The sequence below is a fragment of the Musa acuminata genome, chromosome BXJ2-8 (assembly GCF_036884655.1).
Source record: "Musa acuminata AAA Group cultivar baxijiao chromosome BXJ2-8, Cavendish_Baxijiao_AAA, whole genome shotgun sequence".
Lineage (NCBI taxonomy): Eukaryota > Viridiplantae > Streptophyta > Magnoliopsida > Zingiberales > Musaceae > Musa > Musa acuminata.
This window is the reverse complement of record NC_088345.1, coordinates 31181606-31253694: the sequence shown is the minus strand read 5'-3', so window position 1 is coordinate 31253694 and position 72089 is coordinate 31181606. Positions and strand designations below refer to the sequence as shown.

The window sequence follows — 72089 nt, the reverse complement described above, 5'->3', positions numbered from 1 at the left end:
ATTGAGCTCAGTCTTCGAGCTCTGGCAGAGAAGAAGCAATCGGCAGAGCTCAGTCTTCGAGCTCTGCCAGGCGGTGCCACCTCTCCAGTCGAGAGGTGCAACCGCCTGATCCCAGAATTCTGGGATTTGATCGATTTGATCGTTTTGAGCTCGAATTTTGAATTGGGTTGGGGCCTATAAATACCCCACCCATTCAGCACTGAAAAGATACAGACCTATACCGAAATTGTGATCTTTTCTGTGATTCTAAAGAGCTCAAAAGTGTTGTAAAGCCCTTGAGTCTCCTCCTTCTGTTCTTCAAGTTTTCAACTGTAAAGTGAGGAGAGAAAGGTCTGTAAAGGTTGTCTCCTAAGCCTGTCAAAAGGAGAGAAACTGTAAGAGGGAAGTTTGGCCTTCGCCCATTGAAGGAAGGCACCTAGTTGACGTCGGCAACCTCATCGGTGGAGGAAGCCAAAAGTGGAGTAGGTCAAGGCTGACCGAACCACTCTAAATCTCTGGTTTGCGTTTATTTTCGAGCACTTTATCATTACTGCAAACCTCCCTCATCACCACTGCTCTCTGCGCTTTCACGAACAAGTTCTAAGTGCTGTTCTTCCAAATCTGCATTTAGACGTAAACTCGTATTTTCATACATTACAGTTGACGTTTACGTTTGATTCTGCAAATTTGTTTTCCGTGCTTTTACGAACGAGCTTCCTTGCAGTTTACGCTTACATTTTAATCCTATTAATAACTGCAATCTGTCCTCTACGATCTTACAAACGAGTTTCAACATTTAGACGTAAAACTGCATTCAGACGTAAATCGGCTTTCTTCGCTCAATCATCAGATTTCAGTTCACGTTTACGTCTTAGTTTCATCTGCATACTGCCTTCTGCGAGTATACAAACAAGTTTCAAAGTTTAGACGTAAATCTGCGTCTAACTGCGTTTAGACGTAAATCTACGTTTAGACGTAAAACTGCGTTTAGACGTAAAACTGCGTTTAGACGTAAAACTGCGTTTAGACGTAATACTGCGTTTAGACGTAAATCTGCGTTTAGACGTAAAACTACGTTTAGACGTAAAACTGCGTTTAGACGTAAAATCTGCGTTTAGACGTAAATCTGCATTTAGACGCAAAACTGCGCTTAGACGCAATTTGCGCTTAGACGTAAAACTACGTTTAGACGTAAAACTGCGTTTAGACGTAAAATCTGCGTTTAGACGTAAATCTGCATTTAGACGCAAAACTGCGCTTAGACGCAATCTGCGCTTAGACGCAAAACTGCGCTTAGACGCAATCTGCGCTTAGACGCAAACTGCACTTAGATACAAACTGAGAATTTGCTTTTGCATCATAATAGTTTTTGAACAAACGCAGCTTTTGGTTTTAAATTTATTATACGATTTCCGCTGCACTAATTCACCCCCCCCCTCTTAGTGCTCTCGATCCTAACAAATGCAACTTTTGTTGCAAGTTTGGACACAAGACGCACTATTGTCCATTTAAGAAAATTAGTCCAAACAAATTGATTTGGGTTCCTAAAGGAACCATGACAAATTCTATGCAACATAATAGAAAATGTAGATCTATTTGTGAGGCACCCAAAAGCAAATGGGTACCTAAACATCATCCTTTCTTGTAGAAAACTAAACCATCTCAAGCTAGGAGCAAGAGATGGTACCTTGATAGTGGATGCTCAAGGCATATGACCGGAGATCCATCTCAATTCTCTAAGCTCACTAGCATAGACGAAGGATATGTCACCTTCGGAGACAACAACAAGGGTAAAATCATTGGCAAAGGAACCATAGGTAACAAATCCAACTTCTCTATTGAAGATGTTTTGCTAGTGAATAGTTTAAAATATAACCTCTTGAGCATTAGTCAATTATGTGATAAAGGATATATTATCAGATTTGAATCTAATGCTTGCATCATTGAAAAACCACACAAAAACATATCTATGATTGTATTAAAACAAAATAACGTATATACTATTGACATCAATAATTTATGTAATGAAATGTGTTTTTCTACTTTGAATGAGGATGCTTGGATATGGCATAGAAGATTAGGTCATGCTAGCATGAAACTAATCACTCAAATATCATCCAAAGAACTTGTAAGAGGAATTCCTCATATCAAGTTCATCAAAGACAATGTATGTGATGCTTGCCAATTAGGTAAACAAATTAAGAGTAGCTTCAAATCTAAAAACCAAATAAGCACCTCTAGGCCCTTACAATTGATCCATATGGATTTGTTCGGACCTATCTCCACATCAAGCCTAGGAGGTAGCAAATACGCCTTTGTCATCGTGGATGACTATAGCAGATACACATGGACTTACTTCTTAAAACAGAAGAGTGAATGCCTTAGATATTTTACCAAGTTTTGCAAACTTGTTCAAAATGAGAAAGTTTCTATGATTTCGTCAATTAGAAGTGATCATGGTGGTGAATTTCAAAACCATGATTTCCAGGAATTTTGTGAACTCAATGGATACAATCATAATTTCTCTACTCCTAGAAATCCTCAACAAAATGGAGTTGTAGAAAGAAAAAATCGAAATTTACAAGAAATGGCAAGAACCATGTTGAATGAATACAACCTACCCAAATATTTTTGGGCTGAAGCCGTAAATACTGCATGCTACATTTTGAATAGAGTTCTAGTAAGACCTCTACTAACCAAAACTCCCTATGAGTTATGGAACAATAAAAAACCCAATGTTTCATATTTTAAAGTCTTTGGGAGTAAGTGTTTTATCCTAAATGAAAAGGACAACTTAGGAAAATTTGATGCTAAATCTGATGAAGGAATCTTTCTTGGTTATTCTACTATTTCTAAAGCCTTTCGTATCTTCAATAAAAGAACTTTAATTATTGAAGAATCTATTCATGTTGTTTTCAATGAGATTTCCGAAATCACGAAAAATGATCTTGACGAAGATGTTAATTTTAATTCTTTGAATTTAAACGAGACCCCTTCTCCAACGAGCAACTTGGATGCATCCACTCCCGAAATATCCTTACCCAAGGATTGGAAGTATGTAGATGCTCATCCCAAGGAGCTAATCTTAGGAGACACGTCAAAGGGGGTTCAAACACAATCTTCTCTTAAAACCTTTTGTGCAAATGCCGCCTTTCTCTCCCAAATTGAACCCAAATGCGTTGACGAAGCCATGAAAGATGATTCATGGATTATCGCAATGCAAGATGAATTGAATCAATTTGAGAGAAATGAGGTGTGGAAGCTTGTTCCTAGGCCAAATGACCATTTAGTTATTGGTACTAAATGGGTCTTCAGAAACAAGCAAGATGAAAATGGTATCGTGGTTAGAAACAATGCTAGATTAGTGGCCAAAGGTTTCAACCAAGAAGAAGGTATCGATTACGAAGAAACCTTCGCTCTTGTGGCTCGATTAGAATCCATAAGGATGCTCCTTGCCTACGCTAGTAGTAATAATTTTAAATTGTTTCAAATGGATGTTAAAAGCGCTTTTCTAAATGGCTTTATTTCCGAAGAAGTTTATGTTGAACAACCTCCTGGATTTGAAAATAATAGCCTCCCTAATCATGTGTTTAGATTAACTAAAGCTCTCTATGGTTTAAAACAAGCCCCAAGGGCTTGGTATGAGAGACTTAGTTCATTTCTTATCGAAAATAATTTCACAAAAGGCAAGGTTGATACTACATTATTTATCAAGAATTTTGAAAATAATTTTCTCATTGTTCAGATTTATGTTGATGATATTATCTTTGGCTCTACAAATGAATCTCTTTGTGAATCTTTTGCTAGAACCATGAGTCTTGAATTCGAAATGAGCTTAATGGGAGAATTAACATTCTTCTTAGGTTTACAAATCAAACAATTAAGCAACAACATCTTTATTAGTCAAACTAAATATGCTATGAATTTATTGAAAAAGTTTAAAATGAACAACTCAAAAGCTATTAGCACCCCTATGAGCACCTCCACTAAGTTAGAAATTGATGAAAGTGGAGAAAGCTTCAATCAAAAGACTTATAGGGGTATGATAGGAAGTTTACTTTACCTCACTGCCACCAGACCAGACATCATGTTCAGTGTAGGACTTTGTGCTAGATTTCAATCAAACCCTAAGATATCTCATCTCAAAGCAGTCAAAAGAATACTTAGATATCTCAATGGAACCACAAATCTAGGATTATGGTATCCAAAATCAGAAAATTTTGAGTTAACAGCTTATGCTGATGCGGACTTCGCTGGCTGTAGACTAGATAGAAAAAGCACATCAGGATCATGTCAATTTTTAGGACATGCCCTTGTTTCCTGGTCATCTAAGAAGCAAAGCTCGGTTGCTCTATCAACAACCGAAGCTGAATATATTGCAGCAAGTGCATGTTGTGCACAAGTTGTACTGATGAAAAACACTTTAGAAGATTACAAAGTTAATCTAAAAGATATTCCCATTAAATGTGATAATACGAGTGCAATATGCTTAACTAAGAATCCTATACAACACTCAAGAACAAAACATATTGATATTAGACACCACTTTATACGAGATCATGTCACTAATCATGACGTAACCATAGAGTTCATCGATACTAAACATCAACTGGCTGACATTTTTGTTAGGATCGAGAGCACTAAGAGGGGGGGGGGTGAATTAGTGCAGCGGAAATCGTATAATAAATTTAAAACCAAAAGCTGCGTTTGTTCAAAAACTATTATGATGCAAAAGCAAATCCTCAGTTTGTATCTAAGTGCAGTTTGCGTCTAAGCGCAGATTGCGTCTAAGCGCAGTTTTGCGTCTAAGCGCAGATTGCGTCTAAGCGCAGTTTTGCGTCTAAGCGCAGTTTTGCGTCTAAACTTAGATTTACGTCTAAATGCAGATTTACGTCTAAACGCAGATTTATGTCTAAACGCAGTTTTACGTCTAAACGTAGTTTTACGTCTAAACGCAGATTTACGTCTAAACGCAGTATTACGTCTAAACGCAGTTTTACGTCTAAACGCAGTTTTACGTCTAAACGCAGATTTACGTCTAAACGCAGTTAGACGCAGATTTACGTCTAAACTTTGAAACTTGTTTGTATACTCGCAGAAGGCAGTATGCAGTTGAAACCAAGACGTAAACGTGAACTGAAATCTGATGATTGAGCGAAGAAAGCCGATTTACGTCTGAATGCAGTTTTACGTCTAAATGTTGAAACTCGTTTGTAAAATCGTAGAGGACAGATTGCAGTTATTAATAGGATTAAAATGTAAGCGTAAACTGCAAGGAAGCCCGTTCGTAAAAGCACGGAAAACAGATTTGCAGAATCAAACGTAAACGTAAACTGTAATGTATGAAAATACGAGTTTACGTCTGAATGCAGATTTGGAAGAACAGCACTTAGAACTTGTTCGTGAAAGCGCAGAGAGCAGTAGTGATGAGGGAGGTTTGCAGTAATGATAAAGTGCTCGAAAATAAACGCAAACCAGAGATTTAGAGTGGTTCGGTCAGCCTTGACCTACTCCACTTTTGGCTTCCTCCACCGATGAGGTTGCCGACGTCAACTAGGTGCCTTCCTTCAATGGGCGAAGGCCAAACTTCCCTCTTACAATTTCTCTCCTTTTGACAGGCTTAGGAGACAACCTTTACAGATGTTTTCTCTCCTCTCTTTTCAACTCAAACTTGAAGAACAGAAGGAGGAGGAAAACTAGCAGTTTTGAGCTCTAAGAACCACTGAAAAGATCAAGATTTCGGGTCAGTTCTTGCTCAATTCAGTGCTGAATGGGTGGGGTATTTATAGGCCCCAACCCAATTCAAAATTCGAGCTCAAAACAATCAAATCGATCAAATCCCAGAATTCTGGGATCAGGCGGTTGCACCTCTCGACTGGAGAGGTGGCACCGCCTGGCAGAGCTCGAAGACTGAGCTCTGCCGATTGCTTCTTCTCTGCCAGAGCTCGAAGACTGAGCTCAATGGTTGCATCACCTGGCAGAGCTCGAAGACTGAGCTTGGTGGTTGCATCACCTGGCAGAGCTCGAAATCTGAGCTTGGTGGTTGCATCACTTGGCAGAGCTCCAAACTGAGCTCAAGCTGATGCACCATTCTGCCAGAGCTCGAAGACTGAGCTTGGTGAATGCATCACCTGGCAAAGCTCGAGACTGAGCTCAGGCTGATGCACCACTCTGCCAAAGCTCGAAGACTGAGCTTGGTGGTTGCATCGCCTGGCAGAGCTCGGAACTTGAGCTCTGGCGGTGCAACCTCTTGGCTGGAGCGGTTGCACCTCCCAGCCTTGCAACCCTGGCGGTTGCACCTCCTGGCTGGGGCGGTTGCACCTCCCAGCCCCACAGCCCAGGCGGTTGCACCTCCTGGCTGGGGCGGTTGCACCTCTCAACCCCACAGCCCAGGCGGTTGCACCTCCTGGCTGGGGCGGTTGCACCTCCTGGTGCAATCAGGGTCCGAATGGTTCACTCCATTCGACCCACTTTGAATCTTTTCAGGGGCCCAATTGCCCCAAGATTAAGCTAATGGGATCACCTCCCATTTTCCTGCTTAATCATCGTGCTAACTACGATTATCTCTAAGACAACTTCTGCAGCTTGCTCCGATGCGTCAATCGCTTCTTCCGGCGAGTTTTCGGCCAACTTCCGTCGATCAACCGATAACCCTCGGTGATCCTTCTGCGGACATCCGGCATACTCCTGGACTTTGCGACGATCCACTTGGCGAGTTCCGACGAGCTTCGCTTGGCAAGCTTCTGGACTTCTCGGATCTGTTCTCTCTGAACCTCCGACGACCGTCCGAACTTCCGTCGAACTCTCGAACTCCCAACGTGATCATGATCTTGACTCCGGCGCAACTCCTGCTGCTTGTCTTACTCTCATCGTAGTTAATCCTGCACAACAAATCAAAACTTCGATCGAGACAATTAATCCTAAGCAATTAACCAAGTTGTCCGACATGTCATTGGTCCCTCGACGCTTCGTCCGATTCTTCGGCGCATCGTCCTCTCGTGCAGCCTATTGCCCAATCGGCCAGTTGACTCCGCAACTCCGATATCCTTGGCACAATACCCGCTCTTCTTGGCCCGATGCCCGAGTCCACGGCCCGAAGCCTTCTGTCGATACGTCGACCGATCCACCGGCCCGACGTCCAATCTTCTGACATGATCCTTCGGCACAACATGATTTTCCTGCTTTAATTGTCTCATCCTGATCGAAGCATCCTGCGTCACTCAAAACGCAGATTAAATCATAAACATATATCAAGTAGTTTCATCATCAAAATACGAGATTCAACAATTTTTACAAAACCTCTAAGTGAAGAACAATTTGATTTCATTAGAAGAGAATTAGGAATGTTGATGTGTCCGAATAAATAAACTTATTTTTCGGACTATATTGAATTATCAGATCACTTGATTGCCATGTTTATATATGAAAATCTGCAACAAAATCTTGTCCAAATGCATCTTATTTGTTCGAATGCTATAAAACAGATTTATTCGTACACTTTCATGAAAAATAAGTTCCTGAAATAAATCTGATAAAGTGATTCCTGTGTATATATTTCATCCTGTAATATCTTTGCGGGATAAAGTGATTCCACTTTCATAAAAAAGGGGAAGAAGTGTTCAAAGCAATCTATGCAAAATTCCTCTATAAGCTTGCTAATATTATTTTCCTCGTATCACAATTACCATGCTTTTTGTTGATGACAAAGGGGGAGAAACATATGAATTGATAAACACTGCCATGATCATGTCTATGAGTGATGCTATAAACTATGTTATGGTTATGCCATCCTTGCATCACCAAGAGATATATGAACGTGTGCTATAGTTTGCATTATGTCTTGAGTTGATATCCTATCTTGTGAAGTAAATGCAAACTTGCTAGAATGATAATATGTGTGCATCATGTAATAGTCCCTCGCAGCTTTAAATGATAATGTTCAATTACATGGTGAATAGTTACAAACACAATCATACAAACTTGATGATGTATGTCAAGCTTTGACATCATTCTTGAAGAGATACATCAAGATGAGTATCATGATGGGAGTATTGATAAGTTTAACTGATCTAACTTATCAATACGTCACTTGAATTCTTAGGTCTTGAATTCAAGGTTGACTTATCTCAATAATAGCATATAGATAGGGGGAGTTAAGGATAACTCCATTATCAATTGATTGTCATCATCAAAAAGGGGGAGATTGTTGAATCTCGGATTTTGATGATGAAGTCAATTGTCATTTGTTGTCTAATCTATGTGTTGAGATAAGTGTGCAGGATTAACTACGATGAAAGTTAGACAAGCAGCAGGAGTTGCGCCGGAGTCAAGATCATGATCACGTTGGGAGTTCGAGAGTTCGACGGAAGTTCGGACGGTCGTCGGAGGTTCTGCAAGAACAGATCCGAGAAGTCCGGAAGCTTGCCAAGCGAAGCTCGTTGGAACTCGCCAAGTGGATCGTCGCAAAATCCAGGAGTTTGCCGGAAGTCCGCAGAAGCATCACCGAGGGTTCATCGGATGATCGACGGAAGTTCGCCGGAAACTCGCCGGAAGAAGCGATTGACGTACCGAAGCAAAGCTGCAGAAATTGTCTTAGATTTAATCGTAGTTAGCATGTTGATTAAGTTAGAAATGGGAGGTGATCCCATTAGCTTAATCCTGGGGCAATTGGGCCCCTGAAGAACTCAAATTGGGTCGAATGGTTCAACTCATTCGAACCCAAGGTGCTGTGGGAGGTGCAACCGCCCCAGCCAAGAGGTGCAACCGCCCAGGCTATGTCTCCCAGCGAGACTGGGCGGTGCAACCGCCCCAGCCAAGAGGTGCAACCGCCCAGGCTATGTCTCCTAGCGAGATTGGGCGGTGCAACCGCCCAGGGCTCAGTCTCCAAGCGAGACTGGGCGGTGCAACCTCCTCTGTCAAGAGGTAGCACCGCCAGAGCTCAAGTTTCGAGCTCTGCCAAGAGGTGCAACCACCGAGCTCGGTCTTCGAGCTCTGGCAGAGAGGAGCAACCTCTCTGGACAGGAGATGCACCGCCTGAGCTCGGTCTTCGAGCTCTGGCAGAGAGGTGCAACCTCTCTGGTCAGGAGATGCACCGCCTGAGCTCGGTCTTCGAGCTCTGGCAGAAAGGTGCAACCACCCCTGACAGAGAGGTGCATCCGCCTGAGCTCAGTCTTCGAGCTCTGCCAGGCGGTGCAACCTCTCCAGTCAAGAGGTCCAACCGCCTGATCCCGGAATTCCGGGATTTGATCGTTTTGAGCTCCAAATTTGAACTGGGTTAGGGCCTATAAATACCCCACCCGTTCAGCACAGAAAAAATATAGATCCACTCCGAATTCCTAATCTTTTCTGTGATTCTAAGAGCTCAAAACTGTGTAAAGTCCAAAAGTTCTCCTCTTTCTGTTCTTCAAAGTCTTGAGTTGTAAAGAGAGGAGAGAAAGGATCTGTAAAGGTTGTCTCCTGAGCCTGTCAAAAGGAGAGAAACTGTAAAAGGGCAGTTGGCCTTCGCCTATTGAAGGAAGGCCTCTAGTTGACGTCGGCAACCTCATCGGTGGAGGAAGCCAAAAGTGGAGTAGGTTAAGACTGACCGAACCACTCTAAATCTCTGGTTTGCGTTTATTTTTTAGCACTTTATCATTACTGCAAACCTCCTACATAGCTACTGCCCTCTGCGCTTTTACGAACGATTCTCTAAGTTCAGATCTTTCCGAATCTGCATTGAGACGTAAATCGGTGTTTTCGTACGATCTTTACATCGCAGTTTACGCTTACGCTTTGATTCCATTCATAACTGCGAACTGCTTTCTGCACATTCACAAAAAGATTTTCAAAGTTCAGTTTCTGCGTTTAGACGTAAAACTGCGTTTAGACGCAAAACTACGTTTAGACGCAAAATTGCGTTCAGACGCAAAACTGCGTTCAGACGCAAAACTGCGTTCAGACGTAAAACTGCGTTCAGACGTAAAACTGCGTTCAGACGCAAAACTGCATTTAAACGAAAAATTGCGTTTAGACGTAAAACTGCGTTTAGACGTAAAACTGAGTTTAGACGTAAAACTGCGTTTAGACGCAAACTGCGTTTAGACGTAAACTACTCTTAGACGCAATCTGCGCTTAGACGCAAACTGCGCTTAAATACAAACTGTGAATCGACTTTTGCATCATAATAGATTTTATTGAACGAACGCACCTTTCGGTTTTAAATTGTTGTAAGATTTCCGCTGCACTAATTCACCCCCCCCCCCTCTTAGTGCTCTCGATCCTAACAAATGGAAGGCTGACTTGTGGAATGATGGGCATGAGGACCATCATCAACTCAATGCAAATCGACGAGTGGAGCAACTTGGGTGTAACTTGGCTAAGTACCCAAGCCGCATGAAAGGAGTCGATATAGAAGATGAAACATGGAGAATACGGAGGCACAAAGCTTTCCTTGACTAGAGGTCAAGGACATGAACTCTTGCAGAGGTAAGAGCGGGATCATGTCATTCCATGGGTCCTTTAATCTGATAGAGTGGACTCATCCTGCATGGTGTGAAAGACGAAGGGAGTTTCTAGGCACATGCACCTTATCTCGAAGAAGCATATGATGGAAGAACCAATGTGACTCAATTTGCGGAGGCGAAGTTGGGTTCAGAAGATCTTGGCACAAGGCAAGAGGATACGAAGGTGGGTACTTTTAAAGAATACGCCACAGTGCTGTCATTTAAGTTGCTATGAAGGAAGTGGTATGCAACGGACCATTTAAGTTGTCATGAAGGAAGCGGTGCACAATAAAGATTATGTTGGTAGGGGTAGAAGCCCAGGATCTAAACAATAGTGCACTAATTTTAACGAAATTGGTGAACTTCAGGAGCTACTATGCGACAGACTTTTCTAGAGCTGTGCTCATTTGGGTGTGACCCGAGAGCGGGTGGATGAAGGTTGATTGCCAAACGAGCGAACACAATCGAAGGTGGAAGAGGCCCTGTGATGTGTTAGTAAAGGTCACACATAGAGCGATCACAATCCGAGTTCATCCTATAAGTATCAGAATGCAATGGAGATGTCACCAAGAGGTGACATGATACAATGGATCATGGTGGAATAGTTCGTGATAATACGATACACACGAATCTCCCACAAGGGACTAGATCATATAGAGGTATAATCGGGAGTTACTAGGAGCTCCACTTCAATGAACAACATGACGATAAGAAGGGCCATGGATACAAGGAGTGAAGGTTATGGTACCATAGAGGTGGGTCTTTCATATGTGTATCGAATTTTACATCGGATGAAAGTTTTGGTCATCAGCATATGGGGGCTATGTACCACCGAGGGAAAAGTCCAAATGCAAGTACTAGTAAGTCCCATGAGAGGGGGGGGGGACTTGATCATGTAGAGGTATGATCAGAGCGGTTGAAGAGTTAGGCTGCTCTAGAGCTCATATTCGCTTAAGGGAGCCTGACAAGTTAGAGGACAAGGCTGAGTAAGCAAACATTGCTACCAAGGAAGCTAAGGAGGACAGAATCGATGCGAACCCTGCAACATAATGGCCGAGGTCATGCATGAGAGTTACAATCTATTTTTCCATCGACTAAGGGGAATTTCTTGGAGAACATAGAGGTATTGAAGTAAAAGGTCGAAAGGGACGAGGAAGTGACGACGAGTCCAAAGGGACTTAGCTACCCAAGACTAAACATCGATTAGAATGGAGATAGACTCGGATGAGTGCCACAGTGCCATAGAGGTAGATCTACCGATCATAAAGAAAGGGATGCAGATACGAGACAACGAATAGTAGGGTCATCGGCATGGCAATGCCATTATACCATATAGGCGAGATTTTCGTGAAGTTATCGATCCCTTGCTCTTATAAAGGGAGAGTGCTTGGTCGTAAAAGGGGCCGAGGAAGTGGAGAATGAGGAGGTAAACTTCAAATACCGAGACAAAGCTGGAGGGTAGAGGCCAGAAAACTTCGTAAGACTGATGTCAACGAGCTTCTCATCAAGATATCCAAAAGTGGAGGACTTCGGGTTGATGCAAGAGTGCTCGACCAAGGAATGAAGTAGGTAGTACACGGTACTATACCTTTGCGACTTAGAAGAATATGTGGCAAAAATGATAAAGAAGACGGTACAATTCCAAAGGCGACCAGAACTACTAGAGACTTGCTCCAAGTTGGGGTGAAAACTTCTTGCATTTTAGAAGTTTGATGGCCTTGAGAAGGTGAATTACAGTAGCTAACTCAACGCAAGAAGTGCAAATACTTTAAGTGCTTCAAAAGTGTGAGTAAAGAGCAAACGAAAGCTAGTAACTAGCTCGATGCATGAAGTATAACCCTCGAGAAGGTGGGCAAAGTCAAGGAACCTTTATCTTCTCAACTCTTAAGAGAATAGGCGAAACCAAGTACCACAATTCTCTTATTTATCTAGTAGAGGAACTATGCACAGATTCAAAGACCCTTTGAAGAAATCTAATGGAAGACAATAGTTATCAAATCATCACAAATAGTGATCGGTGCTATTAAAAGTAGATTGTATATTTTATTTTCCAATAGAATGTCAATCGAAAGTGAAAGTGATGTAAACCTACTTGGAAGTGATAATTAAGTGAAAGAAGAGTCGATGGGTAAATTTTGTGGAGGAATGACCCAAAAACTTCAAAAGTTTATGAGGCGATACTCATTAAAGTTCTAACAAGCATCCACCCAATTCAAGCGGCATAAGACATTTGAGAGACTAGCACACACTAAGGATGATTTTTTTCTTCATTTGAAGGATCCGCAGCAACCAACAGGGATCAACATAACTCAGCCAACCCCACACTAGAGTCAAAATCATTGGCGAGTTGAAGCAATATGATGGATCAAAAGTTCGACTACTCAACAACAATAGCTGAGAGTAGTTGGGAGCCAAAAGGCACATTATAGTTGGACTAGAAGATTGAAGACTCAGTAAAGACGAGGAGTTGCAACGCAAGCAAAGGCTTCGACAAGGACATCGAAGAAATAAGTGGGGGGGAATGTCATAGATAAAATTATAAACGAAGTGTTCGATGTAATGCTTATGTATGTCTGTATCTTTTGGTTTGTTCATGCTTTGCACAGCATATAGAGGAATAATCAAAGACTTAATAGTCTCATTTTAGTTGAATTTGATAGCTATTTTAGGCTTATAAATAAAAATTATATCACGTATATACTTGTGGAAGATTTTGATCTATAGTGGATCATTTTGGACCCTTTATTATGTGATTATTCAGAGCTTGTAAAGTATGTTTGTAATTTGCATTGGTTATGAAGTGTTTATTAAAATGATTACTTGTGGATCCCGAGTGAGACGCTTTAGTTAACCTAGTTTCTCTTTTGTAGGTCCTAAGGAATCATAGGAGGTTTACTAATCTTTGCGAATGGATATATAAGGGTGCCGCACGATTTAGACAAAACCATCAAAATATGTGATAGGTAATAGTACTTCTATTCGTAGAAGATTTTGGCTCCTTTCCTCATGTATTCTTGCCCTTTTTCCTCTCCACTCGCTTGTGCGATGTTCCTTGTTCCATTTATAAGAGCCAGGGAAGGTGGAGGGTTCGCTGCCCACAAGCAGAGAGAAGTGTGACCGGATGTGGGTGGTTGCGGCGAGTGGCTGCGCGTGGACAACTGCGGCGATGAAGACCGCAACAGCGAGTATCGTGAGTGGCAAGCGACTGCTGCGAGCAGCACGCGGCCGGCTGCGGTATGTGGGTCGTGGTGAGGACGGCGGCATCATAGGCGAGGATTGCAGAGGGGTGGCACTGGCTTTGTCATGAGTAGGCGGTTGACAAGGGCACGCGATAGGCGACGACAACGTGAAATGCACCCGCCTGCAATGGTGTGAGTTAGAAGCACAGGCACGCGATGGGGGCTACACGGCGAGGAATGTAGATAGTGTGTGTGAAACCTTCACGTGAGGGGAATGTGCTGTGTGAACGGAGGCTCGGGGTGCAGCTGCAGAGAGGAGCTGCAGAGAGGAGTTCAGTTAAAATCCTTAGTTGATTTGATTGAGCCCAAATCTCACTCAAATTTAAGTTATTTTCTACAAATTCTCCTCCTTGATGAAAAATTGGTATAGTTCAGCTAGAAAATTTGATCTTTTCTTCTCCCAAAAATGCCCCATAAGACATTAAGATGAAGGTCGATGTAGGTTCACCAAATTCAAGTAGTGCTCGAATGTAGCCAAAGTAAGCGACTTCATCAACATCTCCGTCGGCTCGTGAGCTGTATCAATTTTACGAAGAAAAATCTTTTTTTTTAATGATTACTTCACAAATAAATTGATACTTCACATATTGCTTAGAAAAAAAAAAACCATGCTTTTACTATCACTTTGCTCAATGACATCTTCTTTAAATTCTTTTATTAAAATTTTCAATCAAATTGCTTCGTTCATTGCTTCAGTTATTACCATATATTTCACGGTTGAAAATGTAATAGTAGATTGGAGCCCAGTTTTCTGACTCTTGGGCACCACCTACAGTGAAGATGTATATAGGCGATGTTGGACTGATAGCCCAAAGTGGGTTCATCCCATGGTAGGCTTTATCAGCCCACACCCCTTTGACCTAATCCTAATTAACATTATGGGAGATATGTGATGGCTGCGAAAAACTGCATAAATAGGACAGCAACGAGGGCAACAATGTGATGATCCTTGCAGTAGCAAAAGGGAGAAGAAAAAGATAGAAAAGGAAGAGAAAGATAAAGAAAAAAATAAAGACAACGTAGAGAGACTATTCTTAATCATCCAGTAGTTTTCTCATCTCAGGTTAGATCAAATCTATAGTAAATTCTTACTGTGATTACTTGGGGAGAATTAGGGAGAATTTAGATATTGAGTATAGTGACGTGATCCTTGTATCCCAGTTATTCTCTTGTGATTATTGCTAGGGTTTTGGGCAAGAGATTGAGATTTGTATATTCATTATTATTATTATAGTGGATTATCTCTAGTTTGCCCTATGATTTTTACCCTTCACATTAAAGGGACTTTTCACGTATATCTTGATGTTCTATTTGATTGTGATTCCATTTAATTTCATTGCATATTATGGTCTTCTAGTACTTGTTTGTTTACAAAGGTTATTTCGCATTATATCTCATCAACTGGTATCAGAGCAGGATTTTGATGATTTAATTTTGTATTTGAACATGGAGGCCAATAAGTTTCTCGCATGATTAGTTTGAATGGAAACAATTTGATGATATAAAAACCAAGAATGGAAGATCTCTTGTATTGCAAAGATTTGTATGGACCTTTGCAGGGGGATAGTGCAAAACTCATAACTATGACAGATGATGAGTGGAAGAGGTTAGATCAAAAAACAATTGAGTTTATTTGATAGTGGCTTGATGATAGTGCCTTTCACCATGTTTCTACTAAAATTTCTATATATTCTCTTTAGAAAAAGTTAGAAAGTCTCTATGAAAGAAAAACAATCGGCAACAAAGTTTTTTTTATCAGAAAACTTGTGAACCTAAAATATAAAGAGGGTGCTTCTATTTCTGAGCATTTGAATGAAATACAGAGTATTACTAACTAGTTATCTTCTATGAAAATGTCTCTTAATGATAAGTTGCAGGCATTGTTACTTCTCATTTCATTACTAGAAAGTTGGGAGTTAATAGTGGTTTCCCTTAGTAATTCTGCATCAGATGGTATTGTCATCATGAGTCAAGCAACAAGCAGTTTGTTGAATGAGGAGTTGAGAAGAAAGAGTTTAGCAACATCTTAGAATGATTCACAGGCACTTATCTCAGAGAACAGAGGAAGGTCAAAGTCTAAAAGTAGTTCACGCATGAGTAGGAGCAAGTCAAGATCAAGAAAAGATATTGTTTACTATAACTGTGATGAGAAAGGACATTACAAGAACCAATGTAAGCAACCTAAGAAGAGCAAGAAAAAGGAAAAAGAAGTGGAGTCTATAGAATCAAAAGATAATATCACAGCTACAGTGCAGGGTTTTGATTATTTGATTTTGTCTCATTCTGATGATATTTTTTCTTATGTGTGTCAAGATCTTGAGTGGGTGATTGACACAAATGCTTCTTATCATGCTACACCACGGAGGGAATATTTTGCTACCTATAGGTCTAGAAATTTTGGTATTATCAAGATGGGCAACTATGGCACAACAGACATCATTGGCATGGGTGATATCCATTTAAAGACGAACCTTGGTTGCAAGTTTGTGCTTAAGGATACAAGGCATATGGTTGACTTGAGGCTGAATTTAATTTCAGTTGGAAGGCTAGATGATAAAAACTATGATAGCAGATTTCACAGAGGGCAATAGAAGCTCAATAAGGGTTCTCTTGTCATAGCTAGTGGAAAGAAATGTCATACTTTGTACAGGTTGCAGGGTAAAGCTTATGGTGAGCAGTTAAATGCTACAGAGAAAGACTTCAGCATGGAGTTGTGGCATAGGTGACTGGGACACATGAGCGAGAAGGGACTACAAGCTCTTTCCAAGAGAGAGGTATTGCCAGACATCAGATGTATACATCTGAACCCTTATATTGATTGTTTGGCTGGTAAACAACACAGAGTTTCATTTGCTTGTCCTGCTTTATCTAGAAAAATGTATGCCTTAGACCGTGTTTATACAGATGTATGTGGTTCTTTGAGGACAAAAACTCCTGGTGGATCTGTTGATGTTCTTGGTATAAGTGATGCACTTTATTTTATCACTTTTATAGATGATTTTTTCAGAAAAATTTGGGCCTATGCTTTGAAGACCATAGATCAGGTTATTAATATCTTCAAAGAGTTTCATGCCAAGGTTGAAAGGGAGATAGAAAGGCAATTGAAATGCATAAGATCAGATAATGAAGGTGAGTATACAGAATTATTTAATGATTATTGCAGGTCACATGGGATCCAACATGAGATGATAGTTCCTGGTACACCTCAGCATAATGTAATTGCAGAGAAGATGAACCGCACCATCATGGAAAAGATCGGATGTATGCTTTCACAGGCCAAGCTACCCATAAGGTTTTGGGATGAGGCTTTGAGGACTATAGTTGATGTGATCAACTTATCACCATGTACAACCCTAGATGGTGATGTTGCACAGCATGTATGGTTAGGGAAAGATATTTCCTATAGGTATTTGAGAGTGTTTGGTTGTCGTGCATTTGCATATATTCCAGACAATGAGAGGTCCAAGTTGGATGGTAAGACTAAAGAATATATTTTTCTTGGTTACTCATATGATCAGTTTGGTTACGGGATCTAGAAAAACAGAAGGTGTTCAGAAGAAGCAGAGATGTGATCTTCTTTGAGGATCAAACCTTTGAGGATTTGAAGAAGAAGGTACCAGCCAAGACTTCTGCAGAAGAATTAGCAGATTGTGACCCAGTTACTCCTCCAGTATATCAGGGTGATGGGGGAGATGTGCAGGAAGATGGTGTAGAGCCTGATGTTAATCTACTTGTAGGACATGTTGAGCAAGAAGAAGTTTGAGAGTAACTTCTCGTAGAATCTCAGTTGAGAAGATCTTCTAGATAACGTCAACCTTCCAGAAGATACTCTACGGATGAGTATGTGATGCTTACTGATGCAGGTGAACTAGAGAGTTACCAGAAGTAGTTGAAAATGAGCAGAAAGAGAAGTGGTTAGTTGCTATGCAGGAAGAGATGGATGCTCTTCAGAAGAACCACACTTATGATTTGATGCTACTATCAAATGAAATGAAGACCTTAAAGAACAAGTGGGTTTTCAGGTCGAAGACTCAAGAATATTGTTCTCAACTAAAGTACAAAGCTAGATTGGTTGTAAAAGGCTTTGGTTAAAAGAAAGATATTGATTTTGATGAGATTTTTTCTCCTATGGTTAAAATATCTTCTATTCATGTTACTCTTGGTATTACTGCTAACCAAGACTTGGAGGTTGAGCAGTTAGATGTGAAGACATCTTTCCTTCATAGGGATTTAGATGAGGAAATTTATATGGAGCAACCAGAAGGCTTCAAAGTCAAAGGTAAAGAGAACTTTGTCTGCAAATTGAAGAAGAGCTTGTATGGACTAAAGCAAGCTCTAAGATAATGGTACAAAAAGTTTGACTCATTTATGATAGAAAATAGATACAAAAGAATAGCTTCAAATCATTGTGTGTATATCAAATGGTTTGGTGAGGATTTTATTATTCTCTTACTTTATGTTGATGACATGCTTATTCTTGGGAAAGATATGTCTAAAATTGATAGATTGAAGAAAGAATTGAGTGAGTCTTTTTTAATAAAGGACATACGACCAGCAAAGCAAATACTGGGTATGCAGATTTTCCATGACAAAAAAAATAAGAAGATTTGGTTGTCACAGGAGAAATACATCGAGCAGGTATTGGAAAGATTCAGTATGAGCAATGCAAAACCAGTTAGTTCTCCTCTTACAGGTCACTTCAAGTTGTGCTCAGAACAGAGTCCGTCAAGCGACGAGGAGAAGGAGAAAATGCAAAAGGTTCCTTGTGCTTTAGCAGTTGGGAGTTTAATGTGTGCAATGGTATATACAAGGCCAGACATCGCATATGCAGTTAGTATTACTAGCAGATTTCTTGTAAATCCAGGCAAAGAGCACTAGACAGTAGTAAAGTGGATTTTTTGATATCTCAAATGGAGCTATAAGGTTTGTTTAAGCTTTAGAGGTGGACCACATATGTTGACAGGTTACACAGATACAAATATGACAAGAGATATAGATACGAGGAAGTCTACTTCAGGTTATGTACTTACTTTTGCAGGGGGAGCTATGTCATGGCAATCCAGGTTGTAAAGGTGTATTGCTCTCTCCACAACCGAAGTAGAATATATTGCTGCAACAAAGGTATATAAAAAAATATTATGGATGAAAGAATTCTTACAAGAATTGGGGTTAAAATAGAAAAATTATGTGGTACATTGTGATAGCCAAAGTGTCATCCATTTGTATAAGAACCCAATGTTTCATTCCAAGTTAAAGCATATAGATGTCAGATACCACTGGATTTGAAATGTATTTGAAGAGAAGTAGTTGCAGCTTCAGAAAATTCACACAAATGACAACGGAACAAACATGTTAATAAAGACTTTATCAAAAAAAAGACAGGAGATATACCGACAGTTGGTCGGCATGACTTCATATTGAGGAGTCATGGGATAGCCTCCCTTATGGGCTGAAGGGGGAGGCTGTTGGGCTGATAGCCCATAGTGGGTTCAGCCTATGATAGGCTTTATCAGGCCACAGCCCACACCCCTTTTACTGGTGTGTGGTGGCTACGAAAAACTGCATAAATAAGGCAGCAACAAGGGCAGCAACGTGGTAACCCTTGTAGCAGTAAAAGTGAGGAGAAAAAGGTAGAAAATGAAGAGAAAGAAAGGAAAGAAAACAAGGACAACGCAGAGAGACTGTTCTGAATCATCCAGTAGTATTCTCATCTCAAGTTAGATCAAATCTATAATAGATTCTTACTGTGGAGGATTTAGATATTGAGCACAGTGATGTGATCCTTGTATCATAGTTATTCTCTTGTGATTATTGCTAGGGTTTTAGGCAAGAGATTGAGATTTGTATATTCATTACTATTATAGTGGATTATCTCTAGTTTGCCCCATGGATTTTACCTTTCACATTGAAGGGGCTTTCCACGTATATCTTGATGTTCTATTTAATTATGATTTCATTTAATTTCACTGTGTATTATGGTCTTCTAGTACTTATTTGTATACAAAGGTTATTCTGCATTATATCCCATCAAGCGCGGTAATGAATCTCCTTTTGTCGAGATCCCTAGCATAATTAAGATATGAAAAACCTCTAAACGAGACATTAGTTTCTCTAAAATCTAAAAAAACCTTTTGGGTTTTTAAAATGTACTAAAGAACCTATTTAACAGCTTCTTAGTGAATCCTTTTTGGGTTTGTCATGTATCGACTCACTACACTGATGACATGAGAAAGGTCAGGGTACGTACAGACCATAGCATACATCATACTAGCCACTATACTTGCATAAAGAATTTTTCATTTTACTACTTTCTTATTTTTGGAGACTCAAGAACTCTGACAATTGAAATGTGTAGCCAGTAGAGTATGAGCAATCTTTGAAGATTTTATACAAAATCATTCCACCACTTTCTTTATGTACGTCTCTTGTGATAAATATAGTTTTTTAGTAGCTTATGATAAATCTCCATGCCAAATTGTTCCATCACTTTCTAATATATAAATTCTTGTACAAAATTTCCTTGCCAAATTACTTTTATTAACATATATTTTTGTAGTCCCAAGTCCTTTATTTCAAACTTTCTCTTAAGGACTTTCTTAAACCTATTTATTTTAGACTTATCTCTTGTAACAACAAGCATATTATTATGAAATTGATTATCTTTTTTAGATATGCACAACTATCATAAAATAATATGCTATATCTAGAATTATGCATAAATTGATCAAATCGTTTATATCATTGCCTTAGAGTCTATTGAGATCGTAGAGAGACTTCTTCTGTAAGCAAACATGGTTCTCCTTCCCTTTTTTCTGGTTGCTTAATATAGATCTCTTCTTCAAGTCTTAGTGAAGAAATATCATCTTCACATTTAGTTGGTCTAACTTGAATGTTGCTACCAAGGCTAACAAGACTCAAATGGAAGTATATTTAATAACTAAAAAATATATATTTATAATCAATACATGCTATCTACCTATACCCCTTAGCCACTAAGCAAGTCTTGTAGTTGCCTCATTCCTTGATCTTAAAATCCACATGCACCCGATCAATTTCTTGTTAGGTGGAGGCTTCACCAATTCCCAAGTATAATTTTTTAACAGTGATTAAAACTCCTCTATCATCATTTGATGTCACTTTTTAGAGTCTAGGCTACCAAGGGCCTCCTTGTCTAAAGTTGGTTCTTTTGCACTTTGCAACTCCTCAGCAATAGTAAACATGTAAATGATAGCATTCATGTACTTTGGGTTTGGATGTGATCCACGACATGACAGGGATAACCTAAAGTCTGGTTACTCCTTGGGCACTAAACTTTAAAGTCTTTTACCCTTAAGAGATAACCTAATGATAGCCAAATGATAGCCATATGTTTATTAGGTAGCATGCAATCGATACTACATCGATCTAGAATGACTTTGGAAGCTTAACTTTTAAGAACATGCATAGTACTTTTTCTAATATGGTATAGTTCATTTTCTCTATTACCTCATTTTGTTGTGGAGTGTGAGGCACTATATGATGGTGAATGATTTCTTCCTTCGTATAGTAGCTATTGAATCTACCATTATAAATTTCTAGACTATTATTGGTATGGAGTGTTTGAACATGCCTCTTAATTTGTTTCTCTACCATATTTGTTTACATCTAAATTTTTTCAAAAACATCACTCATTTGTTTAAAAATATACACTTACTTGAGAAGTGATCAATGAAGATGAGCATATGGCAAGCTCTCCCTTGAAATGCAACTGGTGAGGGACCCCACAAATCTAAATGGATGTAATTGAGGGTTCTCTTTGTGTGATGTTGTCTAGTGAAAAAAAAAAACCCGGTTTACTTTCTAAAAATATAGTGTTCATATTATTCTTGTTTTGATAATTTTATATCGATCAATAAACATTTCTTGTTTAATATCATCGTATATTTCTCTCTCATGTGACCTAGCTTCATGTGTCAGCAACGAACTCGTCTCCTACTACTATTCAGTTGGTTTTTCTTTTCAGCCTTCCTCATCACATGAGCTCCCTTTTTTATTTTAAAATTTTCATTTTGGCTAAAGTAGTCATAGCCTAAGCAGATAGGAAAATTATTGTGCATCCTATTGTCATACTTTGCTAAGGTCCTTACAATCCTATTGTGCATCTTAATATTAACTGATCCTATTTAGATGACTTGCACGATGAGTTGTTCCCCATAAGCACATTTTCTCCTCCTTGGATGGGTTCATACGTGGAGAACTAACCTCGATGTGGTGTCATATGAAATGAATGCCCAAAGTCCAAATGCCACTCATCTTATGACCTGGTTGTGACATATGGAGGCCGTAAGTACCTTCATCTCGATTATTTTTTTTTTCAACGTATGAGGCTGTTCAATAGTTTGCTTTTCTCTTCACTAGTTTCTTTTTTAAGTTTGACGGTTTATTTTGATATAACTATTCTTTCTGCAGTGATAGTACTGAATATTTTTTTATCTAGATATGGATCTAGATTTGCTTTGGCCTTCCTTTCCTGGACTCACTTTTTTCCTTTGAAGTTCAAATCTTCAACGTGACTTTTGGAGGTTCCAATTGTCAAGTCTATCACTTCTTTGGACACTAGAGCTGAAATCATAGTATCTAGAAAAATGATGCTCTTCCCATATAAAATTATTTCATAAAAAGTTTTATATAAAACTGGAAGAGAACATAATAATAACAAGGCCTTATCTTCTTCTTCTTCTTCAATGGCGATGCTTATATTTTCTAGATCCATTATTATAGTTTGGAAGATGCTAATGTGCTGGTTTATCGAGATTTCTTCTGTCATTCATAACATGTACAACCTCTACTCGAGGGCCATCTTCCCCATGCTACTAATTTAGCTCAAACTTGTACTCCCAAGTGTTTTGTTGGATATGTACAGGAATAAAATTGTCATGATCAAATTCTTCTTTCTCTTCATTGGTACTTGTCATTTTTTATGGTGTTATGAAGTTTCTCTTTTGCTAAGATAGTTTTCATCTTCATCGTCCACAAAAAGTAGTTAATGTTTCGGTACAATCTTTTGATCTCGTATCTGGTGGTAACCTAATAATTTGACTCTAATAAAACTTAATTAAGAATGATTAATAGGTTGTCTGGTCACGAGATATAGATCCAGTCGGTAAAACAAACATTTAACATGGGTTGGATTATGACACATGTGTCGTTTCTACCTCCACGAAGATTAGAAGAGCCATAATACAAACAAAACCCGCAAATTAACTTTGCCCAAATACAACCAAAAACAGGAAGTAACACCTTACTTGATTTGATTAAGCGACTTAGTTATAGTCAGTTTCATAGAGTTAGGGCTTGATTTTTCTTTTTTTATAAATATTTGACATATTTAAATTTTGATAAATAAAATATTTGAGTGCTTTTAGATTGTTCTCTAGAATTTTTAAAGAAGATGAGTAAAAAAGTTTTTTATAATATTTTTAAAAAGATAAAAAAAATCAGAGGATAGGGATTTGCGCTTGAGTGAGATAAATCAAGAATATTATGATGAATCTTACGGTGAAGAATTTGATTTTTAATCTCTGGACAAAGGCAAAAAGAGTTGAATCACGTTACTCTTATATAAATCTTTTAGTATACATTTTTATTATTAATATCTGGGTATTCTTTTTGTGTTACAAGTAAATCTCTCCCTTCTAATAAAAACTTTCCAAATAAAAAGGGTTTCAAATAGTAATGCCACGTAGGATTACCTAAAATTCAGCATATCTTTTGCCACATTAATAGCAGAATTTTTTTGTGGAAATCTCTGATGCCAAGTATCTTCGTTGGAGAGCTATTAATTACGGGGACAACCACAAAAAGACCCAATCAATGATCTCACATGTATTCCATGTAGGTCGAACGGTGGTTAGAAGGCCTCGTCAGTCACACACGTTATGTGCATCGATTAAGATGTATCATCTCGGCAACACTTCATCGAGATCCGTACTTGTCCAAAAGGATAACAGTGTGCACGAGGTGAAGTTTGGAGATGGAAGTTTTCTGGTCGTCTGTTGTAGGACGAATCTGATGCATTTGAAGTTTGATCTGCCGTTTTTGATGAACAAAATGGTTGGTTGATGTTCTTCCAACGTTTTTGATGAACAACATGGTTGGTTGATGTTCTTCCAACGTTTTTGATGAACAAAATGGTTGGTTGATGTTCTTCCAACGCTTTTGATGAACAACATGGTTGGTTGATGTTCTTCCAACCCTTCTGGCGCTATATCTTGAGAATTAATTCCGGTAGTGAACTTATGGATCCATAAGCATCGTCCCGGTTTCTTTCAGGTCAGGTATTCATTAGTCATGTTAAACCACTTTGACGTCATGCAATAAAAGATCTGTAACCCCTCGATCACAAGATCATCTCGTCTGATACGATCACTTCTGAATCCAAAGAGTTGCCGCTCACTTTTCAATCCAAATCCACCACTAAATGGATCAAAGTAGCTGTCTGATTGGAGAAGAAATACTAGTGGTTGCTACATCGATAGACATTTACTGCATAACCTACTCTTCTTGTCACAGAAGATCAAACATACTTTAGCCTATACGACCATCTACTACTACATACATATAACAAGGGAGATAGATACACCTGTATTATCTACATCGGCAAGACGAATTCCTCATCTTCCTTGATCTTAAGGTGTCATAGTAAATGTAAGTAAGAAAAGCATGGCTAAACTTTGGGTCATGGCCTCCGTCCATCGGCTGAGCACTAATCCTTACAACATAGAAGCTTAAGTGCTGGTTTAATCAACGCTGACCAGCTGCGGTCCGGCGGGTGCACAAACTTGCAGTTGGGACATGACAAGGAGGCCTTGGTCATCATCACCAGCATGTGGCAACGCATGCAGACGGAGGCCACCATCTCTCCGGGATCGGCCTCGTCCGACGTCCGCAACATGCAGGAGTTGCGAGCATTGCCATGCTTCATTTGTTCGGCTTCTGCTTCATGGAGGTGGCTTCTGGGCGACATGAGGTTGAGATCCAGGTCGAGGCTCAGCCGAGAACTCGGTGGCGGTGGCGGTGGCGGTGGCGGCTCCGAGCTCAACTTGCTTGGGTGCCTGGAGGTCCTCCGGTTCGTCCTGGTGTTGTAGAAGTGTATCTGTCCAGACTGCAATATTGAAATTTTCACATCAATTATATCCTAATCGTTTGCTATTCTCTCTCAAGCAAGCATCAAACATGCATGCTTAACTCTATTTAAAACATTAATTTACACAACAATCTTTTTCGTTTTCATGTAATAGAATATGATGTTGTCGTAAATGAGTAATGATACGTCACAAATTCTCCACAAGTGTTTTACCTTGATATCGAGGCATCGTTGCCAATCCAAAGGCAAGGGAGCATCAAGATTAAGCTCAATCTCCTCTTCTTTCTCCTCGGCTTTCACCAGCTTCGTTTCCTCGGCGAACAAAGCTTCTGCATGATCTTCTCCATCTCCACGCTTCCTTTTCTTAGTAAGGAAAACGAGATCGGCGCATGGAGAAAGTGCTGCTTGCACGGACACCATGGAGACTGCACCAAAGGAGCACTTGAGCTCTCAAACTATCACACCCTTCTACAATCTCATTTGAGCTGCTTATAAAGGCTCATTTTTAAGTGCAGAGAACCGTAAAAGAGGATCTAATGGAGCATGCCATTAAAGAATTTTGGAAAGGACCCCCCTCACCTCTCTCCATGACACACCACCAACATACACCAATGACTATTGACATGGCAATTAGTCCATGTTTAGTGATCACCATGCATCAACATTTTGTTTGAACATTCTCTTTCGCATGCAACTAATGCCATGGCATGGTTGGTGTGTGCGTGCTGTGGAGGATATAAATGAGTCAGATAGAAGAGATGAGGGAGCAAGCAGTTGAGGGGGGGGGGGGGGGGGGGGAGTGAATGCCATGCCTCTTTCATTAACTCCATCTTTCTCATTTGGGTCACACAGTGAACTCAAATTTAAAGCACCCCAACACCCAAAACAATCACATCTTCCGAAGTAAATGGACACCCTCCCTCCCTCCCTATTCTCCCCTTTTCAATAATCCCTCCTCCAATTCTTGCCCAGATTTACTCCCACTGTTTTCAAGTAAAATTAATGGCTCCTCCACTGATCGTCCCAGTGCTTTTTCCCCCTTTTTTTTTTTTAATTTTTATTTCTGTCCCTTTTGTCTTCTTCGTTTACTTCAGTTCTTCATCTTCAGTATGTTGGACAAGCATTATTCTGCAAGCACTGTTAGATAGCAAAATTTTCTTTCTGGAACAAAAAATATGGTATCCAACAAATCATCCTAAAATACTAAAGGGTGATTTGCCCCCGTATTGTGATCGGCAGATGACGAGGAAATTGGGTACCACTGTATATTTCATTCACCGCTCGTCAGTTTCCATCTCAAAATTGGGTGCTTATATTGTCATCCTCAGAGCCCTGGAAACACTTGTATCATTTTGTCAAGATGAGCATAGATCAGCAGATGGATTTACTAGGAATGTAGTTAGCAGTTGGCTTGATGAGGATCATCAGAAACAGTAGATGCATGAGCAAGATGTGATCATCAATTTGCAGCAGAGATCAGACAAAGATCTGTCTATAATTGATTCCTGAAGTAAGATCATAATTATGATCCTATGAACCAAGAATTTACGACTGGAAGAATGTTCTGTCTATAAAAATGTAGACCGTAGGCTGAGGAAATGTCAGATTATTAAGAAAATGATGGATATCATTAGAATTTAGCTAATAATTGGGAACTGAGTGATCATTTATATATTTATATACATATTTACCGTTTAAGAGGAAACCATGTGACGTGTGCTTCAAATTTCTGATTACAAGTCGATCTAATCAATCTTAAGTCAACATCTTAAGGAAACATCAACCAATCTACAATAGTGAGTGATACTGCAAACTCAGATGTAGCTTATTACTTCTCCCTGTTAAACTGATAAGATATAGTGTTTTCAATAGCCACTGAGGACAATGGAACCTGAATCATCTGCAGCGGAAGAAATCCAACTTTGGAACACAGCTAAGCTGCTTTCACTTTATGACATCTGCATTTTATTGCATGAATTGGCTACTCATAACTCCCTTGAATCACATCAGTGCAATCACAATCTGGAGGCAACAGCTGTCGGTTCTTCATTTGCGAAAATCTAATATTTTTTTTCTTCTCATAGCCCAATATTTTAAAATTAAGTTACTAAACTAGATATGTTAAGGATTCCATAATATCGATCCTAAGTCTCGATGAAGAGCTACGTTACGTCACACCATTGACGATAAGTATAAAACTATATTGGTACGAGAAAAGATAGAGGGGAACTAAAGATTTTATAAGAAAAGATAGAAAAGATAGAAAGGGAGACTAAAAATTTTATAAGAGAGTATAAATAAAGATTCAAATATTATTAACTTGTTTAAGGATATGATTTGTGATTTAGCTCACAATGTACAAAAATTCCTTAGACTTGAAGAAAGAGTAGTTTTGGGAATATACAACTGTTAAGCTAGGAGTGGTGTGTTTAATCCTCAGAAGGTGTAGAGGTTCTCAACATTAAAGGCTGGAAGAAGAAGGTCACATACTTCATGGTTGGAGTTCACCTGCCACAATTAAGTCCCCCATGAATTGCCTTCAATGCTGGTTTTAGAAAAGGTGGCCATTCTTGCTGTGAAAGAGTCATCACTCCACGACCTATCTCTGTCGAATGCCAAAACCTACCTCTTGTGCTACTTGTGCACACTCCTTTAAGATTCAGCCATCGCACAACATCAGAGAATTAATGTTGCAAGCAACAAGCAACTCATTCTGACAAATGAATGGTTCATCCACGATGCCCTCCATAGAATATTCGTCATCTATATCGTTTAGGAAGAGGTCAATTAGCAGTAATGTACGTCAAGGATCCTTATAACTCATATGGTTCCAATCTCATTGATGTTTGGGCAAACATACCGAACTCTAAGAATGTGAGGTAACATATTTTTAGCAGTAGCATGTTGCAAGTTAGGTGAAAAAGAATGCTATCTTGACAAAGCAGTCTAAAGTCGCTTTGTGTGTTTTAAGGTGACGGGTACTGTTGCCTAACTAATCTGGTTGGACTCAGCCTGCACTAGTCGACAGTAATAGCACTCAATTTTCTTCAACATCATGGTAAGAGAACATCCATAGCCAACCGCAAATGATTGAAAAGTAAGGACATGCCATTGTTGGTGTTAAAAGATCCCATAGGATTCCTCAAAAGACTCAAGAAGCAGATAAAATGATGAGGGCGAGACGAGACAGACCATCAAGGTATTCAAGTCACACCATACATATATGACATTATCATCCTGGAGGTCGATGCTTTGCATTTGTAGAGCACCACGATGACTGCTGGGTATGGGCCGCAAAGTAGCGCAAGATCATTTCACCATGGCCAGCGCCAACCATCTGGAGAACTGTAATTCTTATCATCAGAAATATAGTTTGCTCACCGGACATGCCTTCATGTAATTTGAGCCACACACGATCAAGAGAGTTGTTCACCGTGCTAACAATTTATATCAAATACAAATAAATACAAGTTCGTTCGGAACACAGATTATCTAAGCAGGACATCATCATATCAGGATAACATCAGAACACAGCATGCGGTCAAAGTGCATTAAGAGAGGGAGATCCCTCAGCTGGTCCGAATGCTGTCAAGAAGCTACCATAAACGACTGTGCCAGAAAAGATACTTCAAACTAGTGTCATACCGCTTTCACCACCGGGAGGTTTGCAGGCACCACAGCTTGAAGAGGATGCTTCCTGTCATTGAAAATCATTATCACTCGTTTATTTAAGCTTTGTCGTGCTTCTTGTCGTTTCTATAAATCCTGGTGGTGCAACATCTTTGAAGAGATCATTGCCTGTGAGTTCTGGTATCTTCAGAGCATGGATTTAATCAGAAGTCTCGACCACAGTTTCTTCACAAAACAAGAAATTGTTTAGACCGGCAGTAGGCTGCAATGGTAACAACAGTTCAGAAATTGAAACTTGCAAGGAGCCAGTATATATGTGTATTTGCTCTAGAAAGAAGATAGTCAGAAGGAAGCCCCAGAATAATGAAAAACCTAGAAACCTGAAGGTAAGGAAAAAAGAAGTCGAGACGCCAAAATTTTAGCAACGACTGACTGACTTTAAAGATATCTACAGTTGGTAACCATCTAGGAGTGTTCCTCCAAGGACCTTGTGATTTATCTCCATATTTCATGCTTGCCAATGCCAACTAAGTTCCCTGGATTCTGGATCAGATAACTGTTTCTTCGATCTAGGTTACATACTCAGTACAGTCCCACTTAATTCTTGCTGCTTGGCCACCCAGACCGGTGACATTGATTTCTCAGGGAAAACCATTCCATTGCCTTTAAATGAGATATGGCTAGTTGCACTACATCATGGCTGACTTGTACTCTAAAGATGATTTTTTTTTATTAAACAAAAGATTCATATATCAGCAATCAATCAAATGCAAAGTCTGGAGTAACCAATCACAAATCTTGTTTTAACTTAAGAGATTGATACAAAAAAATCTCTCAAGCAAGACTATAGATCATCCTAGTGTGGGTAACTATAGCGTTTGACACTTCATTTGCAGTTCCAAAAAAATCGATTTGAGATCATGCAAAGCAATGAAGCACAGCAGTGATAAATTTCCAAATGTTACAAGTATAATTAAGCTCAGAAAGAGAGAAAAAAAGAACAATTACAAGAATATCTAACTTCTGGAACAGGATGACTTGTGGATCTGCTTTTCTAGTTTTCTTCAAACAGGACTCAGATGTCTTAACTTTTGTGGAATACCAGAACTCCAGGCTTAATAGGGAATAATATCTGATTCGTGAATCTGTCCAATCGCTAGGAGTCGAGAAAGAATTCTCTGATTCTAGTTGATCACCAATGTTGTGAACTACAAAGATGCCACTTTCCAGTCATTTCTTTTAACTTGGGACCTGTACAAGTCTTTGGAAGCAAAAAACCATATAATCAAAATGTGTCATTCTTGTACTTGCAGATAATGAAATGGATAATGCAAATTAAATTTTAATGTGTTATTCATGTTTGACTCTACTTAGATCATAGCAAGGCATGTAACAATTTGTTATAAGTTTGTTTAACATGAAACACTCATTTGTTGATGACATGTAACACAACTTTTTCAGGCATCAAAGACAAATTCATTTATAAGTATCAAACTGCCAAAATATCTTCCTTATCAGATGCAAAGAAAAAGGATTCAAACATCATTACTATCGAAAGATATAATAGGGACAAACCATAGTGGATATGTATGACTAATTGCAGACCAATTTAACTGGAGTCACAGAAAAAGGGGAGAAGCGATAGATATCCAAAAGTCAAAAGAACACAAGAAAAAGGCTTTCCTGGGCTATGCCCTCAGAGAATATTTGACAGCAAATAATTTGGAAGTGGTTAACTCCTAGAACCACAATCTTGACATAAATGATTGTGGCAACTAACACCCAATTCAACCTAACAGCAAGTAATTGTCACTCAGTGATCTTAACCAAACAAAATTTATTCTAGCTTGAATGTTGTTGGTTCCTGAAACCATCTCTGACATGCACAACTGGGACTCACCTTAATACTAATAGACAACACCATGTTTCATCTAATAAAAAAAACAAAAGCGCAACCTTTGGTTAGTATAAACTCTTCAAAGAAAGAAAATTACATAATGAAATTATGCCTACGGATAAAGGCCCTAAAAATATCACGGATAAGCAACTAAGGATGGTATTAAAATCCAGTTTGGCATAAGTTCTATCGACTTTCTTTTGTCGTCAATGAAGTAAAAAGTGCAAGAAAATTATGCACCTTAACAAGTTGGGAAGTTTTTTTGGTGGAGAAGACAAATTTGCATTTTTGATAAAACAAACACAACAAAATCAGAGTAAATCCACATGATACACGGTTCTAAATATATGGGGCGTAAAGCATGATGGATAAATCACTGTTAGCTGGTTCGAAGGAGATCTCAGAATGAACTCTCGTAATAGGTCTCATGTTTGGTACCAATCTTTTAATTCCTTAAATACGTAAGGCCTATTAAAATTCTGAAATCAAATCTGTGAAGCACACGGTGAACCACTTGTGCACTTCAACCGACGAATTTACAGTAAATTCATGCCAGTCCGTCAAAAACATATTTTTCACTGACCATACATTTGTGGCTGGCTTTTCAAACTAAGAAATCATTGCCTACGATATGCATCCGACGATCAAATGCAACATTAAATCTTTAATGGTGAGACAGACAGATTTATGTAGCCATGAATTGGTATTTAATCAGCAAGAAGAAAATAATTGTAAAACGCAAATACAGCAAATAATGCTTATTTCCCAAAGACTTGGATGAAAGCCGCAACAAACTCGGGCACTACAGGACCTACCTCCGAAACCTAATGTTGCATTACCACGCCGTCCTCCTCAGCGCTCATCAGGCCGCCGAAAACCAACTTATGGATCCCATCCGACGGCTACAATTGTCACGACCAAAGGAGAAGAACAACGACCCTCGGGTACTGGGAGAAGGGCGAGAACTGGCGAAAAGGACCAGAGGCGTTGGCAGGCGGGCGCGACAGATCCGACCTGGTGGGGCCGGGCGGTCGACGCGTGAGGCTTCTTCAACGGTGCGATCCTCCCCATCCCCATCCCCTCTCTTGTCTTCTCTTCCTCTTGCCTCCTAGGTATCGAAAGAAGATGATGTTGCGTTGCATTGCATCGCTTTGCTTTGAGAGCTGCGATCTCTCGCTTCTCGTTCCCTGTTGCGTTGAGATTTGTGTTCTTGATAAGATGCCCTCGACGAGTTAACACACATGGGAGTGGATTTGGGATAAAAGCCAATTCTAAATTTTCTATTTAGAATTATATTTAAAGTCCTCTAAATATAATTCGTGCTAATCATTTTAATATTTCTGTACATCTTCAATGCAACACACAAACTTTACTCGACATTGCATAATCTAAAACTTAGGATTTAGATGGCATTGATCTCTTGCGTCTGTCAGCGAATGTTATTATCTAACATAATAACATTGTGTTTCGGAAAATAAAAAGTTTAATGTGTGTATAATTAATTTTAGTACATTACATTTGTAATATATATATATATATATATATATATATATATATATATATATATATATATATATATATATATATTTGTTTCAGGCAAGGGAAGAAATTATCGAAAAAAATATTAATTAAACTTTTATTTTACTGAAGATAATAAAAATTATGAAAGATCATGATTTAACTAATAAATCACATCATCTCTAGTTGGAAAGAAAATCAACTACAACAGGATCTAGCTTTACAGTTTATTATTATTATTATTATTATTATTATTATTATTATTATTATTATTATTATTATTACAAATCATTGTTGGGTTTCCAATAGAGGTTGAAAGTGTTCCTTCCTTTAATAATAATACCAAGAGGAGGCCACGAAGACGACTGATGATCTCCCTACAAATGGTGTTTGCGTTAGACCCTTTTTGTCGGTGAAATCCCGGAATAATCCTTCATCGAGTGCTAATGCTATCTCGAATAAAATGATGGTAAATGATATGGCATGATTCAAATACGATCATGATAAAGAGATGTTATCATCGAGTGAGGGGAGTAGGGAACTGTTTGGGGTTTGAGGTATCTTAGTTTAAAATACGATTATGATGCTCTCCCTGGATGAGATATCTTAGTTTAAAATAGCTGGTGCTAGAAATTATTTACTGGGGGCTATGGTCACACTTTGGGATTTGAGGAAACTATTTAACCATTGTGTGAAGTCTCCGGTATGCTTTACACTGGGAAATAGAGTAGTAGTAGTTCTTTACTTGAACAATGCTTTCATACTCGTATATGCATGCAGGGTAATTTCCTCAAATTGATATGGGACAGATGATCTAAAAGGGAAACATCAGCTAAAAAAATAGCTAGCTTATAGGCACGTCAAAGCTAAAATAGCTAGCTAGGGAGGTGTTTTCTAGTTGGAGCTATGGAAACTACCTACCATCCTCCCTAAAACATTTGTACTTGGCTAGAAACTCCATGCAAGACTGTCTACTTACTGTGAAGTTATTTGTGTGTGCGATGAAGGCGGGCGGGGATAATCATAATTACATTCTATTCTAGTCCGTTAAATTGGAAATCAATCTTTTGGGCGTCCATTGTCTTCGGCTGATACGAAAGGTTCCGAATGAAGAAATACTTGGAACGAACGCCAAGAGGACAGGGTAACAGTGTTGTTTGTGAACAATAATTATGTTGAGTGGCATCAGGTTTCGGTCAATGGTGTAAAAAACCCGAACCCGGATGACAATCTCAATTTTCAGTCCCCATGGATTGGATTTTATTATTATTATTATTATATTTTTTTTTTAATCAGAAATGCCGATGGGAAATGTGTGAGCAAAGTTGCTCCCATATCAAGAACTACAAAAGTATTTGTGGTGTAGACATTTCCAGAGATACATCTGTTGATGATTGTGCTCAAAACGAAGGAAACCTAGTCAATCGATCAGATTAGTAGTCACAAATGGCTACAAATTCACAGCAGAAACCTAGTCGATCGATCAAATTAGTAGAAATCAATTTGCAACATGTTCTACCGAGTGCACAAATAATCGAGAAAATTTAACCTTTTTCAACCCCCATGGCAACACGTCATGTCACCATCTGCAGTGCTTGGGGCAACAGAGCATATGACTCCAAACTATGAGCACAATCGGGAAAAATGTTGAATCAAGCTTTGCTTCTGTAGTACCCACCAAAGTTCCATCTGCACAAGTCGAACACAAAGCTATCATCATGACCTCAATGCCAAGGATGACTAAATCTACTTGGCATCCAACTATTTCTCTCTCAGAACGATGTAGTTATGACCATTAGCCTTCTGTATCTTAGATATTCTTCTGAGAATGTCCGCAAAAGCCTTCTTATCCTGCAAAAGTTCATTTAAATAAGGAGGAGAAAAAAAAAACATCATTAATTGCCACTTTGTTAGTACATTGGTGTAAGAAACATTTTCTTTTATTTTTGAAGGAAACAGTTTCATACCAGGCTTATTGCATCATGGATGAAATAAAAGAAGCTGAGTATATTTCTATGGAGGTAATGCAGGGCATATGTTCTAAATAGTTGTTGTGCGTTCACATAAGGGTGACATGCATGTATCAAACAAGTAACCAGCAAACTCACTTCTGCAATGCAAAATTATAGGGACAACTGAAACTGATGCAAATATTAGTCATTTCCTTGCATTAAAAAATTCCAGTGTTTAGTTTAGGGGCTAGAAAACAGTACACCAGAAACTTTGCAGCATTTCCAATCTCCAAGAAAACGAGAAACAATGAAAGTTAAAACAACAAACCTCTTGGGATTTTAGTCTGGCTTTGAATTTTGCAACCAAGTCCTGTGTTGTCAGAGGAGTGGCAGAAAGGAGAACTGTTCGAATCTCATCCTCTGTCACTGGAGCTGTAGAAGACATTGATCCAAGTTTCGAAGTTGTAGCATGTAATGATTTTGGAGGCGCATTACGTTTAGATGAAGTGGGAGGCTCAGCCTTAGCATTTGACTGAACCAGAGAAGAAAATGATTTAGTAGAAATGCATAATCAAACAGCATGATTGTTGTAGTATGCCACTGACAACAACAAGAATCACAAAACAAAGAATACTGAGAACCATAAAATGAAATACATACATTGTCTGCCTTCACCTTCTTAGCAGGTAAACCATTACTAATCTTTGCATCATCACTCCCAGCTTTTCTCTTTGATTTAGATGATTTTGATGTAACAGGACTGGAACGGGCAGATGTTGAGGGAGGTGATGCTTTTGAAGTTGTATTTTCTGTTGGTTCATCTTTGGGGGCGTCTTTTTGTTTTGGAGCCAGCACAGGAGACATGCCAATTTCATCATCCTAGATGGAAGACAGTATTACAATTTAATCACATTGAAAAATAAAATGGAACAATTTAATGACATGTGGAATACCTTGAAATTGGTAGTACTCAATAAATCCTGGCAATAATGAACAGAAAGATGATATGATAGACAACAAGTACATATGATTATATAGTGCAAAATTTCATATTCCATATTGTTAAAAACTAAGTTGCAACAGTATAGCATAATATCCGTTTTAACTTGGTGCCAAAAATTGATTATTACAATTCAAGAAACAGTGTGTTTTGCTAAGTGAATCAGCTCAAGGTTTATGATGTGAAATCTCTAAAACACAGAAAGCCGAAAAACTCAATCCACTTCAATCAAGCAATTAGAGCACATGCAAAAATACTCAAGGGTTATATATATAACCCAAGCCGAGAAACTCAATCCTGTTGAAAACTAAGCTGCAATAGTATCACATAATATCTGTTTTAACTTGGTGCCCAAAATTGATTATTACAATTCAAGAAACAGTGTGTTTTGCTATGTGAAGCAGCTTAAGGTTTATGATGTGAAATCTCTAAAATACAGAAAGCCGAAAAACTCAATCCCCTTCAATCAAGCAATTAGAGCACATGCAAAAATAAGGGTTATATATATAACCCAAGCCGAAAAACTCAATCTTGTTAAAAACTAAGCTGCAACAGTATAGCATAATATCTGTTTTAACTTAGTGCCCGAAGATGATTATTACAATTCAAGAAACAGTGTGTTTTTCTAAGTAAAGCAGCTCAAAGTTTATGATGTGAAATCTCTAAAACACGGAAAGCCGAAAAACTCAATCCTCTTCAATCAAGCAATTAGAACACAAGCAAAATGCTCAAGGGTTACACACACATGTCAACACCCATCTCAAGTGTCTCGAGATTTTACCAATTCATATGCGAAATTACCTCAAGAAGAGCAGTGCATGTATAACAAAAAACTATAGCAGACAACTCAATAACTTGCAGGGAAAACATGCACCTAACTGACTATATAACAGCATCATGAAAATGAATATACCAACATACATAGTAATAAATAATTAATGCTTACTCACACAAACCAAAGAAATTGTAAAAAACATTAATTGCATTTGTGTACCTATTGCATGTCCAAAATGTCTAGTAATCACTGATTGATAAAGTTTATACCCAAAGAAGGATGTTTTTTGAAAATGAATAAAATGCAAAATTAAAAATCAAACCCTACATTTAATTGTTTTAGGATGCAGATCCAGTTTTAACTGAGCTTCATGTTCCAAAATACATGCAGAATAAATGAGAAAGATTAAACAAACTCACAAATTGTGGAATGCCAACTGCACTTACATCATCGTCTTCATCATCTTCATCACCATCAGATTCATTTAATCCGGCGGCTCGTCCAAGCAGTTTTTTTAACTCCCTTCCAGATTTACTCAATCCACCATCTTCTTCATCTTCATCCTCATCATCCTAAGCACATTACAAGTAAACCAGAATAATTTTCCAAGAAAATTTCCTGAAAACCAATTAAAGTATAGATACCGCATGTATCAATTTTAATGAAAAAATTGTATAAAAGAATAGACACTTAGTTTTAATAAATTAATAGAAGTTCTGAGAAACTGATTTTTAATAATCAATAATAGCTGCACAATTTCCTGCAATTAGGCTGGTCAAAACAATATAATGCAAGAACATGTTTGAAAAAACAGCCAATCATGCAATGTTTTCCACCAAATGTCGTTCAAAAATGTAACTGTATTTAAGAGACGAGCAGAACAATAACATCATGTAACCATGAAAGTCGACCATCAGCTTTAGATGTTAGATAACAGTGCAGGCATTTCTTATATAGATACAGTGAGAATGTATCTAGACTATGGGAGTTAGCCATCTCCAACATATCATTATCAAGATGTCTATTGCGCCCACCATGCCAACAATATCATTTGTTTTCTCCAAGTCTCAAATTTATATATATAATGAGAGGAAGACGAAGGCACCGCTGTCGTTTGCTGACGGAGAGGAAGATACTGACCGCTCTGTTTTGTCAATTAGATTTTCCAAGGGGCAGGGGCTCGTGCATGTGCATGGATGGTGGAAGAAATGTTGATCCGGATAGATCAAACCAAAATCAAGGAACCTATTTCAATCACGTTTGACCAATACCAAGCCACGCCCAATCGAAAGCACCCAGCAGGACCAGTCACAGGACACTCAGGCCTTGCGCCGCCTTGCCTGAACGCCTACACTAGCGCCTGGTGCTTCACTAGTTTAAAGAGACCTATGGTACTCAATGTAACGAAAATAATAACCTGTCACTTGCTTGAGTCCAAATAGAACACTTGAAACAGATTATGATGGTCGTTTGGGGGTCTAGTCACACATGGTATGCAATACCGTACCGTACCAGTGTTTCGAGGTTGGCTCGATATGGTACGATACCGATGTACCGAGCGGTACACCAGGGCTTACCAAACGATTTCCTCTTACTGTATCACTGTAGCAGTACTACAGTATAATACTGTAGCACTGCTACAATGTATTGCTGTAGCACTGTAGCATGGTCCGTCCGATAGCGGGCGGTCCGCGTACCGATATACCGTCGGACCGGTACATACCGCCCGTATCGAGCGGTACCATTCGAAATTGCATACCATGCAAAACATACAAAAATAGAAATCTAAGCACAAAGTAATGCAACTTGATAATTTCAGTACTAAACAATTAACTCTTGACTCAACCAAATCATGCCTCATCATGGCTGCAACAAGATGTGCGGATAAATGGCGAATTTATGCTTGGTAGGCACCGAAGAGTTCCATATGCAAGGATAAAGGTTTCGAAGTGCAGCATGTATGTATCCAATCCACAAAATCATCTTAATGGACAAATTTAAGTTGAGACGGAAAGAGCTTTAAGAATCAACAAACTCAGTCTCTCTTGCAAACAATGCTGTGTCAAGATCGAATGCACTATAAAATCTCATGAAAAAGAGCAAAATTATCATCTCATCCTACCGCAGTCAAATGAAGTAATCACCACATGCCCCAAAATTTCATGTTACAAAATTCTGCAAGTAATACCTGTTTAATTTCAGGTGGAGCAGGAATCTCAGGAGCTAAGTCTTCTCTTTCCTCTGGATCATTTCCAACAGCTTCATCATCGTCAGTAAAAGTCTCTTCATGCTCCCAGTCATCACCTAAAAGAAGTAAAGGACATAAGATTCAGTGAACTAGCCAAAAGAAATCTGCATTGATAATTTAATGAGCACCAGAATAACTCAAAATAATTCAAAACAAAGGGTTAAAATAAACAAAATGGACAAACACAGACATATTTAGAAACCAAATGTTATAAACTCCAGTAACACATGCAGGGATCCAGGAGTAAACTCTGATGATATTCAAAGAATTCAACTGAGAATAAAGTGGAAAAACTATGACTAGCACGTGCAAATCATGCCATCCAAGAAAACCAAATATGAGTAGCTTATTAGTAAAAGCATCTGCATGCAATAGATGTTAAGTATGTATTGGAGTTTTAGTCTGAAAAAGGAGTTTCATGCCCAGTTGTTCTCCGTTGGTAATGGTTATTTTATATCAAGGTTTAAAAACCTGGCCAGACTGGTCTGTGCTGATTGGTAATTATCACTCTGACCAAAAAATGAGGTCCAAACTGGGAAACTGCACCTATTCCATTCCGGAACTACCCGGTACCAATACGAAACCAAGCTTACCACCTGGTTTTAGTAGTTAAAACCAATGTTTGCAATTTCAGTCCGTACCAATGTACTAAGCCCTGCTCCGTAAGCTCGATACGCTAAGCGTATAGATGGTACACCCAAAATGAGCTGAAAAACCTTCAAAAATACATGAAAAATAGAAAAAAAAAAAGTTCAAATAAGGTTTTTAAATTAGAAATAAATATAAATTTAGTATAATTTTAGCAAAAATAATGTAAATTAGGAAAGAATAATGCCACATATCTTTTTCGGGCTTTGAGGAGTAGGTTTGTGGTATGTTCCAGATCGTCCTTCTGTTAATATTGAATTATCTACAAAAACATTATTTGAATTGTTAGATTAATTTTTATACATCTTAAACTTTAACATTTAAATGAATTAAGTAATCAATCGATGGATATACCTAGTTCTATCACCAAAAAGAATAACGGGACTCCATGGGCGAGATGGATCAGGGTCCTCAATCCTATGTATTTGTCAATAATTCATTATAATATGTTTGTTGGATCTAATCCTAAAATTAATCCCATGATATAGTGTACTGATACACATATGTCATTGGCGCATCAATATGGTGATGGTCATAGGCTGATCGTCGTGAACCATATATGCCCGAGATAGCTCCAGAGACAATGACGAATGTGGCATGTATTGGTGCAGAGCATAGTGAATGTCAGAACTTCTACTTTCACTACTGATATGTTGCTTCATGTCGTAAAATCGATCATTGTATTGTTGCTCAAAGAAGTATGATCAACTACCACCGTACTGCTATTGGCGGTAAGATTCTCCATAATCGTATAGAGAGATATAAGTGAAAAAGAGTATGAGAGAGTTTAAAAGAGAGCATGAAATGAGTTGAAAGAAGGGAGAGGAAATAGTTTTAAAAAGCCTTTTCTAAGCTTCAAATTGTCAAATTGATCGTTTAAAATAGGGCAATCTTGGCCCTTGATCGGTAACGATCCAAATCCGACCGTTACTGACCCATACAGGTTGATAGCGATTGGATTTCGATCGTTACCGCCTGATACAAACCTTGTATCGCCTGATACGGGGTCAAGACACTGGTGTCGCCCGGTAGAGGGCAATCTACATACCATTATCCTCTCGACCGATATGTATCGCCTATATCGAGCAGTACATGTCGGTAATGCAAACCTTGGTTAAAACCAAGATTCATGGTAATAAGCTTATCACCTAATATCCATTTCTTTTTTAAAAAAAAATTTTCGCAGCTACTTATTTCTTTCTTTAACATCCCATGCCTCACTCTCTCCCTTCCCCCCCAACAAGAACCAAATCCACAGCGATGCCACTACCACCATCCCTCTACATGGTCGTAGATGGGTTGCCACTTCCTTTTCTTTCTATACAACTCATCGTGACAGCCTTGCCACTGTCAATTTGCACCATCCAGCATCATTAAATAAAAAAATAAAAAATGAATGGTATACCAAGATGTACTGAGGTCTATGGTATTGTGGTATCATATCAGTGCTTAGTCAAACCATTAAATTCCAGTCAATAAGTACGATCCAACTGGTATGTTAAGCCATGGTCTAATCAAACTCATCGTGAACTTAAACCTCATCTCTATGTGCACAAGATAATCAACAACTTGGCATGTGTTGGCCCATACGAGGGGCACACAAAGGTGCTCTGATAACGTTTGTAATGATTTAGAAGATATAAAAACCAATAAATGCTCAAGGACACAAAAAAAAGTTGGCCTCATTGTCACGGACAAACTTCTAAACAGGATGTTCGATGTAATGCTTATGTATGTCCGTGTATTTTGGTATGTTCATTCTTTGTCTAGCATGTAGAGGGACAGGCGAAGGCTTAATAGTCCCATTTTAGTTGGGTTTGGTGGCCGTTTTAGGCTTGTAAATAAATGTTGTGTCATGTGAACACTTGTGAGAGATTTTCGGTCTGTAATGGACCATTTTGACTCTTTGTTGTGCAACTGTTCAGAACTTGTAAAGTATGTTTGTAATTTGCATTGTCTATGAAGTGTTTCCTGAAATATTTGCTTGTGGAACCCGGGTGAGGCATTTTCTCTAACCTGTTTTCTCTTTTGTGGGTCCTAAGGAACCATGGGAGGCTTCGGGGAGGCTGACCTTTGCGAACGGACACGCAAGGGTGCCGCATGACTTAAGTGAAACCAGCTAAGTCCGTGACAGATGGTATCAGAGTGGGACAAGCACTCATAGAAACACTTAGCATGCAAACGTCGGGGACCTAGTGGGGCTGTGTTGAGGGCAATCAGCACACGCGCGACCGTTTGAGGGAAAACGAGCATGGAGATGTGGGGAAAAGGAGTCGCTCGGAGGAGCGGGCATCTGAGATTGGCATTCAGAGGAATGGCCAACCTTTCGCGCAAGAGGCACCACGAGAACATGCAATCTTGGAAGAATGCGGAGCGCACAAAGGTTGGGATGGCTGAGTTTGAGCTACGGCTCAACATTGACAACTATACTTGATGGTGCTCAAGGCAAGCGAGGTGCTTGGTAAAGGATGAGACCATACAAGGTGGAATGAGTTGCTCAACGACCGAAAGAGTTGTGCAAAGCTCACAGAGGTGAGTTGAATTGCTAACTCAAAGAATTCGGTACTCATGCATGGGCTTGTATGTGGACGATGGAATGTTCGCGACCATCCCGAGGCGACCGAAACTCGACGCCATGGAGCATTGAAACTTTCTCTTCGGCATGTGAAGGATACGTCCGTAGGAGGCTGAAGTGTGCAACGAGTTCAGCATGTTGCTAGGCCTTGAGTGGTGTAACGGGGGCTGTATTGACGTGGAGTCATAATCTAGCAAGTGCGTTTGTAGGAGGCAGAACAATGCACAGTTTGTTCAGCAAATCGGAGTAGTCCAAGGGGATGGTGGTCTCCGAAACGAAGAGAGATGTTGCTCCAACGGGACAATTATCCAAGTGGGATAGATACCGATTTCTTCAGAGGGAGAATCAAGTGGGACGGACCGCACATGTTGAGGAGTACCTCAACAACAACAACTCCACGAAGCTCAATGGACCAAGCAAGCGGCAAAGAGTCGTCGCATGATCTCGCTTGAGAGAATGCATTGGTGGATGCATTGCGAGATCAAGTGGGGGAGCGACCCAAAGCAACACAAATAAAGGCACACTTGGAGTCGATATGGAGATCAGACTCAAGGGAGGGCTGACCCGTGGAATGGTGGGCGCGAGGGCCACCATCAACTCAATGCAAAACAAGTAGAGCAACTTGGGTGTAACTTGGCGAAGTACCCAAGCCGCATGAAGGGAGCCAGCATAGAAGATGGAACATGGAGCAGAGGCATAGTACTTTCCTTGGACAGAGGTCAAGGACATGAACTCTTGTAGAGGCAAGAGCAGGATCATGTTGTTCCATGGATCCTTCATTCTGTCGGAGCAGACTCATCTTGCATGGTGCCAAAGACGAACGGAGCTTCTGGGCACATGCACCTTATCTCGGAGAAGCATTTGATGGAGGAACTAAGGCGACTCAATTTGCGGAGGTGAAGTTGGGTTCAGAAGACCTTAGCATGGGGCAAGAGGATGCGGAGGCGGGAACTCTTGAAGAATATGCCACAGTGTTGCCAGTCAAGTTGCTAGGCAGGAAGCGATGTGCAGCGGAGATTGTGCTGGTAGGGGCAGAGGCCCAGGATCCAAACAATGGTGCACCATTTTCAGCAAAGTCGGTGGACTTCGGGAGCTACTAGGTGACGGATTGTCCTAGAGCTAGGTGCGACCCAAGAGTGGGTGGATGAAGGTCGATTGTCAAAGGAGCAAACAAAATCGAAGGTGGAAGAGACCCTGCAATGTATTGGCAGAGGCCACATATGGAGGGATCACAATTCGAGTTCATCCCGCAATGATCAGAATGCAATAGAGATGTCACCAGGAGGCGACATAGTGCAGCGGATCATGGTGGAACAGTTCATAGCAATGCAATACACACGACATTGTCCCGTAAGGGGCTAGATCATACGGAGGTATGATCGGGAGCTACTGGAAGCTCCACTTCAGTGAACAACACGACGACAAGAAGGGCTATGGATTCAAGAAGTGAAGGCCATGGTACCGCAAAGGCGGGTCTTCCATGCGTGCATCGAATTTTGCATCGGATGAAAGCCTTGGTCATCAGCATATGGGGGCTATGTTCCACCAAGGAAAAAGTTTGAATGCATGTACTAGTGAGTCCCATGGGAGGGACTTGATCATGTAGAGGTATGATCGAAACAGCTGGAGAGTTGGACTGCTCCAAAGCTCATATTCGCTTAAGAGAGCCCGGCAAGTCAGAGGACAAGGTCGAGTAAGCGAACGTTGCTACCAAGAAAGCTAAGGAGAACATAATCGGTGCAAATCCTACAACGTGATGGCAGAGGTCGTGCATGGGAGTTGCAGTCTATCTTTCCATCGACTAAAGGGAGCTGCTTGGAAAACACAGAGGTGTTGAAGCAGGGGGTCAAAAGGGGCGAGGAAGCGACGACCAGTCTAGAGGGACTTAGCTACCCAAAATCAAGCATCAGTTAGAATGGAGGTGGACTCGGAGGAGTGCTACAGAGACATATCTACTGATCGTGAAGAAAAGGGATGCAGATGCGAGGCGACGGATAGTAGGGCCATGGGCATGGCAGTGCCATGGTACCGCAGAGGCGGGACTTCTGTGAAAGTCATTGATCCCTTACTCTCATGGAGGGAGAGCGCTTGGTCGTGAAAGGGGCCGAGGAGGTGGAGCATGCAGAGGCAAAGTCCAAGTACCGAGACAAGGCTGAAGGGCAGAGGCCAAGGAACTTCGTAAGATCGGTGTCAACGAGCTTCTCATCAAGATAGCCGAAAGTGAAGGACTTCGGGTCATCCAAGAGTGCACGACCAAGGAACGAAGCAGGCAGTACGCGGTGTTGTACCTTTGCTACTCAATGGAGTAGGCGGCAGGGTTGATGGAGAAGACGGTACAATCCCAGAGACAATCAAATCTATTAGAGAATTACTCCAACTTGAGGTGAAAACTTCCTGCATTCCAGAAGTTCGATGGCATTGAGAAGGTGAATCACAATAACTAACTCAACGCAAGGAGTGCAAACACTTCAAGTGCTTCAGAAGTGTGAGCAAAGAGCAGGCGAAGGCCAGTAACCAGCTCGATGCATGGAGTACAACCTCGAGGAGGCGGGCGAAGTTGAGTAACCTTTGCCTTCTCAACTCTTAAGAGAATGGGCGAAACCGAGTACCCCAATTCTCTTATCTATCCAGCAGAGGAGCTCTGCACAGGTTCAAAGACCCTTCGAAGATAATGGAAGACAATAGTTGTCAAATCCTCACCAATGGTGATCAGTGCTATTGAGAGTAGATTGTCCGCTTCATTTCCCAACGAAATGTCAATCGAAAGCGGAAGTGATGCGAACCTACTTGGAAGTGACAACTAAGTGAAAGAAGAGTCAATGGACAAATTTTGTGGAGGAATTGTAACATCCCATTAGTCCCACATCGGAAGTGGGCAATGTGTATGATTAGCTTATAAGGGCCTGATGAGTGTACTACGTTAACTCCCGCTTAAGCATTTTGGTCCGCGGTTGAAGAACCAAAATGGAGTTATTGGCCAATTGGCTCATCAGACTCGGGTCGTGACATTTGGTATCAGAGCCGACCTAGCATTTGGGCAGGGTGAGAGGGCTCGAGTAGGAAAGGGCTACCCGTGGATGGAGTCGAGAACTCATCACGGCGTGGAGCCACCACTGAGTTAATCCTTACATGCACTATGCTAGGGTTCGATCTGGGATATGTTGGGCCTTAACGAGGACGTCAAGCTAATTGAGTTGGGGATAATGTAACATCCCATTAGTCCCACACCGGAAGTGGGCAATGTGTATGATTAGCTTATAAGGGCCTGATGAGTGTACTACGTTAACTCCCGCTTAAGCATTTTGGTCCACCGTTGAAGGACCAAAATGAAGTTATTGGCCAGTTAGCTCATCAGACTCGGGTCGTGACAGGAATGACCCAAAACTTCAGAAGTTTGCGAGACGATGCTCGTTAAAGCTCCAACAAGCATCCACCCAGTCCAAGCAGCATGAGGCATTTGAGAGACTGGCGCATAGTAAGGATGATCTTTTCCTTCATCTAGATGATCCGCAAGAACCAACAGGGATCAACACAACTCAGCCAACCCCACACTAGAGTCAGAGTCATTAGCGAGTTGAATCAGCATGGCGGATCAAAGATTCGACTATTCAAAAACAGTAGCAGAGAGCAGCTGGGAGCCAGGAGGCACATTGCAGTTGGAGCAGAAGATTGAAGACTCAGCAAAGGCGAGGAGTTACAGTGTCGGCAAAGGCTTCGACGAGGACGTCGAAGGAATAAGCGGGGGAGAATGTCACAGACAAACTTCTAAACAGGATGTTCGATGTAATGCTTATGTATGTCCGTTTCTTTTGGTATGTTCATTTTTGCCTAGCATGTAGAGGTACAATCGAAGGCTTAATAGTCCTATTTTAGTTGGGTTTGGTAGCCGCTTTAGGCTTGTAAATAAAGGTTGTGGCATGTGGACACTTGTGAAAGATTTTCGGTCTATAATGGACTATTTTGACCCTTTGTTGTGCAATTGTTGAGAGCTTATAAAGTATGTTTGTAATTTGCATTGTCTATGAAGTGTTTCTTGAAATGTTTGCTTGTGAATCCCGAGTGAGGCATTTTCTCTAACCCGTTTTCTCTTTTGTGGGTCCTAAGGGACTATGGGAGGCTTCGAGGAGGCTGACCTTTGCGGACGGACACGCAAGGGTGCCGCACGACTTAGGCGAAACCAGCTAAGTCCGTGGCATCATGGCCCAACGTAGAACTATGCAAAGGTTGAAGACAAATATAAAGGACTTGTACATGCAACTAAGCTTCATAAGTAATATGGCCATAAAATAAAAAACCAGCAATTGTTGACTTATAAGAAAACATCCTCAATATGCAAATAACAATACAACTGCCTATTCACAATGCTCTGAAAGCAAAAGAATAGAGACACCATAAATAACCATTACAAAGATGCAACACATGGTTGCATAAGATTCCTAACACCACATGGTCATCATATTATAAATTTTTTAAAAAAAATTAAGATTCAATGACCTGCAATAAGGCACAAAATCCTAATCAGAATCCTTTCTACGACCAGAGCCATTGTTTTCAAAACATGGAAAAGAACAGCCAACAAAACCATCAAATGCACGATTTTGGATGAAGCACCACAACCACAAAGCAAACACGGTCAAATACATACTTCAAGAAATGGAGCTCATGTGCTGGTTTAGCTGGGACTCAGAAAAAACCCTATTCTAAAATTACAGTAATTCAAATCACAAACTGAAACATCGAACAAAACAAATGGCCTTACAGTAACACAAGTAACACATTTTACATATAATAGCAAGCCATCAGCAAGTTCCCTTAATAGTTGGGATATTATGGCTTTCGGTTGCCATTGTTGATAAATAAACTCATTAGTAAGATATTGATGTCTTTCAGTGGATTCAAATAGGTAAATCTCAAATAATTCTCTGCAATAGTTTTTCAAATGTTGCTTCGACATGATTCAGATGATTCTAGAATAATAAAAAAATCCCAAATAGCTTTGCAATTATAGTAACAATGATAAAGAATGACATCAACGAGAAGGTTGCTTAAATTATGCCCTTTGGCTTAGAGATACTTTATTAATGAATTCACTATAATACTTGCATGTTCCATTTGCTTGCAAAAAAAATCGTGCTCTCCAGCTCAAAATGGTCAACAAAACAGATGCACATTAATCAAGCTGATCCTTTTGTCCCAAAATTGCATCTCCTAACATTCCTTGAAACCACATGTTCCATCACATTTGTCAATGACCTTAGAAACAAGAGCATTTCACTCAAGTCACTGACTTCAGCTCTCATGTGCAAACTTAATAATACATCATGAATGTAGGCTTATCATGAATGGTCCAAACACATTTTAATGATTTCAAGAGAGGATCTAAGAGGAACAAACATTGTATAACCCAATAAATTTAAATCATCTACAACAGTTAAGATGTCATTTGACACTGATCTTAGAAGTTTTAAAAGGCCAGTTACAGAGAAAATAGGATATTTAATTAGGTTTTGAGATGAGCTACATTAGAAATCTAGGAAAATATTTACCTAAAAAGCATCACAGACAAGAAACATAAGTTTTTAATGAAATGAAAGAACAAAATAACTGAACACTTAAACCATATAGATGTTGTGAACAACAAGATCTATCATGAAGTATCACCTAGAGAAGCAGAGGGAAATAATCTGCATAATATATGCTTAAAGCAATACTAGAAACATATACTAAGTCCCTCATAATATAAAATTAGCTAACATCTTGTTCTGTTTGTAAAACAAAATATATCAAAATCCACATATATAGCAGTTTAGCATAACTTTGACAATTTAATTGTCCAATCATGACAAAATAGTCTCCATGAGTATTAAAAAGCCCTAAGAAGAAGTCACATCAGCATGCTGAACTACTGAGCATTCTAACAAAGCCCTAGCATGATGGTATCCATCCAAGAATTTAATATACTTCTTTAAGCAAAAGAAACTTTAGGCTTTATCCCAAGTAGCAAACTAAGATTGGATATAGACTGCATAACGAAAAATCCATGTTACTATCCATTCTAAATCAGCACATACAAACTCACAACTGATCGATTACTGAATTAAGTAACAATAATTAATACAGACAATGACACAAATCATATCAGATACTATCTGAATCAAGTCTATGGCAGATATAGATCTGAATTTACATGAATTCAGATACATTATTAACATTTAGAATATATGTTTAAGGTATCAATCCCGTTGTATCAATCCTGAGAACAGAATTTCAGTCACCAACTTCATCCAGGTATTATGTCTCGCATCAACTTGACAGAATGGTGACTTTTCTATAGTTACGTAAATGGCCACCAAACACCTTAAATTAGAGTGATTACCATAGCATATATAATCATGGTGCAGCCATATTACTGTAAACCTCTAGGTAGAAAAAGAAACAAACATTGTAGAATTTGAGTAAACATAATCAAATCACTAGTTAGTCTTCCAAATCTCATAAATTTGCAAGAACTAAAGGAATTACATCTTCTAAAACCACAGGATCTAAAATGTCATTAATAATATTATTGTAAACCACCTTTTTCAATATCTTCATCATCTAGATCAAAATCACCTCCTTTTGCACCTTCTTCATCATCATCAATAGCCTTTTTGTTGAGTCCAAGCCTATTCTTTCTTGCCCCTTCTTCATCATCATCTTCTTCACCCTTGTCAGAATGATTTCCATCATCATTGCTCTTCCCTTTCTTAAGACGGACACTTCCATCAGCCTCAGCTTTGGTTACATCCTCATTCTTAATTTCACCAAAAGCAGCAGGCCCATTAGTTGCTGCCTTCATCATCCACCTCTCATATCCAGTTGCATTATGCCTCCTCTTGTTCATTTTCTCTTCAGCCTCTTCCAAAGTTAATTGTTTGTATTGAGCAATTTTGCTAAAATTGTACCTGTAAAGATAAAAGACTTCTCCATGTATGATCCAACAAACATGAGCTACGAAGCAACTTAGAATATGATATATGGTATAGGCATTAGGCAACTAAAATTGAAATAATTTCACCTCATGTAGAGCTTGTTCCAGACCTACGGGAAATAAACCCATGAAAGAAGACAAACCAACACAAACCAAGAGAAGATAGAAAAACAGAAAAGAGAACTAAGATGCAACAAGGAAAAGATATGCATAACTCTATGTACCGAAGTTATACCAGGAACCAGCTGGAAATGCAAGGAACTCCTTCCCCTGCATCATTAGCAAATAATATGTCGCAGTTGTAGATTGTGAGCCCTCAATTTGACCTTGATACTGATGCTGGCCTGTCTCATCTTCCAATATCCATGGCTTATTCTTATACTTCTCCTGCACCATTCCATTAAGTCCAGCCAAATTCATAAAACAAGGTGTAGCAATCAACTAGGACAAGCAGCCATATTGGCCACATGCCAACATTTAAACAAAAGCACATGCCAAGAAGCTAACATCTATATTTGGAGACTTCTAAATATTTCACCTAAGTCCTCAGAAATATAAAACATACAAGATCATCCAGCATATCCATTATAATAAAACCACAAACAGGTTTCCATTTTAGGACACTTCCTGAAAGGACAACATGGTAGCATCTGATCCAAATAATTCATAGAGCTAGTATATTGTATAGGTGGAAAATTATATTTGGACATTATCACACATGCCCAGTGAGACTAAGATCTCACAGATGAAGACACACTTGGGACTTTAAAAATAATAGGTTTCTATGAGATGCTTGTTACTTTGCTTTTGTTGCATTATGAGAGTCTAAGACAAACACCAATAAGCATCAATGTATCCATGTACGGACTGTATATTAGAAAGTGAATAAGAAAATGCCTATTAAAGGGATTAACTTCTTTTCATCCATCAAGTTCATGCTTTGCTCATTTTTTTATCTTGTTTCTGTCTGAATCTCTCTATAATTTATCCTTTTTAGCAATGGTGCGACAATAGTAAGTTTGCTTCTCTATGACCTGGAGCCCGGCATCCGAGTCACGAAGACAACCTCTCTGTATGAGAGGTAAGGATACATACAATAATCCTTCCAAAACCCCGCATTATCGGGAGCCTCGTGCATGGCTATGCCCTTTAAGAGGGCAAGCCTCGATACAATGGTAAGTTTGCTCCCATGTTCGAATCATGAAATCAGCCAGTGGGAGACTCGTACAATAACTACATCCTTTTCTTGGCAAGAAATCCTTCTCTGTTCATTGCTAGAACAAAGCATCTATTATTTTACTGGTTAAAATCAGCCAAACCAGCTTCTGACTGAATTGGAGGTAATAAGTCCATTAGATTTATAGGACCCATGAAATGCTATACAAGATTATAGCGAAGTGATAGCAAGATTATAGCAAAGTGACAGCAAACAAAAGCTTCTTACTTCCTTTACCCTTCTTTAGTCCCTTTCCTTTTTATCTCTTTACCACAGTTTCTGATGTCAAAAACCCATGACTATAACAGATACAAACTCAATTAGCAGCAATAGGAAAAGATATTTTGAAAAGAATCTTAATGACAATGAGCACGAAGCATCGAAGGAAATACTGCAGCAGTAAATTGGCATAATAATTGAAGTTGAACTACCAAATTGATTCGGTGAAGAATTACAACATACTGAAAGACTGGCAAAGTAGACAACAAGATCTGAGAACAAAGTACCATCACTAAATTTTTTCAATTTATGAGATGGAAGACATTAAAAACCACTAAATTATGGTTGCAAGAACTTGCCTGAGTAGCACCAGTCCCAAGACACAAAATGGCAATTCCTGGCAACAATTACCATTTAAAAGAAAAAAACTAAATTATTTGACGAGACAAAAAATGCACTCAAGGAATTTTTTAATGCCCAACTAAAGGGTGGAGTCATGAAGCCCTAAGCTACCCCTATTTACCATTCTACTTAGGCTGTGAACTACTACCCCAAACGACAAAGGAGATAAAAAAATTAACATTGGAAACTTTTGGAACCATTATGGTGGTTTTGCAATAAAGGGCATAGAATTCAAGGCTCCTAAACCTAATAATCCTAATGCTTGCTTTTGACTTATGAAGACAAACAAACCCTTGAACTAACCTATTGGTTATCTTGTCCATAGCAAGGTTCGCCGTACCATACCATACCGATGTTTCGACCCGGGCTCGGTACGGTACGGTACTGGTGTACCAGGTGGTACATCAGGGTGTACCGAGCGGTACACCCTGATATACCGAACAATTTTATACTTTTTCATACTGTAGTAGTGCTACAGTGTAGCACTGTAGCGGTACCGGGCGGTCCACATATCGGTAATCTGTCGGACTGGTACGTACCGCCCGGTACGGGCGATATGCTTCAGTATGACAGACCTTGGTCCATAGCGTATTAAACTAAATCTAACTGACACTGAACATAAATTTGACTGACCCTTCTTAAACCCAACTGCATCATGTCCTTTTACTTGTAAGAATGACCTATAACCTTTTCAATCACAACAATATATTACAAAGTCGATCTTATATAAACTTGATCATGAAGCAAATAAATGAAATAAGAGGTCACTTCCCTCAAGATACATCAAGCACGGTGATGACAGCACATACCCGCAAATTGTCAGTGAGTTGGCGTCCTTGAAGACCTTCTTTGTGAAGAGACCATCTATTCTCTGAAATCTTCTTTGAAAATGGTGGCAAACCAGTTACAAATCTACCAATATAGAAAGCCTTATCCATGTTTGCACTTGCCCGTACATTATACTCCTAAATAAGATAGAAGAAGCAAAGTCACAACTACATCAAGAAGAAGCAACCATCACTCAGTTCCAGTGAGAAAACCTCTGCCATTTTCAAACAGAAGCAGTCCAGAAACTGTCCCATGGACAATAAGTATTTGTGGACTAATAGAATCTCAAAAAGCAAAAAGTGCACCAGCTAATATAGCTATTTCAAGATTTGAAAAAGCAACACAAATAGTAAAGGCCATGAAAAAACATTAGCTATGCTAAAATAGTATATGACTACTGGTACATGCTTACTGCAGTAGCAAGTCATGCTGAGTCATTCTGAATTTCTAATGTAGTCGCTAGTTGCAAGTACAATCTTTAAGGAGCTCCTGTGGTTTTGAAATGTCAGCATTCAGTTAGTTGTAATAGCTGCTGAATAATGATTGTTTTAACAGTCACTGAACGATGAATTATAAGCTACATAGTTCTAAAATGACCATTTCCAAATACATCATTACCTAATAACTAAAGAGATAACTTTGTCAGCTAAATAAGGAACTCCAAGACAGTAAATATTCTGTTGCACACAGAATATAAGTACAACTAGAAAGTATCAGTCTTATGGTAATTAGTAGAGATAGCATGAGATGTACCAGAATATGGTAACTATTGGCTTAAAGATACTAAAGAATGACTATAAGATCATAAAAGGTATATACAAGAATAAGTGAAGCTAGATACTAGTCACTAGCTCCACAAGATGAGATTAGAACTACAAAGTTCTAATCCAATCAATTATCAAATCCACCATCAATTAGTCAAAATTAGAGAACAACCAAGAAAGTATTTGAAAAATATCCAATATCCTAGTAACCCTTTCAATGAAAGGGGTAGGTATATGAAGTATACAACAAGCATCAGTGTCACACTAGTGTCACTAGTCCAGAGCTAAGCTTCGGCTAAACCTAGGAAATCTTAATGTCATAATGCCTTTAAAATCCTCCTAGTCATTATCCTACTGCAAGAATGGCGAGCGCATGCAAAAGGTTCAGTTAAGATATGCCAATTTCCAGACAAAATAGATGAAATAGAAGAGACCCAAGTGAATGGAAAGGAAGACAGTCTGAAGATATCAAATCTTTGATGACTCCATCATTCATGATAGAATTGTGAAAGCATCAATGTCCCTAAGGACATGATTTAAAAGATCGATGCTTTCTCCAACCTCTGGGAAAAATGTTTTGTCACGGAGAACATACTACAAGAAGCAACAGTTCAACTAGCTAAAGTGCACATCAAGATTTATTTATGACCAACTGGTTGAACTGACATTGAGGTTTATGGGCAACAACAGGAAAACCAAATGCTGCAGATCTTCAGATTGGACAATGAAGTGGGTGATGTATAACATAAAAAAAATTACTTGTATAATTATATCTCCTTAATGGAGTTGCGTTTGACTATATTGCAAAATCAAGAGAAGCATGTTGTTTTGGACTTATAATGTAAGAGAAAGACGTGCAGAACATGTTAACATTCTCCAATACAAAAAGTTGGACAATAAGATTTCTTAAACATGAAATTTGATGATGCCTTTGGCCATCTCTTTCACACTATTACTATAAAAGAAAGTAAGTGAAATTATCAGTAGCAACTCTGGATCGATTGTGTTGTTAAACCTGAACAACCAAATTTGTAGGCAGCTAAAACCCTTCCTCAAGACTGCAGTAAATCAGCAACAAATCAAGGGCAGAAAAAAACTTATCTGAAAGAGTCCAATCAATAGAGAAGTATCCTTTATCTGAGTAATTAATTATCATCCCATCAAAATCTAAGTCCACCATGATCACACAGCGACAACTCAAATATCATAATCAAACAAAACACTCAAACCAAATTCAGGACAATGTTCGGGCACGGCAATAAAGCAATGCATTTCAATCAGAAGAACAAAGGGCTTTGGTTTCTACAAGGAAAAGTCTGTCTCCTTCCTCCATTCGACCAAACACCAAAACTCTACTTACATCCGAGTTAAGCAACGACAAAAACGTTCCTACATATTACCCTCTCCAAAACCATTACAAATTAAGAAGGAAAGAAGAAACACAGTCCTGGAATAAAAAACACTAATCTCATAACGAGAGTGGCAACCGATGCAAAGAAAACCCCTAATATAACATAAATCAAAGAGACATCTCGAGATATGAAAGCACCTTGCGGGACAATACCCAAGAGTGTGATAAAGAGAAGGAGGCATAACCCTCTATTGATCAGGAAAATGACAACCGTGGTTTCTACCATGTCCTCTTATTCAAACACCAAATCTTCGCTGAATTCGAACCAAACGACAACGCAAGATCCTGCTTCTTGCCAATTCATAAAGACATCGATGTCGTAAAAGAAAAGAACCCGATAACTATCAACAACCCTAATCTTGAAACGACCGCGAAAACCGACACAATCCTAGAAAAGAAAGAAAAAGCCATCTAAAGTGCAAGGCACGCATCACGAACGCCAGGGTTTCCAATGCAAGCGCTCACCCGGATCAATTTGGTGATGAAAGCGCCGCAGAGGTGGCAGCGGCCACGATTAGCCGCCATGGTCTTGCCGCAGGAGAGGCAGAGCGTGGTATGCTTGCAATTGCTGCCGTAGAGGTCGGACGTCGACCCGCATCCATCGCAGCACGGCTTCAGCACCAAGTCGAAGCTCATGGCGGCTTGCGACACGGTGAGAATACGTCGGCGAGGAGAGGAGGGACGACGCTGTTTCGTTTGCAATGGCAACCGTACATAAAAATAGCGTTCATAATTGGGCCGGGTCAAGCACGGCCTCCACTGTTTTGGTTCGGCCGATGTTAAGCCAAATTGCAAATCGAAGTAAAAACATATCTGACATTTACCTAAAATAAAAACCTTCAATTACAAAATGATATTCCCATCTTTGACCTATATCAACGGACATCCCTTTTTAAAACTATGATCAAAATATCTTCTATAAAATTAAAAAAAATTAATATCCGTTGACTCATTTGACTCTAGGTTTTTCTAGATTGAATTGGTTTGTTTGATATGAACCAGACCAAATTCGTTCAATAAAAACCTAAGTATTTAATTTATTCCTCTATTTAGATTGTCTCTTTTTTTTTTTAATTATCTTGTACTAACTCTATTTGACTAATGCAATAGCAACATCATAGAAGATCATCGTTGCCAACCTTCTTACCACGGGTGGCCATCGTCGTCATAGTCTCCATCATCATCATCGTCACCAACAAGAACTCTATCATTGTTTGTCAACCTAACCTAGCGCAAAGCCCTAATTGTCACCAAAGCGATAGGTCACCTCCGCCATCACCTTCCTACCATGTCACTATCATAGGAGGTCATTGTGGTTGTCATCACCAACAAGGCAAGAGGTCAATGCTGCCTTCTCACCAATAGTATGTTCGCCTTCCCATTGGTCGCCATCACCATGGCCATCGATTACGTATTGAGCCTTAGTGATTAGCAGAGCAATCAAGTCATAGCCCAACCATCGCTCGTTGTTTGTCTTCTCATTGGTCATCGTGGTCGTGATCATTGGTTGAGTCTCGGTGATAAGAGATCTCCAAAAGTGATGTTCTCCTTTTTGCGAGACTCTATCACAATTGTTGTCAATGAAACCATATGTTCAACCTCGATGATCAATAGGGCAAAGGCATAGTGTAGCTATCACCCTAGGATGTGGTTGTTGTAACCTCATTTAGCTTTGCACGGTCTCGTTGAATCACTACATGACTTACTATTATATTGATAAAGTATTTGCAATATCATTGAAGCCTTGACATCATCCTTCACATTGTCATTGAAGCATCAACAACGTCAGGCTATCATTTAGTGCATTGTCGAATCATTTGTTGCAATAACAAATACGTCAGCCTATCATTTAGTGCATTGTCGAATCATTTGTTGCAATAACAAATGATTGTATAGTATGAGATGAATATATTTTTGTAGTTTGATATTATTAATTTTGAATGTCATTTAAATATAAACTACTTATGATAGGATGATCCTTTTTAGAATGAATTATTTAGTTTTCTAGATGAGATGGACAATTTCAACGAAACACCCACCTTTGTCAATCGATGCCAGAATCAAAAGCAATTTTGGGAAGTAGTCATTCGATACCGAACCAAGCTAAAGGATCTACCTTTGCACTAATTTATATATCTAACTTTGTTTTCAGAAGCGATCATGAGTTATGAGTTACAAAAGAAAATTGAAGGATCTTCTTCTGTACAACCTCGAACTTGCAACTTTAATTTGAATGAAACTTTTGTAATGAATGACAATAAAGATAGTTATGAGATATTTGAGGAAGACTGGGTTAAGTAGAAAATAGTAGGAGTCGAAGAAGACATAGATCGTAATATATTTAATGTTTATGATATTATTAGTGAGTTTATTGAATTCAATCTAGATATATGTATGAAAACCTAGAGTTATAGAATAAGATGACTTTAACCTTAATTTTTTAGTTTCCTATCCAAATGTGTTGAATCTTGAATTTTGATGATGAAATTAATTGATGAAGTTAAGATCTAATCAGCATTTGAGTGACGTAGGACTAACTTCGATCATGGAAGGATAAATCGATTAAAGTAGAAAGAATCAGATATTAGGCTAGAGTGGAACATGTCAGAAGATTGGATGTCGGGCTGGAGAACTGATCAAGGTGCCAGAAGGACTTCGTGCTATGAGTTCAAGCATCGAGCCAGAAGGATCAGACATTGCACTAAGGAGATCAGATGTTATGGGAGTCAATATGTCGATTGGACAATACGTCGAAAGAGAGGATGATGCATTGAAGGATCGGATGAAGTGCCGGATGAACTAATGACATGCCGAATAACATAGTATTCTCATCTTGTAATCGTGTGTATCTTGATCGAAGTAGTCTAGGTTTAATTGAGTTAGTTTTGGGTGTAACTAGGCTAACTCAATTAGGGGTCCATTGGACTTGATTTGTGGCTGAGTTGGGCCTATTGGGAGGCTCATTCTATAGGAAAATCTAGGGGTGACATCATATATACAGTAGAATAATAAAAAATAAAATCCTTAAATTTCCCAAAGATGTGTTCGTTGTCATATGAAGATTAGTGCGCAAAATCTATAAAATTAAAAACTACATATATGAAAGATTATGTTACCTATGGAGATCGTATATCCATGAATTCTTGCAAATTTGTAAGAGATGATGAAGGAGGTCAAGCATCCTCTTCTCTAGTGGTGATCCACATAGCAGGGCTATGACGATGCTCCTCAAATCTCCAGGCCTGTTATCTGAGGAGAAGGGGAGAGGAGAATAGGAGGTGGCAACCAAGAAAACCCCCTAGCCTTTGGGTATTTGGTTCCCTCCTATTTATAGAGGTCCCCTATCAACTTAACCCTAATGGATCCTATCCTATTGGGTATTTGATCTCCATCCAACTATACAAGCCTCTTAGATTAGTGTATCTCTATCCAATAATCCCTCATTGGCTCTTATTAGATCTCATCCATAGGATCCAATAATTCAGGAACTTATTGGATATCTAATAATTCAGGGGTTTATTAGATATCCAATAAGATAGGGGGTCCGACGGATATCTCATATCCGAATTTCTACTTATCGCAACGCCTATCATATGTGTATTACCCTCTAGGCCCAATATCGAGCTAGCCATGAGTTATACCTATCATAACTCTTTTTGGCTTAGTAAATTATTATCTCTATAATAATTTACTTGACTTATTGATTGCGGACATACTAGGCCACTACGCCACAGTCCCCAAACAATACATGAGAATTCAATCTATTAGACTTGTCTATTCTCAATTATCATGTATATATAGTCCCTCATCCATCTAATACCCTAGAGATCATATATTGGACATGGTACTATGAGGCCCACACAATTTCTACTCGAGTCTCGTTCTAATTGGATTCTCCCGAAGAACTATTTCTCTCAATTCGAATCACCTTAGCTAGGGATTTGTATGAGAAAGAATATATGAAATATTTCTCTCATGACACTGAGAGCGAATGATCCTCTATCGATATTCAATAGCCCTTATAAGGTTGGCTACTACTTTTGATGATCGATTGTGTTAGATTTAGAACCTTCAGACCTATAAATCTGGTATCAAAGAGTAGAGTACTCATATAAGATATCCTTGGTGTCTCAAGTCTAAGGACCATATACACTACTGGGATGACAGAATCGTTGTATAACAATAAGACATCATCAACCATCCAACATTATGTGAGTGGATCAATCAGTAAATTCATTCTCCATTTAGCACTTACACTGTATCCCTAGTATCTCTACACGAGCAACTATGAGAGCAACTGTATCCATCATATGTACGGATATATAATACACTAGTTTATCCAGTTATCTTGATATCCCTCTCGAGTAACCTATGACCGGGATTGTTATGATTTGTGTTTAAAGGCAAATCGATCTCATTATTATGATCTCATCACAATCCGATTCTCATTGCATAGATCCATAGACATCATTATATATATATATATATATATATATATATATATATATATATATATATATATATATATATATATATATATAATATAATATAATATAATATAATATAATATAATATAAAGTGATAAAATACCAAATAATATAATGAGCATAAAGAATGTGTATCATGCCATACGTGTTGGGAAATCTTGGGGGCGACATCAGATGCGTAGCGGAAGAACAAGAAAACAAAATCCCCAATTCCCAAAGAGATGTTCGTCGTCGTGCGAAGATTGGTTCACAAAATCCGCGAAATTGAAAAACTGTGTATAGAGTAGATTGTATTACCTAGGGAGATCGTATATCCATGTTTCCTTGCAGATCTTTAGGAGAGGGTGAAGGAGGTCAAGCGTCCTCCTCTCTAGCGGTGATCCATATAGTAGGGCTGCGATGACGCTCCTCAAAACTCAAAGCCTGCTCTGAGATGGAGAGGGGAAGGAGAATATGAGAGGCAAGCAAAAGCCCTAGCCTATGAGGCTCTGAATCCCTCCTATTTATAGAGATCCCCTGTCAAACCCTAATGGATCCTCCCCTAGTGGGTATTGGATCTGCATCCAATAACCCAAGCCTTTTAGATTAGTGGATCTATATCCAATAATCTCTCATGAGCTCTTATTTGATCTCGTCCATGGGATCCAATTATTTAAGGGCTTATTGGATATCCAATAAGATAAGAGCTCCGTCGGATATCTCATATCCGAACCTCTACTCATCGCAATGCCTACCATATGTGTGTGACCCTCTAGGCCCAATATCGAGCTGGCCGTGAGTCATACCTATCAAAACTCCTTCTAACTCAGTGAATTATTATCTCTGTAATAATTCACTCGACCCATCGACTATGGACGTACTAGGCCACTACGCCGTGGTCCCCAAACGATACAGGGGAATCCAATCCATTGGACCTGTCTGTCCTCAGTTACCATGTACCTATAGTCCCTCATCCATCTAATATCCCAGAGACCATATATCGAGCATGGTGCTATCAGACCCACACGGTTTCTACTCGAGTCTTGCTCTAATCGGATTCTCTCGGAGAACTCTTTTTCTCTCAACCCGAATGACCCTGACTAGGGATTTGTCTGAGCAAGAATGCATGGGATATTTCTCTCATGACGCCAAGAGTAGATGATCCTCTATCGACACTCAATAGCCCTCGTAAGGTCGACTACTACTCCCAATGACCAATTGTACTAGATCTGGGACAGCCAAACGTATAAGTCTGGTATCAAAGAGTGGAGCACTCATACAGGACATCCTTGGTGTCTCAAGTCTAAGGACCAGATATACCACTAGGACTACGGAATCGTTGTCTGACAATAAGACATCATCAACCATCCAACATTCTATAAGTGGATCAATTAGTGAACTCATTCTCTAATGAGCACCTGTACTGTATCCCTAGTGTCCCTACATGAGCAGCTATGAGACCAACTGCATCCATCATATAGACGGGTATACAGTACACCAGTTTGTCCGGTTATCACGATGTCCTTCTCAAGTAACCTATGACCGGGATTATTTATGATATGTGTTTAAAGGTGAATCGATCTCATTTTCGTGATCTCATCACGATCCGATTCCCATTGCATAAATCCAAGGACATCACAATATATATGTGCATAAATGCAATAGTTATAAAGTGATATATGTCAAAATATAATAAGTAAAAAGATTCTGTATTAAGTCACATGTGCCATCACTCACGTGATTGGCTTGCTGGGCACCTATGACTAGCAATCTCTCACTTGACCTAAAGCCAATCACCTATGTGTCTGATCCCCATCAGACCCCTATGATGCTCAAAGATAATATGAGATAACGACTTTATCAATGGATCTACAATGTTATCTTTAGATGGAACTCTTTCCACTACTGCATCTCCTCGGGTTATGATCTCTCTGATAAGGTGGAACCTTCTCAGAACATGCTTAGATTTCTGATGGGACCTAGGTTCCTTCGCTTGAGCAATCGCCCCATTGTTGTCGCAATATAAGGAGATCAGCTCCTCGCTACCCGGCACTGTAACATCCCATTAGTCCCACATCAGAAGTGGGCAATGTGTATGATTAGCTTATAAGGGCCTGATGAGTGTACTACGTTAACTCCCGCTTAAGCATTTTGGTCCGTGGTTGAAGGACTAAAATGAAGTTATTGGCTAGTTGGCTCATCAGACTCGGGTCGTGACATTTGGTATCAGAGCCAACCTAACATTTGGGCAGGGTGAGAGAGCTCGAGTAGGAAAGGGCTGCCCGTGGATGGAGTCGAGAACTCATCACGGCGTGGAGCCACCACTGAGTTAATCCTCATATGCACTATGGGGATATTGTAACATCCCATTAGTCCCACATCTGAAGTGGGCAATGTGTATGATTAGCTTATAAGGGCCTGATGAGTGTACTACGTTAACTCCCGCTTAAGCATTTTGGTCCGTGGTTGAAGGACCAAAATGGAGACTCCCTCCTTTGCTGCATCTGATGCAGCAATGTAGTATCATCACACTGCTCCTCCATTCAAGGTATCAGATCCGCCTGATACTTGCTGTGTCGGTACGAGACATCTCTTGGAATTTTCCATGCCAAACTTAAAACTAAGCATCCTCTTAGATCTAAGCTTGCTTTAGTCCATAAACGGATCTATCTCTATAGATTCTAATCCTCAAGGTATAAGCTTGCTTTAGTCCATAAACGGATCTAAGCAACCTACATACCTTATCTAGGCACATCTAGGCAATTCTTGGACACGAATCCCTCAGGTTGTATCATATACACCTCCTCCTCGAGGTTCCCATTGAGGAATGCTACATACCTTATCTAGGCATATCTAGGATATCATATACACCTCCTCCTCGAGGAGGTTTTCACATCCATTTGTCAGATCTCATAATCATAGTGTGCTGCAATAGCCAATAGAATTCTGATGGATTTCAACATTGCTATGGGTGAGAAGGTTTTGTCGTAGTCAACACCTTGCCTTTGACGATACCCCTTAGCCACTAGTCTTGCTTTATAGGAGACCTTTCCATCTACTCCGATCTTTTTCTTAAAGATCCACTTGCAACCGATGGGTACAATACCTTCGGGCGCATCAACTAGGTTCCAAACCTTGTTGGAGTACATAGAATCCATCTCAGAATTCATGGCTTCTTGCCACTTCCCGGAGTCTATACTCATAATAGCCTCCTCGTAGGTCTGAGGATCAATATCCTCAACATCCTCTCCTCTAATATGTCTCACATATCTCTCAGGAGGATGGGATACTCTATCAGACCTACGTAAAGTTAAAACTTGTGTATTAGGTACTTGAACAGACTCGGGCTGTAGAGTGGTGCTTGAGCTTGGTTCTCCAACCTCGCTCAACTCTATCATTCTCCCACTATCTCCACCAAGAATATTTTCCTTCTCAAGGAACACTGCTCTCTTAGCTACAAAGACCTTTTGGTCCTCGAGATGATAGAAATAATACCCACAAGTTTCCTTGGGGTATCCCATAAATTTGCATCACTCTGTTCTTGATTCTAACTTATCGGGGCTATGTCTTTTAACGTGGGTAGAGCAGTCCTAAATCTTAACAACCTTAAGATCAAACTTCTTCCCTTTTTATATCTCATATGGTGTAGACACTACCGACTTAGTTGGAACTCTATTTAGAAGGTAAGTTGCAGTTTCTATGGCATATCCCCAGAATGAGATAGATAGGTCAGCAAAACTCATCATGGACCGTACCATTTCTAATAGTATATGATTTCTCCTTTCAGAGACACCATTGAGCTGAGGTGTATAAGGAGGTGTCCATTGGGATAATATCCCATGGTCCTTGAGGAACTAAGTAAACTTTGTACATAAGTACTCACCTCCTCGATCTGATCAAAGAGTTTTGATATTCTTTCTCGTCTGGTTCTCCACCTCATTCTTATACTCTCTGAATTTCTCAAAGGCCTCGGACTTGTACTTCATTAAGTACACATATCCATACCTTGAGAAATCATCAGTAAAGGTAATGAAGTAGGAGTATCCACTAATAGCATTAGTTGACATGGGTCCACATACATCACTATGTATGAGTTCCAATAGCTCAGTAGCTCTCTCTCCAGTTCCACTAAATGGAGAGTTGGTTAGTTTTCCACGAAGGCAAGGCTCGCAAGTTGCATATGACACATAGTCGAATAGATCTAGATATCCATCATTTAGTAACTTTTGAATCCTTCTTTCATGGATGTGACCTAGCCTACAATGCCACAGGTATACACTGTTCATCTCATCTCGTTTCCTCTTGGACACATTTACATTCATGATATGTGGAGTAGCGTCTAACATAAATAAACCATTATGCAATGTTCCTTTCTTGATGATCTTATCATCTAATAATATCGAACAACCATTATTCTCAAAAACTAATTTATATCCACTAACTATCAAACATGAAATGGAGATAATATTTTTGATAATAAAATAAACAAAATAACATGCATCTAATGTAATAAAAGCTTCACCTGGCAAATGTAGGGCAACCTCGCCAACGGCTACTACAGTAACTTTTACTCCATTACCCATCTTGAGGTCCATCTCTCCTCTCTCTAGTCTCCTAGGCCTTGCTAGAACCTGCAACGAATTGCATATATGATAAGCACTACCGGTATCCAATACCCATGTGTTATCATAAGAGTCTAACAAATGGAGACTGATCATGAATGTACCTGAAGCTTCATCAAGCTTTTGTTTTGCCCTTTCTGTAAGGTACTCTTTGCAGTTCCTCTTCCAGTGCCCATCTTTGCCACAGTGGAAGCATTGGCCTTTGTCCTTTGCTGGGTCTTTCTTAGCAACCTTTGCTTTACTTGGTCTGCCCTTGCCCTTTCCCTTCTTAAGGGACCTTTTTGCTTTCCTTTTCTTTCTAGTCTCACCATATGTAGAGAACTAACTTCTCTTTCTTAATAGTACTCTCTACCTCCCTCAACATATTGAGGAGCTCTAGGAGAGTCATCTCAAGCTTGTTCATATCCTTAGTTACTGTATATCTATAGTTGTCACGCTCCCCTCAAATTTATTATAGATCGACAATACATTCCAGGATCCAATCACACATTTGAGGATACTGAAAAAATACTCAAGTCAAAATTCACCTCTATATAATCCACAATTTATAAAACCTGTGCAGTTGATCATCATACCATCATATTACTTAATGATTCATAAAATCTAAATCTAACTCAACTAAACCATAACCACATAATAAATCTATAAACATGAGAATCTATACAATCATAAAACCAACATGTATCATATGTTTATATCATTACACAATTTAAATTTAACATTCCCAAAATCCCGATATGAGAGGTACTTTTCAAATATTTATAAGATACATTAATCTAGAGTTATCGTTGATATTTCATTACACATAAAAGGAACTTATATAATATCAACCTATCAAGTATAAAAGATTTGCCTTAAAAGCTTCTAGCTTTCCACTACCTCAGCCTAATTTAAATATTTTAGTGAGCAACAAGCTATCCTGAAAAAAAAATTATATAGCAACGGAGTGAGCATATATAGCTCAGCAAGTGACTAACATATCCATGGCAAATAGGACATTTCAAACAAATACGGTTTCAAAATACAAGGCAGAGATACAAGAGTTCAAAGATAGCCACTCGACAAATGTATAGTTATAATGTCATTTCATTTGAAGCATGTTTTGTTCATAACAATGGAGTTAGGGCTAATTGGAGCAAATTATTGACGTAATGAAACATTTCAGAACATATCAATAGCGGATGAAATGCTTCGGAACATATCAATGGCATATAAAGCATTTTGGAGCATATCAATGGCATATGAAGCATTTCGGAGCATATCAAGAACGTATAAAATGTTTCAGAGCATATTAATAACAAATGAAACATTTCAGAACATATTAATGGCGAATGAAATGCTTCGGAATATATCAATGGCATATGAAGCATTTCAGAGTATATTAATAGCGGATGAAACATTTCGGAATATATCAATGGTGGATGAAATGCTTCGAAACATATCAATGGCATGTGAAGTATTTCAGAGCATATTAAAGAACAAATACGAAATAGAAGCTCAAACATCACATTTGATGTTGCACACATTTCATTTTTATCCAAAGCACATATAGAAGTATATAACCAAAGCTCTAGATATCATATCAAGCATAAATTTCAATAAGAATCACAAAGTATGATCTTGATTCATAAATGATTTCAGGTTATAAATCATGGGAAATTAAGATCATGATTTCGATAAAACCCATTAAATTCAAATCATCAAAATCTCAATTTTACTTTCAAGAGATTCAACATGGCATAGATAATTTAATTAATCTCTTAGTGAAAAAGTCAATAAGGTAGAAAAATAAATTTTCAAGAAAAAATACTTTTCTCTTTTTAGTTGTTTTAATTCATATGATTTTATTTCATCTATGCCAAACATGTAGCATGTTTTAAAATCGAAGGTGCAAGTTTTATTATGACAAAGATCAATAAGACACTTTCATGACCGTGAAAATAAAAAATCGCAAGATTCATCATCCATAATTATAAAACCAATAAACATGATTTTTAAAATCTCATGCATAGAATAAAATCATGGTATCAAAACATCATTATATCATCAAGCATGATTTCATATTTTCAATCAAAATCATTTTGTTTGTTTATCATAAAATATATATTTTTTATGATTATTTTCAAAACTACTAGCATGATCATAAATTTTACATTTTCATCATTTTTTTAAACGTATAATTTTCAAGAAAATTAATTCTATATTAAAAAAGAAAATGCATTATGAAGAGCATCATGTAATTTCGAAATAATTCAAGAGAGTTGAGTTACTTACCTTGTAGTCGAAGCTCGTCAAAGCCCAATTCGCCGTTTCACCTTTGGAAGTTCTTGATTCATCCTTGGTTGCCTTCCTCTTCTTTGGCCTCTTCCTTCGTTCAAGTTCATTGTCTATTTTAGATTTTTGTTTAATAAACTTATTAAGATTTAGTGTTCGAAGTTCAAGTTTATCATTGTCCTCATCACTTGAGTCATCGCTCAAGTGGTGTTCATTTGTCCGGAGTTCCAAATCCTTCTTGTTCTTTGGAAGGTGATTTTATTCATCATGTGCATTGTGCACCATTTCATATGTCATCAACGAACCAATTAGTTCTTCAAGTGGTAAGTTGTTTAGGTTTTAGCTTCTTGTATTGCAGTTACTTTTGAATCCCACTTCTTAGAGAGAGAATGCAAAATCTTGTTTACGAGTTCAAAATCTGAAAATTATTTTCCAAGAGCTCTTAAACTATTGACGACATCCGTGAAACGGGTGTACATGTCTCCTATAGTCTCGCTTGGTTGCATTCGAAAAAGCTCAAAATCATGCAATAAAATGTTAACTTTCGAGTCTTTGACTCTATTAGTTCCCTCGTGCGTGATTTCAAGTGTTCGCCAAATGTCAAAAGCCGTTTTGCACGAAGAAATCCGATTGAACTCATTTTTGTCTAAAGCACAAAATAAGGCATTCATAGCCTTTGCGTTTAAAGAAAAATACTTCTTCTCCAAATCCGACCATTCGTTCATCGGTTTAGAGGGAAGTTGAAAACCGTTTTCAATGATATTCCATAAATCCAAATTCATAGAAATCAAGAAAACTCTCATTCGAGTTTTCCAATAAGTGTAGTCCAATCCGTTAAACAACGGTGGACGAAAAACCGATAAGCCCTCTTGAAAGCCATGAAGTGCCATTTCTCTCGGGTGTAAATCCGAAATGAGAAATACCGGGCTCTGATACCAATTGTTAGGATCAAGAGCACTAAGAGTGGGGGGCGGTGAATTAGTGCAGCGGAAATCTTTCGACGATAAGAAAACGTTCGAACGATAAAAACGATTTCGGTGTGAAAGTCGATTCTAAGATTACTTTAACTTAAGATCAAGCGAGATGACGTTAAAGTCAATCTATGAAGGTAGTTTGCAGTTATGATGAAAACCAGAATATAAGCGCAAACTGAAATACGACGTTCGTACGAAGAAACTGATTTACGTCTAAATGCTGATTCGTAAATCAATTGATTAGGCGAGATGCAAGTTAAGCAAGGATATAAAGGTAGTTTGCAGTTAAGATAGAAATCAAAACGTAAACGCAAACTGAAATATGATGATCGTACGAGAAAACAGATTTACGTCTAAACGTTGATTCCGAAAGTGCAAAGCTTGAAACCCGATCGTATATGCGCAGAAAGTAGTAAGCTTTAGAGGAGGTTTGCAGTAAAGATAATATGCTCAAAGTAAATGCAAACCGAGATTTAGAGTGGTTCGGTCAATCTTGACCTACTCCACTTTTGGCTTCCTCCACCGATGAGGTCATCGACGTCAACTAGAGGCCTTCCTTCAATAGGCGAAGGCCAACCACCCTTTTACAGTTTCACTCCTTTTGACGGGCTTAGGAGACAACCCTTATAGAATTTTCTCTCCTCTCATTACAACTCAGAACTTGGAAGAAAAGAGGGAGAAGAACTTTTGGCCTTCACAACAATTTTGAGCTCTAAGAATCACAGAAAAAGATCAAGATTTCGGTGTAAGTTCATGCCCTTTCAGTGCTGAATGGGTGGGGTATTTATAGGCCCCAACCCAGTTCAAATTTGGAGCTCAAAACTGTCAATTCCCGGAATTTCGGGATTAGGTGGTTGCACCTCCTGATTGGAGCGGTTGCACTGCCTAGCAGAGCTCGAAGACTGAGCCTCTAGGCGGTGCCACCTCCTGTCAGGGGCGGTTGCACCTCCTGCCAGAGCTCGAAGACCGAGCTCAAGTGGTTGCACCTCCTGACTGAGGCGGTTGCACCGCTCAGCCAGTGCTCGGAGACCGAGCCCAAGCGGTGCCACCTCTTGGCTAGGGCGGTTGCACCGCCTAGTCTCGCTCGGAGACTTAGCCCAGGTGGTGCTACCTCCTGGCTTGGGCGGTTGCACCTCCCGCCAGAAATCAGGGTCCGAATGGGTTGATCCATTCGGCCCAATTTGGGTTTTTCAGGGGCCCAATTGCCCCAAGATTAAGTTAATGGGATCACCTCCCATTTCCAACTTAATCATTGTGCTAACTATGATTTTTCCTAAGACATTTACTGCAACTTGCTCCGGTGCGTCAATCGCTTCTTCCGGCGAGCTTCCGGTGAACTTCCGTCGATCATCCGATGAACCCTCGGTGATGCTCCTGCGGACTTCCGGCAAACTCCTGGACTTGCGACGATCCACTTGGCGAGTTCCGATGAGCTTCTTTGGCAAGCTCATGGACTTCTCGGATTTGTTCCCGTAGAACCTCCGACGACTGTCCGAACTTCCGTCGAACTCTCAAACTCCCAACGTGATCATTGTCTTGACTCCGGCGCAACTCTTGCTGGATGTCTTTCTTCTATCGTAGTTAATCCTGCACACTTAAAACAAAACTTCGATCGAGACAATTAATCCTAAGCAATTAACCAAGTTGTCCGGCATGTCATTGGTCCCTCGGTGCTTCGTACGATTCTTCGGCGCATCGTCCTCTCCTACAACCTATTGCCCAATCGGCCAGTTGACTCCGCAACTCCGATATCCTTGGCACAATACCCGCTCTTCTTGGCCCGATGCCCGATTCCATGGCCCGAAGCCTTCTGTCGATGCGTCGACCGATCCACCGGCCCGACGTCCAATCTTCTGACATGTTCCTCTAGCACAACATGATTTTCCTGCTTTAATTGTCTCATCCTGATCGAAGCATCCTGCGTCACTCAAAACGCAGATTAAATCATAAACATATATCAAGTGGTTTCATCATCAAAATACGAGATTCAACATACTTCAGGTAATATTTTTAGCCTCGGATCAGGAGCTATATTTTTAGCCTCGGATCAGGAGCTATATCTACGTTATCGACATCAGAAGCAAAATATGTAGCCATAACGTCAACAGCTTATCAAGCAATATGTCTTAGAAGACTTGAGTTGGCTTGTTTATCAATTTGATATGAAATCTATATTTTTAATTGGTGATTTATATGAAAAGGTTTGTGTTACTCAAATTGAAGGTTTTTTGGTTAAAAGACATAAAGAAAAGGTGTATAAGCTAAAGAAAGCTCTTTATGGGCTTAAACAAGCTCCAAGGTCATGGTATAGGAAAATTGAATACTATTTTCTTCAAAATAGATTTAAGAGGAGCAATAATGAACCTACTCTTTATTTAAAGAAGGTATGTGAACATAATATTCTAATGGTTTGCCTCTATGTTGATGATATTATATATAAGGGTTCATCTAACTCTTTTATTACAGAATTTAAAAAGTGTATGATGAATAAGTTTGAAATGTCAGATCTAGGTTTACTGCATTATTTTCTTGGGTTGGATGTGAAGCAAGGATCAGATGTAATTTTATTTCACAAAGAAAGTATGCAATGGATATACTCAAAAAATCTAATATGATTAATTGTAAAGCTGTAGCAACACCCATGAATGTAAATTAGAAATTGAAACTTGAAGATGGTATATGTCTAACAAATGCAAGATATTATAGAAGTTTAGTTGGAAGTTTGATTTATTTAACTCATACTCGACCAGATATTTCCTTCTTTATTAGTGTAGTATCTAGGTTTATGCATAGTTCAAGCAAACATTATCTTGAACCTGTTAAAAGAATTTTACGTTATATTACTGCAATTACAGATTATGGTATTTGGTATTCTCATAATTTTAAATGTAAATTATTTGGTTTCACTAATAATAATTAGGCAAGAGCTTTAGATGATGGAAAGAGTACTTCAGGTAATATTTTTAGCCTCGGATCAGGAGCTATATCTTGGAGTTCAAAAAAGCAAGCAATAACTACGTTATCGACATCAGAAGCAAAATATGTAGCCACAACGTCAACAGCTTATCAAGCAATATGGCTTAGAAGACTTGAGTTGGCTTGTTTATTAATTTGATATGAAATCTATATTTTTAAATGGTTATTTATATGAAAAGGTTTGTGTTACTTAACTTGAAGGTTTTTTGGTTAAAGGACATAAAGAAAAGTTGTATAAGCTAAAGAAAGCTTTTTATGGGCTTAAACAAGCTCCAAGGGCATGGTACAATAAAATTGATTACTATTTTCTTCAAAATAGATTCAAGAGGAGCAATAATGAACCTACTCTTTATTTAAAGAAGGAATGTGAATATAATATTCTAATGGTTTACCTCTATGTTGATGATATTATATATAAGGGTTCATCTAACTCTTTTATGGCAGAATTTAAAAAGTGTATGATGAAGAAGTTTGAAATGTCAGATCTAGGTTTACTGCATTATTTTCTTGGGTTGGATGTTAAGCAAGAATCAGATATAATTTTTATTTCACAAAGAAAGTATGCAATAGATATACTCAAAAAATCTAATATGATTAATTACAAAGCTGCAGCAACACCCATGAATGTAAATTAGAAATTGAAACTTGAAGATGGTATATGTCTAACAAATGCAAGATATTATAGAAGTTTAGTTGGAAGTTTGATTTATCTAACTCATACTTGACCAGATATTACCTTCTCTGTTGGTGTAGTATCCATTTTATGCATAGCCCATGCAAACATTATCTTGAAGCTATTAAAAGAATTATACGTTATATTACTGGAATTACATATTATGGTATTTGGTATTCTCATAATTTTAAATATAAATTATTTGGTTTCATTGATAATAATTAGGCAAGAGCTTTAGATGATGGAAAGAGTACTTCGGGTAATATTTTTAGTCTCAGATCAAGAGCTATATCTTGGGGTTCAAAAAAGCAAGCAATAACTATGTTATCGACATCAGAAGCAAAATATGTAGCCATAACGTCAACAGCTTATCAAGCAATATGGCTTAGAAGACTTGGGTTGGCTTGTTTATCAATTTGATATAAAATCTATATTTTTAAATGGTGATTTATATGAAAAGGTTTGTGTTACTCAACTTGAAGTTTTTTTGGTTTAAGGACATAAGGAAAAGGTGTATAAGCTAAAGAAAGCTCTTTATGGGCTTAAACAAGCTCCAAGGGCATGGTACAGTAAAATTGATTACTATTTTCTTTGAAATATATTTAAGAGGAGCAATAATGAACCTACTCTTTATTTAAAGAAGGAATGTGAACATAATATTCTAATGGTTTGCTTCTATGTTGATGATATTATATATAAGGGTTCATCTAACTCTTTTATTACAGAATTTAAAAAGTGTATGATGAAGAAGTTTGAAATGTCAGATCTAGGTTTACTGCATTATTTTCTTGGGTTGGATGTGAAGCATGGATCATATGTAATTTTTATTTCACAAAGAAAGTATGTAATGGATATACTCAAAAAATCTAATATGATTAATTGCAAAGCTGCAGCAACACCCATGAATGTAAATTAGAAATTGAAACTTGAAGATGATATATGTCTAACAAATGCAAGATATTATAGAAGTTTGGTTGGAAGTTTGATTTATCTAACTCATACTCGACTAGATATTATCTTCTCTATTGGTATAGTATCCAAGTTTATGCATAGCCAAAGCAAACATTATCTTGAAGTTGTTAAAAGAATTCTACGTTATATTACTGGAATTACAGATTATGGTATTTGGTATTCTCATAATTTTAAATGTAAATTATTTGGTTTCACTGATAATAATTAGGCAAGAGCTTTAGCTGATGGAAAGAGTACTTCAGGTAATATTTTTAGCCTCGGATCATGAGCTATATCTTGGGGTTCAAAAAAGTAAGCAATAACTACGTTATCGACATCAGAAGCAAAATATGTTGCCACAACGTCAACAGCTTATCAAGCAATATGGCTTAGAAGACTTCTTGAAGATCTTCATCAAGAACGAAAAGAAACAACATAAATATTTTATGACAACAAAGCCACATTTGCAATGACGAAGAATCCAACATTTTATGGAAGAATAAAGCATATAGAGATACGCTATCATTTCATCCGGGATCTTATAACAAATGGACCCATAGCAATGAAGTATTATGGAACATATCAATAAGTTACGAATATCCTCACTAAGTCGCTTGCAATTCAAAAGCATATTTATTTCATGTCGTAAATCGGTGTATGTAACTATGAATCAACGGGGAGTGTTGAGAATTGATTCATAGTAGTTACCTAGGTAGTTACCATGTTTTAGGTAACATTAGGCATGTTTCAAGAAGTGGCTCATGATTCAGAAGTTATAAGGTAGTTCCTATAACTAACTCAATCATGGGTGACATGGTGGAGTGAGGTAGTTACCACTAGGTCATATAAATAGGACCATAGTTTATGAAGTAAGATAGAAGCATAATATACTTGGGAATATCTTGTAAGTGTTCTATATCAATCTTCTAGTTTTAAATACTATATCGATTTTCTTGATTGAAAGGATTCTTTTTACTTGCATCGTAGTATTTTGTTTTTATCGTTTCCTTGCTCCTCCATCCCCAACACGTTGAAGATGCACTATGACAACGATGATAATACTGTGGAACTTGTGTTGAAGGCAAGGTTCCAAACCTTTTGAGTTAAGGCCCAGATTGACATCCCCTCCTATGATGGCTCCATCAACGTAGAGATATTAGATGCATGACTCAATCAACTCAAAACCTATTTTACCCTATATAGGTATAGTAATCAAGACAAAGTTACTCTCACATGAGTCGAGTTGATAAGACATGTTCTAATATAGTAGAATGCCTACCTAGGAGCCTATGATTATAAAGAGATATCATGGGAGCAATTTAAAAGACTCATACAATAAGAATTCTATCTGATGGTCTACTTCAAAGATTGATAGAAAAGATGACATATCCTTCTTCAAGAATGAGACCAATTAATGTAAGACTACACTACCGAGTTTTAGTGATAAGTGGTAATACTCGAAATCTCCCTCGACAACCACTTGATGGTGATAAAGTTTACTTTTGATTTACCTGCCTAGATTAGCTATAAGTTGAGCCTCTTTAAGGTTTATAACATCTTGAGTGCTAATGGGACAACCATGGTGATCGAAAGAAAGAATATAACTCACAGAGGACTATAGAGAAGGCCAAGAAAAATTCTAGAAATAATAAGAATCATTCTTCCTTAAAGAGAAGTGATATCTTTTGCAATCAATATAAAATTGCAGAACATATAAGAAAGAAGTATTGGAAGGTTCACTTAGAACTCTTTGCAAAAAAGTAAAAGAAGAATGACCATAGTTAATAGACAATGGTTACGACCATAAACTATGATTCTACCGAACTTGGCTCGGTTGATCATTTGGATCTAAGTCTACCACTAATGGTGATACTAAAGATTATAGATTTGATAAGACATGTTTTACCCTATATAGCCAAGTTCAAAGTTATTTTACCCTATATAGGTATAGTAATCAAGACAAAGTTACTCTCACATGAGTCGACCATAAACCTATTTTACCCTATATAGGTATAGTAATCAAGACAAAGTTACTCTCACATGAGTCGAGTTGATAAGACATGTTCTAATATAGTAGAATGCCTACCTAGGAGCCTATGATTATAAAGAGATATCATGGGAGCAATTTAAAAGACTCATACATTAAGAATTCTATCTGATGGTCTACTTCAAAGATTGATAGAAAAGATGACATATCCTTCTTCAAGAATGAGACCAATTAATGTAAGACTACACTACCGAGTTTTAGTGATAAGTGGTAATACTCGAAATCTCCC

The 72089-nt window shown here is 38.8% G+C and overlaps 2 protein-coding genes and 1 long non-coding RNA gene across 4 annotated transcripts; all 3 read right to left on the bottom strand.

Moving 5' to 3' along the window:
* Positions 1–24159: 24159 nt before the first annotated feature.
* On the bottom strand, positions 24160–25497 carry LOC103973519 (protein CURLY FLAG LEAF 1-like). The gene is made up of 2 exons (XM_009388103.3): positions 25038–25497; positions 24160–24842 (listed from the first exon to the last, which is right to left on the bottom strand). Exons 1-2 carry the CDS (start codon positions 25242–25244, stop codon positions 24444–24446), a joined length of 606 nt encoding a protein of 201 aa, XP_009386378.2. The 5' UTR covers positions 25245–25497; the 3' UTR covers positions 24160–24443.
* A 2478-nt stretch (positions 25498–27975) lies between these two features.
* On the bottom strand, positions 27976–31583 carry LOC108951922 (uncharacterized). 2 transcript variants are annotated; one of them, XR_010488963.1, is made up of 3 exons: positions 31167–31583; positions 29463–29715; positions 27976–28716 (listed from the first exon to the last, which is right to left on the bottom strand). It is a non-coding gene; the product is annotated as an uncharacterized LOC108951922 (long non-coding RNA). The 2 variants fall into 2 exon arrangements; XR_010488962.1 differs by having other exon boundaries at positions 27976–28679; positions 31167–31581.
* Positions 31584–33276: 1693 nt separating this feature from the next.
* LOC103973518 (transcription initiation factor IIF subunit alpha) lies at positions 33277–53589 on the bottom strand. Its single transcript, XM_009388102.3, has 9 exons — positions 53343–53589; positions 50684–50839; positions 48273–48424; positions 47644–48011; positions 37785–37900; positions 36043–36168; positions 34482–34700; positions 34150–34353; positions 33277–33720 (listed from the first exon to the last, which is right to left on the bottom strand). Exons 1-9 carry the CDS (start codon positions 53511–53513, stop codon positions 33631–33633), a joined length of 1602 nt encoding a protein of 533 aa, XP_009386377.2. The 5' UTR covers positions 53514–53589; the 3' UTR covers positions 33277–33630.
* Between the last annotated feature and the right edge of the window lie 18500 nt (positions 53590–72089).

Excerpts from the sequence above, each read along its gene's own strand:
- LOC103973519 (XM_009388103.3), bottom strand. The coding sequence starts at position 25,244 with ATGGTGTCCGTGCAAGCAGCACTTTCTCCATGCGCCGATCTCGTTTTC. Across the intron at positions 24,843-25,037 it reads AACGATGCCTCGATATCAAG|TCTGGACAGATACACTTCTA; the intron begins GTAAAACACTTG and ends TCAATATTGCAG.
- LOC103973518 (XM_009388102.3), bottom strand. The coding sequence starts at position 53,513 with ATGAGCTTCGACTTGGTGCTGAAGCCGTGCTGCGATGGATGCGGGTCG. Across the intron at positions 50,840-53,342 it reads TCATCACCAAATTGATCCGG|GAGTATAATGTACGGGCAAG; the intron begins GTGAGCGCTTGC and ends TATCTTATTTAG. Across the intron at positions 37,901-47,643 it reads TGATGAAGATATTGAAAAAG|GTGATGACTGGGAGCATGAA; the intron begins GTGGTTTACAAT and ends TACTTCTTTTAG.